Raw genomic sequence first — 68,684 nt, forward strand, 5'->3', positions numbered from 1 at the left:
ATGGCGTAAATGTACGTCATGGATTTAAACTGTCACCGCGTCTATAGACGCGGTGACAGTTTCAACATGTCTGCTGTCCCTGACAGCAGACATGTCCGTGCATGCCCAGGGGGGGCTGCGATGCCGCCCCCCCGTCGGCGATCGCTGTGATTGGCTGTTCAGTGTGAACAGCCATTCACAGCGTTTTCCTGTGTCACCGGCGAATAACGTTCGCCGGTGACACGGGATCGGAGGTGATTGGTGCTGTAAAGTACAGCACCAATCACCGCGGGGTGTAAGGGTGACACTGGTGTCACCCCACCTCACCCCGCCCGCCCCCAAAGGCCGTGATTGGTCCGTCGGACCGACGGACCAATCACAGCCATGGAGGGGGGTTTAAACTAACGGTGACTGCACTGCAGACGCCATTCCGGTCTGGAATTGCGTGCAGTGCGGTCACCGTGCCCACCTGCCGCCATATACTGACCAGAACCTTGCTCCATACTTACCTGATCACTGCTTCATCACTGCTTGATCACTGCTTGATCTGTGCTTGTAGTGTGCTGGATGCTTCCTGGATCCTGTTGCTACTTGTGCCTTCCTGTGCTGTGAAATTGTGCTGCTGCAGTGTAATAGCTAGATAGAGAGATAGATAGAGAGAGATAGAGAGAGATACTGTGCTGTGAAATTGTGCTGCTGCAGTGTAATAGCTAGATAGAGAGATAGATAGAGATAGATAGAGAGAGATAGAGAGAGATACTGTGCTGTGAAATTGTGCTGCTGCAGTGTAATAGCTAGATAGAGAGATAGATAGAGAGAGATAGAGAGAGATAGAGAGAGAGATAGTGTCAGAGAGTGCTATATTTTGTGCTGCTGCAGTGTGATATAGTTATAGATAGAGAGAGAGAGAGAGAGAGAGAGATAGATAGAGAGGCCTAGTGACAGAGTGCTATATTTTGTGCTGCTGCAGTGTGATAGTTATAGAGAGATAGAGAGAGATAAAGAGAGAGATAGAGAGAGATAGTGACAGATTGTGCTATATATTTTTTATATAACTGACTGCTGCCCCCTCCTTTTGTGCTGATCAGTATAAATTAACTGATCAGCAACTTTTTGGGGGCGCAGGTTTTTTTTTATATATAGATATACCTGTCAGTGCTGCTGCTGCAGTGTCATAGAGTGATAGATAGTGAGAGATAGAGAGATAGAGAGAGATAGTGACAGAGAGTGATAGAGAGTGCTAAATTTTGTGTCTGCTGCCCCCGCCTTTTGTGCTGATCACTATATCTGAGGTGATCAGCAACTTTTTTGGGGGTACAGAGGTTTTTTTTTTTTTATATATATACCTGTCAGTTGCACCAAAGGTTGTGCACCTGCTGCCCCTCACTGGTAATCAGTGTCGCATCACTGATCACCGTTTTTTTTTTTTTGTGGGTGCTGTGTGGTCTTTTTTTAATTTTTTTTTTACACACACTGTGATTTTGTGGGTGTCCTGTGGCCACTGTGCGCTGATCAGTGACGTACATCACTGATCAGCTTTTTCGGCACAGGGTTGATCTATTTTTTTTTTTTTTGATCAAATTCCTGTTGCCTTTGAGCGCTGTTCAGTGACAGACGTTACTGACCAACATCTGTGCTCAATTTTTGGCGCAGGACCTTTTTTTTTTTTAACCCCTTCAATTTTTTTTTTTTAACCCCTTCAATTTTTTTTTTTTTTAACCCCTTCAATTTTCTTTTTTGGTATAAAGTATTTTTTTTTTCTGCACTACATACACATTACACACTACATTCCCCCCAGGTTGAAATAAAGTTTGTACCCCCCCTACACTATACACGTGTTGAAACATTTCACTACCAGTAACACAAAAATAAAAATGGCATCCCAAATGTCCTCCCAAATGTCCTCCCAAATGTCCTCCCAAATGTCCTCCCAGTCATCCAGGAGAATGTATTCAGTGGAGGAGGCATATGCCATGCTTGCTTCTGACTCTGACACAGCCAGTGATGCAAGCGGGGAATTTGAAGGATTCGTCTTAAGCTCCTCTTCCTCCTCTGGTGATGAGGGACCCCCTCAAAGACGCCCCCGTTGATCTCATATGGACCCCACCACCAGACAATTTTGAGCCCCAGGTTCCTGAGTTTTTGGCCATGCCAGGAATCCAATTTGATTCCACAGGTCTCAGAGAAATTGACTTTTTCAAATTATTTTTCTCTGATGATTTTATAAATTTAATGGTGGACCAAACTAATTTATATGCCCAGCAGTTTATTGCTCAAAACCCCACGTCATCATTTGCTAGGTGGACCCCTGTAGATGCAGTAGAGATGATGACGTTTTGGGGTCTGGTGTTTCATATGGGCATAGTAAAAAAGCCAGAAATTAGGCAATATTGGAGTACAGATGTTCTGTACAGTACTCCATTTTACCGTATGGCCATGACCCGGACTCGATTTGAGACAATTCTTAAATTTATACATTACACCGATAATGCACAGTGCCCGCCCAGAGATGATCCCACCTTTGACCGGCTATTCAAAGTCAGGCCGGTCATTGATCATTTCAGTGCCAAATTTGAAGAGGTGTACATCCCTGAAAAATTTATTTGTATCGACGAGTCCCTTATGTCATGATTGGATGCCATCTTGTCATGAGCGACCGCCATTTTTACGCCAGAAGGAGCGTAATTGTACCACGCCATTCTGCCCTAATGGTAAATGTAATGGAGAAAGTGACCTGCCTTTGCCCTGGATGGTTGGGAGGACTGGGGGGTGAAGCAGGAAGGCAGATGGGATCTCTTGCCTTTGAAGTCCATGCTCTGTTTACAACACTGTTTCTGATATGGTGTGCAATCTACTCATCCTGTATTTTTATGTGGGTAAAAAGGTTATTGCAACAACCCTTGCTCATCTGTTTGAAACCTCAGAGGTTATCTCCTTCCCCCCTGCATCTATAAATCTTGTATTGAAGTCCAGTGTCTCTGGCAAATGTCTTCCCAGACCAGAAGAGATGTCAGAAAAGCAATTCCCTTAGACCTCTAGAATGACACCTTATTTGAGATAAGAATTAGGAGGCTCCAGGGGGTGATTGAATGGCTAAATTGCTAAGCCTCAAAAGAGAAGTCAATTAGCCAGCCCCTGGGTATATCCTCAGGAAACCCCATGGACAAGGAAGATTCCTGAGGTGGGGGCTGTGATTGTGTGTGTTTTTGCCAATCTTAAAAGTGTGTGTCTCACAAGACATTTTTGTTCATTTTCTTGGGAATGGGACGGGTCCGATACCTGTCTCTGAGATGATCCAGTATCCGGAGAGGTTTCCACTCCAAATCCCGCTTCATGCTGTGTGTCCTTGAAGTGGTTTGTTTCTTTATTCCCATTTTGTTTTATTTTGAAATTGTTTTTACGTTTGACTTACCTATTAATCATATATCTTGTAACTTATGTTTTCTGTAATATACTGTAAGCCTTGTAGTGTTTTCACTTAATTAAAAAGTCATAATTAGTTCTGGTATCTGCTGTTTTCCAGCCCAAGCCTCTGACGAATTGCCAGAGCGCTACCCTGTAACTCATAATTTGGTGTGTCGGCAGAATCAAAGCTGTCGCGGACTAAGTCCAAAAGTTTACTTTGATTGGTGGCAAGCGGAATCGTGGTGAAATACGCACACGCTTGGGGTACCCAGTGAAAGTGTCACGTGGCCGGGATACTCAGATTGTCGTATCTGGGGAATCGCCGACTAGGGTCGTGACAAACTGGTGGCAGCGGTGGGATATTTCAAAAAGCAATTTTTGTTTTTTTATTTGGATTACTTAAGTGAATACATTTCACCAGATACCAAAACTCAAGGCTTATGTAGTAGTGTAAGTCACTGTAAAAGCATTTTCTGTTCCCCATCCCTGTTTTATTATTTTGGAGAAGTAACTGCAGCAGAATGGCAGCTACTTATAAGGAGGCACAGATTAAGTGGAGATTGACCTGTGACTCTATGGAGGAAGATACAGAGCATCACGATGGCGGACTTGTGCGTGAGAGTTCACCAGCCAGGGCTACTGAGGTAGCAGGAGGTGGACTTCGTACTGAACTTTTACTTTCTGCGGAAATTAATAGTGTGAAGTTGGATCGTGATGTGGTCTCTGGTATCAACCGAGTGGAGCCTGCCAAGGGGCAGACCAGGGAACAGATGATCCAAGTCCTCAGAGATGCGGACCAGCAGGTAGCTGGGGGGAATCAAGCGGATTCCAGGTCTGAGGTTGGGAATCATTCTGGTTCCAGAACAGAGGAAGAGGAGAAGCGGACAATGAAGATTGCAGGCCCCACAAACCGTGGATTGGATGCCTCCAATTACTGCTCTGCCTTGGATCTGTATATGCAAGAGGCTCTGAAGTATGTGAAAGAGCCAGATAATGCCGTGGTGCTGAAACTGATAATGCAGTTTAATAAAAGGGAGTCCACTGCTGCAAAGGAAGCAGCAGATCGCAAGCTTCAGCTGGAACTAGCTAAGCTCAGCTGGCAGCCTGTGACAGTGGATGCAAATTTCAATGGACTGCGTCACAACGATTTCCCTGTCTTTGAAACGCCCAGGGAGAGCAAAGTAAATGCCGGCTTGGTTGTGGATAACCAGCTGGACCTGGACTTTACTCAGGGGACTGGCATTTCTGCTAGTACCAGGGAGACTGGAGGGTGCATGGCAGTCACAGAGGCTGCGGAGTACCAATCCCCTATGGTACCGGAGGAGTCCAGTGGGTATATTGACCCAGAGGAGGATGATGATGTGTTTACCCTAATGAGCACAGAGGAACTAACGGAAGAATGCCAGCTGCAAGGTATCTCCTGCCACCACCATACTCGTGGGGAGATGATCACGCAGCTCACCCAGGCAAGGGACGATGAGTGCAATGCCTTCAGCCAGTATCGTGCAGCATTTCGTGTCTGGGGTCCCTCTGCATCTCCTGAGGTGCTGCTGAGAGAGCTGGGAGAATGTTACCAATTCGCGCAGCAGGAGGTCGCTGCTTGGAGAAAGCTGGATACCCCATTTTGGAGAGATCAGTGCCGCCGGGTAGATGCGGAGTGGCATCGCCTAGAACAGCTGCTGTTACCAGCTCTGGAAGCAAAGTCCCAGTTTAAACTGCTGGGAGAAGCAGAAGCTGAGGATGTCAGCAGCTTGCTCTCACCAGGAATGCCCTACCAGGACAAGGTAACTCTGCCTACTACAGTCGTCATGGAACCTGCTCCGGAGACCTCACATCACAAGGCCCAGTTTAAACTGCTGGAAGATGTGAGCAGCATGTTCCCATCCGTTGCTCCAGATTTGTTGCCGGAAAAAGAGGCTGCCTGCATAGTGAAAGTATGCAGGGAAGGGACAATGTCGGAAAGAGGAATGGGACTTTCTGACTGCATGCACACAAATGTGTGTGGGACTACTGATGTGGGACTTTTATTCACTCCACACATATGTGTCAATGTTTTACCCACTGTCGCTGACCCTTCTGAACCATATGATGCATCTCAGGTAGTATGTAACCATGCTGAACATTGCAATGTTGTGATTTCTTGTGAAACTCCTGGGATGATCTGTGATAGTGCCGTACCTTCTGTAGAGGTAAGGGAGGGTGAGTTAGAGACAGGTATAGTGGGTAATCCTTGCCAGCTTGTGGGGTTAAACGAATGCCCTAATCTACTTGGGAATGAGACACCCTCACTCACCAATGGTAGGAGTGCTGCTGGTGATGTCATTCAGGTTGCGGTGCTAGAAGCTAACCCTATTCTTCCCCAGGGACCTGAGGATATAGAGGTTTTACCACTGGCCAATTGTAAGCCAGCAGGATTGGTCCCATGTGTTGTGGAAGATGCACAGGCTAATTTGCAGGTAGTGCAGGATGCCTTCCCAGGTTATGATATTGATGCTAATGTTGACAATGTGATGCCTTGCACTACTGTGGGAAATGTGGTACCAAGTATAATAAGTGACCCGGTGGGTCCTGTGTGCACTGCAGACCTGTCAGATAGGGGAGGGTCGGTGTGGGCAGCTGTAGTCCCTACTCACTCCCAAAATAGGGAGAGAGTGTCCCTTGCTGCAGCTTCCCCCACAGACCCCCCTTCTTCTTCTTGTCAGGACACAGTCACACAGCAGGAGGTCCCTGCACACCCTGAGGGCTCAATAGAAAGTGGATCTTTCAAAACTGAATTGATAACGAGTCTCAGGGCTGCAGCAGCAGCTGAGGAGTCAGATGGCTCCCAGGGTACTCCCAGGCTGTACTGGGAGAATGGTTGTTTGCATAGAGAGTATGGAGTCCACAACACTCCACCAGGGCAAGTTACGGAACGTCACCTGGTCACAACACAAAGGTATAGGGAGGGTCTGCTTAAGGTAGCTCATGAAATTCCCCTCTCTGGACACCTTACGGTTAAAAAGACAGGGGCTCGCCTGCATAAGTTCCACTGGCCAGGTATGATGAAAGAGGTGGACCGGTACTGTCAGACCTGCCATACCTGTCAGATAGTGTGGAAGCCTGGGGATGTGGGCAAGGCCCCCCTCATTTCTTTCCCCGTGGTATCAGAACACTTTGAGCGGGTGGCTGTAGATATGGTAGGGCCCCTTGCAATGCCCAGTAGCTCCAGAACAGAGTACATTTCAATAGGCGTAGATTACGCCACCCATTACCCAGAAGCTGTAGCCCTTTTATCCATTAGGGCCGACAAAGTGGTCGATGTCCTTGTCCCCATATTCTCCCGGGTATGGTTCCCCAGGGAGATATTGACGAACACAGGAACCCAGAAGGGGTCCCCTCCAATCACGGAGAGATTCCGTGACCAAACCACAGCCATGGAGGCTGCAAGCCTGCAAATGCCAGGTGAGCCGCCTCCCACTGCGGCTGCCCCGTACCTGGGAAGTGTGAAAGATACACATGGGTATAGTGAGAGGGTTGCTTCAGTAATAGAGCCAGTGGCAAGTGCTGTGTGTAACCAGAAGGGTCTGAGGGCCCACGGAGCACAGATAAACTCAGCTCCATTAACCTCTGAAAGGCTGGAATTGGATGTTTCCAACACAGGGGACAATGACCTGTTGGTTTTCCCCCCTGCAGAAACCTGCCCCCCTTCACAATTCACACACACAAAGGCTTTGAGGGAGTGTACCTCCCCCCCAGTGAAAGGGAGGGGGGGTCAATCAGCCCAGGCAAGAGAGCAGGACAAGAGATTCTTGGAAGGTGACAGGATTACCTGTCCCATTGTATGTAGTGCTGAGGTAAACACAGGAAAGGCCCTAGCCCATATGATTTGTATCATATTTATTGTTGTCAACCTCATGTCGTGTAAAGGTACTTTACAACACCTGATAGCATTGTCCCACAGTCCTCTTAAGGCTGCCCAAGCCAAGCAGAGGCTCTGGAATGCCTATACCTCAGGGGAATGCCCGTGTGGGGTGTGGCAGAAGAGGTTGGTTCTGACCCCAGGATGGCAAACGGAACTGCCGGCGGCAGGTGAGAATCTATGCCCAGGAGTCCAACGCACAGCTGGGGTGGGCTGTGTCCTTGCCAGCAAGGATGGCACAAGGGGACACAGCTTCCACTGTATCAGTGTGCCCACAGATGGCTTGGGCAGGTACACCTGTTTGCCCGCAGCTTGCTGTCTCCTGGAAGAGGAGCAAGAATCCGGTAGTTCGGAGACCCCGCCCATAGCGCTGGTCCTAACCTGGAAACTGCAGCAGTCTGTTGGGCAGGGCACTGACAAGGGTCAGGGCTCAGCATGGGATACTGTGGCTGGTTTGGCCACTGCTCCCATGCTGATCTTTAAAGGGGGAGGTGTCATGATTGGATGCCATCTTGTCATGAGCGACCGCCATTTTTACGCCAGAAGGAGCGTAATTGTACCACGCCATTCTGCCCTAATGGTAAATGTAATGGAGAAAGTGACCTGCCTTTGCCCTGGATGGTTGGGAGGACTGGGGGGTGAAGCAGGAAGGCAGATGGGATCTCTTGCCTTTGAAGTCCATGCTCTGTTTACAACACTGTTTCTGATATGGTGTGCAATCTACTCATCCTGTATTTTTATGTGGGTAAAAAGGTTATTGCAACAACCCTTGCTCATCTGTTTGAAACCTCAGAGGTTATCTCCTTCCCCCCTGCATCTATAAATCTTGTATTGAAGTCCAGTGTCTCTGGCAAATGTCTTCCCAGACCAGAAGAGATGTCAGAAAAGCAATTCCCTTAGACCTCTAGAATGACACCTTATTTGAGATAAGAATTAGGAGGCTCCAGGGGGTGATTGAATGGCTAAATTGCTAAGCCTCAAAAGAGAAGTCAATTAGCCAGCCCCTGGGTATATCCTCAGGAAACCCCATGGACAAGGAAGATTCCTGAGGTGGGGGCTGTGATTGTGTGTGTTTTTGCCAATCTTAAAAGTGTGTGTCTCACAAGACATTTTTGTTCATTTTCTTGGGAATGGGACGGGTCCGATACCTGTCTCTGAGATGATCCAGTATCCGGAGAGGTTTCCACTCCAAATCCCGCTTCATGCTGTGTGTCCTTGAAGTGGTTTGTTTCTTTATTCCCATTTTGTTTTATTTTGAAATTGTTTTTACGTTTGACTTACCTATTAATCATATATCTTGTAACTTATGTTTTCTGTAATATACTGTAAGCCTTGTAGTGTTTTCACTTAATTAAAAAGTCATAATTAGTTCTGGTATCTGCTGTTTTCCAGCCCAAGCCTCTGACGAATTGCCAGAGCGCTACCCTGTAACTCATAATTTGGTGTGTCGGCAGAATCAAAGCTGTCGCGGACTAAGTCCAAAAGTTTACTTTGATTGGTGGCAAGCGGAATCGTGGTGAAATACGCACACGCTTGGGGTACCCAGTGAAAGTGTCACGTGGCCGGGATACTCAGATTGTCGTATCTGGGGAATCGCCGACTAGGGTCGTGACACCTTATACATTTTAAAGGAAGGGTTAAATTCCGCCAGTACCTTCCCAGTAAGAGGGCAAGGTATGGCATAAAAATGTATAAACTGTGTGAAAGCACCTCAGGGTACACCCACAGGTTTAGGGTTTATGAAGGGAAGGATTCAAGAATTGAACCGCCAGAATGCCCCCCCTCCCTCGTAGGTGTTAGTGGGAAAATTGTCTGGGATTTAGTGCACCCCTTCCTGGATAAAGGTTATCACCTCTATGTGGATAACTTTTACACTAGCATCCCCCTGTTTAAGGCCCTTGGTTCAAGAGGTACAGCAGCTTGCGGTACTGTGCGCAAGAACCAAAGAGGCCTCCCAAAAACGCACATTGCCCAAGTAATGAGAAGGGGTGAAAGCAGGGGAATATGCAACGAAAATATGTTGTTGGTCAAATATAAGGACAAGAGGGATGTCCTTATACTGACAACAATTCACGGAGACAGTACCACCTCCGTCCCTGTACGAGGTACCAGTACCCACACCTCAAAACCTAATTGTATCCTGGATTACAATAGGTACATGGGCGGAGTGGATCTTTCAGATCAGGTACTGAAGCCGTACAGTGCCCTGCGGAAAACAAAAATCTGGTACAAGAAGGTGGCCGTGTATATCATCCAGATGGCACTGTATAACGCTTACGTGCTATTCCGTTCTACCGGCCAGAGGGGGACATTTATGCACTTTCAAGAGGAAGTCATAAAGGGCCTAATATTTGGGAACCAGCAGGCAGAGGGCCCCAGTACTTCTAGTACTGGCCCCCGTATTGTACCAGGGCAGCATTTTCCTGATGAAATCCCCTCCACTGGAAAAAAGGGCAGGACACAAAAAAGGTGCAAAGTTTGCTATAAAAAGGGAATAAGAAAGCAAACTATTTTCCAGTGTGACACTTGCCCCGACAAACCCGGCCTATGTATAAAGGAGTGTTTTAAAATATACCACACATCTATGGAATATTAGGTTCATAATTTCACCGTGCTTCGGGGGTCTTGCTAATGCCACATAGCACCCACCATTCATTCCACCAGAATCTGAGCCGCAAAATCCAAAAATCACTCCTTCCCTTCTGAGTCCTGCCATGCACCCATGGTATTTTTTGGTCACATGTGAGGCATTGCCGTACTCGGGAGAAATTGGGGCACAGATTTTGGGGTGCTTTTTCTCCTTCATACCTTCTGAAAATGAAAAATTTTGAGCCAGAACTGCATTTTTGTGTAAAAAAATGTAATTTTTCATTTTCACTGCCCACTTGTATCAAAATTGGTGAAACCCCTGGGGGTTTGAAATGTACACTATACCCCTAGATGAATTCCCTGAGGGGTGTAGTTTGCAAAATGGGGTCACTTGTGGGGGGGTTCCACTGTATTGGTGCTTTGGGGGTCTTGCTAATGCGACATAGCACCCACCATCATTCCACCAGAATTTGTGCTGCAAACTCCAAATATCACTCCTTCCCTTCTGAGTCCTGCCACTTTTTGGTCACACATGAGGCATTGCCGTACTCGGGAGAAATTGGGGCACAGATTTTGGGGTGCTTTGTCTCCTTCATTCCTTCTGAAAATGAAAAATTTTGAGCCAGAACTGCATTTTTGTGTAAAAAAATGTAATTTTTCATTTTCACTGCCCACTTGTATCAAAATTGGTGAAACCCCTGGGGGTTTGAAATGTACACTATACCCCTAGATGAATTCCCTGAGGGGTGTACTTCGCAAAATGGGGTGACTTGTGGGGGGGTTCCACTGTATTGGTGCAACATAGCACCCACCATTCATTCCACCAAAATCTGTGCTGCAAAATCCAAAAATCACTCCTTCCCTTCTGAGTCCTGCCATGCACCCAACTGGTATTTTTTGTTCACATGTGAGGCATTGCCGTACTCTGGAGAAATTGGGGCACAGATTTTGGGGTGCTTTTTCTCCTTCATACCTTCTGAAAATGAAAAATTTTGAGCCAGAACTGCATTTTTTTGTAAAAAAATGTAATTTTTCATGTTCACTGCCCACTTGTATCAAAATTGGTGAAACCCCTGGGGGTTTGAAATGTACACTATACCCCTAGATGAATTCCCTGAGGGGTGTAGTTTGCAAAATGGGGTCACTTGTGGGGGGGTTCCACTGTCTTGGTGCTTGGGGGGTCTTGCTAATGCGACATAGCACCCACCAAAATTCCACCAGAATCTGAGCTGCAAAATCCAAAAATCACTCCTTCCCTTCTGAGTCCTGCCATGCACCCAACTGGTATTTTTTGGTCACATGTGAGGCATTGCCGTACTCGGGAGAAATTGGGGCACAGATTTTGGGGTGCTTTTTCTCCTTCATACCTTCTGAAAATGAAAAATTTTGAGCCAGAACTGCATTTTTGTGTAAAAAAATGTAATTTTTCATGTTCACTGCCCACTTGTATCAAAATTGGTGAAACCCCTGGGGGTTTGAAATGTACACTATACCCCTAGATGAATTCCCTGAGGGGTGTAGTTTGCAAAATGGGGTCACTTGTGGGGGGGTTCCACTGTCTTGGTGCTTGGGGGGTCTTGCTAATGCGACATAGCACCCACCAAAATTCCACCAGAATCTGAGCTGCAAAATCCAAAAATCACTCCTTCCCTTCTGAGTCCTGCCATGCACCCAACTGGTATTTTTTGGTCACATGTGAGGCATTGCCGTACTCGGGAGAAATTGGGGCACAGATTTTGGGGTGCTTTTTCTCCTTCATACCTTCTGAAAATGAAAAATTTTGAGCCAGAACTGCATTTTTGTGTAAAAAAATGTAATTTTTCATGTTCACTGCCCACTTGTATCAAAATTGGTGAAACCCCTGGGGGTTTGAAATGTACACTATACCCCTAGATGAATTCCCTGAGGGGTGTAGTTTGCAAAATGGGGTCACTTGTGGGGGGGTTCCACTGTATTGGTGCTTTGGGGGTCTTGCTAATGCGACATAGCACCCACCAAAATTCCACCAGAATCTGAGCTGCAAAATCCAAAAATCACTCCTTCCCTTCTGAGTCCTGCCATGCACCCAACTGGTATTTTTTGGTCACATGTGAGGCATTGCCGTACTCGGGAGAAATTGGGGCACAGATTTTGGGGTGCTTTTTCTCCTTCATACCTTCTGAAAATGAAAAATTTTGAGCCAGAACTGCATTTTTGTGTAAAAAAATGTAATTTTTCATTTTCACTGCCCACTTGTATCAAAATTGGTGAAACCCCTGGGGGTTTGAAATGTACACTATACCCCTAGATGAATTCCCTGAGGGGTGTACTTTGCAAAATGGGGTGACTTGTGGGGGGGTTCCACTGTATTGGTGCAACATAGCACCCACCATTCATTCCACCAAAATCTGTGCTGCAAAATCCAAAAATCACTCCTTCCCTTCTGAGTCCTGCCATGCACCCAACTGGTATTTTTTGTTCACATGTGAGGCATTGCCGTACTCGGGAGAAATTGGGGCACAGATTTTGGGGTGCTTTTTCTCCTTCATACCTTCTGAAAATGAAAAATTTTGAGCCAGAACTGCATTTTTGTGTAAAAAAATGTAATTTTTCATTTTCACTGCCCACTTGTATCAAAATTGGTGAAACCCCTGGGGGTTTGAAATGTACACTATACCCCTAGATGAATTCCCTGAGGGGTGTAGTTTGCAAAATGGGGTCACTTGTGGGGGGGTTCCACTGTATTGGTGCTTTGGGGGTCTTGCTAATGCGACATAGCACCCACCAAAATTCCACCAGAATCTGAGCTGCAAAATCCAAAAATCACTCCTTCCCTTCTGAGTCCTGCCATGCACCCAACTGGTATTTTTTGGTCACATGTGAGGCGTTGCCGTACTCGGGAGAAATTGGGGCACAGATTTTGGGGTGCTTTTTCTCCTTCATACCTTCTGAAAATGAAAAATTTTGAGCCAGAACTGCATTTTTGTGTAAAAAAATGTAATTTTTCATTTTCACTGCCCACTTGTATCAAAATTGGTGAAACCCCTGGGGGTTTGAAATGTACACTATACCCCTAGATGAATTCCCTGAGGGGTGTACTTTGCAAAATGGGGTGACTTGTGGGGGGGTTCCACTGTATTGGTGCAACATAGCACCCACCATTCATTCCACCAAAATCTGTGCTGCAAAATCCAAAAATCACTCCTTCCCTTCTGAGTCCTGCCATGCACCCAACTGGTATTTTTTGTTCACATGTGAGGCATTGCCGTACTCGGGAGAAATTGGGGCACAGATTTTGGGGTGCTTTTTCTCCTTCATACCTTCTGAAAATGAAAAATTTTGAGCCAGAACTGCATTTTTGTGTAAAAAAATGTAATTTTTCATTTTCACTGCCCACTTGTATCAAAATTGGTGAAACCCCTGGGGGTTTGAAATGTACACTATACCCCTAGATGAATTCCCTGAGGGGTGTAGTTTGCAAAATGGGGTCACTTGTGGGGGGGTTCCACTGTATTGGTGCTTGGGGGGTCTTGCTAATGCGACATAGCACCCACCAAAATTCCACCAGAATCTGAGCTGCAAAATCCAAAAATCACTCCTTCCCTTCTGAGTCCTGCCATGCACCCAACTGGTATTTTTTGGTCACATGTGAGGCATTGCGGTACTCGGGAGAAATTGGGGCACAGATTTTGGGGTGCTTTGTCTCCTTCATTCCTTGTGAAAATGAAAAATTTTGAGCCAGAACTGCATTTTTGTGTAAAAAATGTAATTTTTCATTTTCACTGCCCAGTTGTACCACAATTGGTGAAACCCCTGGGGGTTTAAAATGTACACTATACCCCTAGATGAATTCCCTGAGGGGTGTAGTTTGCAAAATGGGGTAACTTGTGGGGGGGTTTCTAAATTTTAGCATCTTATGGTGCCTAGAAACCTACATGGTGCCTAAAAAATAATCTCATAAAAAGGAGGCTCCAAAATCAAGTAGGTGCTCCTTCTATTATGAAGCCTGTGGTTTGGTCAACGTGCACACTAGGGCCACATATAGGATATTTTTGAAAACAAAAGAATTGGGGGAATCAATTTTTAGTCACATTTCTCTAGTAAACTGTGTTCCTTAGAAAAATGTATTAAAATTGCAAATCTGCAAAAAAAATGAAATTTTGAAATTTCACCTACACTTTGTTTTAATTCCTGTGAAACACCTAAAGGGTTAACAAACTTCCAAAATGCTGTTTTGAATACTGTGAGGGGTGCAGTTTTTGAAATGGCATCATTTATGGGGGTGTCTCACATACAAGTCCCTCAAAGTCATATCAGAACTGAACTGGTCCCTAAAAAAATCAGTGTTTGAAATTTTCTTGAAAATTTGAGAATTTGCTATTCATATTGTAAGCCTCCTAGTGTCCAAAAAAATTAAAAGGAAGTTGAAATAATGATGGAAACATAAAGTAGACATATGGTCTATGTTAGTTATTAACTATTTTGAGTGGTATGATTATTTGTCTCACAAGCAGAAAATTTAACATTTTGCAAATCGCTAAATTTTCCATTTTTTCACGACATTTTGGTATTTTTCACAAAAAAACACAGACTGTATCGACCCAAATTTACCACTAATTTGAAGTACAATGTGTCACGAAAAAACAATCTCAAAATCACTGGGATAAGTAAAAGCAAAAAAAAGTTATCCCCACTTAAGTGAGACATGTCAGATTTGAAAAAAATGTCTCTGTCAGGAACGCAAAAACTAGCTCTGTCAGGAAGGGGTTAAACACCTTTCTTATCAATTACCCTGTTTAAAACAGGTGATGACAATCATAAATTAAGATGGAAGTCCACAAACAGAGCATTCTGTCCCTCCTGGAGAGGGTCATGTTGGGAGGTATGGAGGTGGGGGGCGCTCACCTGGTGTGTCTGGTGTGTAGCTGTGTCTTTGCTGTGTAACGTGGAGAGGCAGAGGGTGTCTGGCACTGTCTGTGGGCTCACTGGGCTGGTTCTCTGTCATGTGAGTCAGTCATGTGAGTCAGAGGCTCCACCCAGGGTTATAGCTCCAGACACACTTTGAGTGACAGATGTAGCCAAATATATAAGAGATATAGCTATCTACGCACCTCTTGGAGGTGAAGTACTGGCAGTGACCACTAGAGGCCACTTGACAACCAATTACTCCTTAACAGAAAGTGAAAGCAAAATGATCTGTTTCAAAGTTGCTGGATATGGAGAGAGGGAGCTGTGAGGACAGAGATTGGAGGTAGGGGCAGATGGGGACTAAGACAGAATTTTGATGGACTTTCATCTAGTAAGATAGAACAATGCACAGCACCAACCCGCCTCAGATGATTTCTGTTTTGACAAACGTATTTCGCTTGGTGGTATTTAACACCAATTAGAACGGTTGTAGTGTAAAAACACCAGTAAAATGTATCTGATAGGCCATTTCCCTATTCTGCTGGACTGTGTTGCCCAAACCCAGTCCTCAAGGCACCTTAACAGTGCGTGTTGTCAGGATATCCATGCTTAACACTGCTGACTTCATTAGTACCTCAATCAATTTAACTATTTGTGCTCAAACATGGATATCCTTAAAACCAGAAATGTTAAGGTGCCCATACACTGGACTGAGGCACAAGTCAAACCTGATTTACCTATAGCTCCACCCGGCAGGGCTCCTTCCGACTCGCACTTGATGTCCCATTTTTGACCTGAAATAAATCACCAATCGCACATAAAAGAACTCCCAGGGAGCTGCGGGGCGGTTCAAGGGCAATTGGATACGGTACATCGCAAGTGCTAAAAAGCACCCACAATGTGCCACTTATGTTCCGATTTATTTTATGTGCAGCACATAAGATCTCCAGGCTCCGATCCGATGGGCATGGAAACACGCATCGGATCTGATGTCCCCTATTTGCCCAGTTTTCATCCGATATATGGGCCCGATTCATTGGAATCAGATGGAAACAGGCCAAATCGGACCTGTGTAAACGCACCTTTAGGGTGATTCCAGGGCCACGTTTGGTAACCACTGGCAGAAGAGAACATGATTGGATTTGATCAATTTATGTGTAAAAGGTCCCCAAATGCCGGAGCACCTATGTTTTACCTCACAAACACAGCCATGTATTTGGTAAGAGAAAGTTCTCCACCATCATTCCCAGGAAATCATGTAAATTAAGTAATGCATTGTCCAGTCACCTCACCATAGTGCAGCCATCTTGTGCCCTCTCCACCCAGAAAAATGACAGGAAGCAAGACCAGGTATTTTTTTTTTTTATCTTTTGTTTTATTAAATTTTTAATGGTTGAATAAATGCCCCTGACTTGGGAGGCATCTCGTTGGCAGCTCGCCCCTTAGGGAGCTCATAGAACAATCTCCGCACTCAAGGGGAGCGGTCTCGTCACGGTGCAGTCACTCAGCATCTCTCACACACTCCGATGCAAGAGCCGTCTTCATTTGGGACAATGAGGGGGGGGGGGGGGGGGGGTTTACGGACAGGAAGGGGGACTAGGGAGAATAATTATGATACAGAAGGCACTTTAATTGGCTGCCTGCAGATCATTGCTCTAGTAACCATGGGTGGCCACGCAGAGCATCACTCCCTTACAGCAAATGCTGCGCCTTTAACGTATGGAATTGGCGGTGTACACTCGGACTGCGATGTATCGGACACCCCGCTACACGTTCTCTAGTTATTACGAATAAGGAAGATATATCAATTATAACATAAAGATAAATGGTAGGAGATACACCGTATATACATATCTGTGAGGATTTTATGCAATGGAATCGGAACTTCTCATATAAGTTTAGCACACAAAATGGCTGCCGCCAACTGAGCTCCAGTATACTGAAGAGACCGGGGATTAAAGCAAAGCATTAAATATCATCCAAACAAACTACATGTCGTTAAGCCGCCGTCAGTCTGCTCCCAGTCAGGTCATGTCTGGTGTATGTGCAAAGTGACACAAGACCGCAGAGGCGACATGTCCACCATATTGTCTAATAAGAAATGAATAAAGCTGGTTTGGATGACCTGAAACCGTGCAGGAACATAGCTGACGCTGGCTGTATCGCAAAGGGCCACTCTACAATAGGGACTGCTATTTAATATCCAGGGCCCATAAATGTTATTCCAATTTGTAATGGCTGCAAATAATGCCTTAAAGGAAAACTGTAGTAAAAATCTTGTTTCCAATGTACTGCTAACTTCCTGTTCTACAGGAGACCAGACACAAGCTACTGCATAGCGACCGCTCCAGCTGACCAGCCCATATACCAGAGCGGCCATATTGAATTCTGCACAGTGATCGATCCAGCTGACCAGCCCATATACCGGAGCGGCCATATTGAATTCTGCACAGTGCTCATCCAGCTGAGCAGCTCATGAACCAAGCAGCCATATTTATCAAGCGCATTGTACAAGAACGTGGCCAAATTGCTAAGGATTCTGGTGTTCATGGCTGATAACAGCATGTGTGGCCATCTATAGCTTGGTTTGTACCAATTGTGGATACATCAGCCATTTTGAACACCACATAAAAACGTTTAATTCTAGTGTCATACTGTATAATACCATATCCAAGAAAGTAGTTTTTCTTCTGGGTTTGTAAAAGATTTCTTATTCCAATTGTGACACACTGGATTTTAACGAGCCAAACTCATGATACATATTGGTATTGATGTGCCTAATTCTTAGCCTTTGTGCCATCTTGAAAATGTCGGCGTGTCGGAAGCATTCGATAAAACAATCGCTTTTTTAAAATTTTACTTTTAAAAGTTATGTTTTAACGTGTGGAATTAGGCGTAAAAACTGGGGGAGGGGGCGTTTCATTACATAAACAGTGAATTACTGTATAATAAATATATTTTATTCTTCGCTCTGTAGGAGACACAGGGCTGACGCTGGGTAGTAGGATTGGAGGAAGGACCTGGCACCAAACGGGTTAAACTTGCGCGTAGCTGGGGCATCGGATAGCATGCCCTGCCACTGCTTTGCCATTATGGCATGCTGGGACGTGTAGTTTCACAGTAGCTGAAGGGCCACATACCCCATCCACCATCCAATGTGCTAACACCTACCGCTAGAACACTTTCATCGTGTATGCTGTATCTACAGTTTTCCTTTAAATTCAAAAGAAATTGCAGCCATTGTTATCAACTAGGCCAGGACAGGCCAACCTGTGGCTCTCCAGATGTTGTGAAAGTACAAATCCCAGCATGCCTTGCCACAGTTTTACCACTCCCTTATAGCAAAACTGTGGCAAGGCGTGCTGGGATTTGTAGTTTCATAACATCTGGAGAGCCACAGGTTGGCCAGGCCTGAATTAGGCCGTCACTAGGGCTAGGTCTGGAGAGGACTCTTCTGCCCACGAGAGACCGGAAACTGGAGAGAGATGGGCACCCGTCAGTCGCCACGACAGCAAATGAACACCGGCAGAGCATCACACACGCACACCACTCTCACAGTCATAACATAGCATGGATTGCGCCTTTGCTGCAGAGATCCACCTCCATCTCACACATTGTTATACATGAGGAATATATAGGGAATTCATTGGTTTCAAAAGCAAAATTTGTGCACACTCTCCGGAGAAGCGGCGAGAAGCAGCATTCACTGCGCCTGAATGCGTTGTCATGAGAAACCCACAGCGGGAGGCGGGGTCTTCTTGCTTTAAGAGAAAATAGGCCATGGAAAATGGTTGGCAGAGAGGATTGTGGGAAAGTGCAGAGAGCGGATTTTAGTGCATAGGTACATGTGAGAAATAATTTGTGGAATGTAGGCTTTAAGACCGAGGGGGAGATTTACCAAAGTTTGGATTAAAGTGGAGAGAGATAAAATAGCAAGCAATTTGCTCCAAAGACAGGGGGAGACGTATAAAGCCTTGGAGAGTGATAGAGTTGAATAGAGATAAGCTACCAACCAATCAGCTCCTGTCATTTTTTATACACGGTTTGTAACATGGCAGTTAGGAGCTAGTCGACTAGTACTTTATCGTTCTACAAGGCTCACCCACAACCTGTAACATGAAAGTTAGGAGCTGATTGGCTGACATTTTATCTCTCTCCCCCATAGAGAGCGGAGATCGCGCACAACAGACGATACAATCAGAGAGGGGAGCCACTCTGGAATCAGAGTGACACGGGAATTGGCTGTGGGAATAGGAGAGTGCCACGTTATTGTAACAGATCTGATCTACAGGAAATCTGATGAGTACGGCAGAGAATTGGAGTGTGGATAATTGGTTGAGTGTCTCTCAGACTATATCCACACTCCGCTCCCTCTTGTCATTGCAGAGTCCGCTCGCTCGGAGCTTGTCCCGTATTATTGCTTTTCTCGGAAGGCGCATGGCCATCTCTCGTGAATTCTGAGAAACGAAAGTCTGCAGATCACAGAACGTAACTTTCCCTAGCCTCAGGGAACCTCCGGACATCACAAAGTGCTTCATTCTCCTCAGTCCACATCACCTCTCTCTCCCATCTTACAGAATAGTCCTTAATAGTCTCATTGCTGTATAATCACTCTAGTATTTGGCAGTCATCCCGCCGTTTTGGTCCCACGTACAAGAAGGAAAAGCGGTTTCTGCAGATAAGCAAAGTAATATATATCCGCTCGCCTTCTTCTCACAAGGCCCAAGGAACACATTCTCTGCATTGTCGCTTGTGCAAAAGTTCAGCGGGAGTCACAGGCCGGGAATATAACTGGGTTATACCTCTTCCGCGGAGGACAAGGAGCCTGTGTCAGGGCATGTATGTAGGAAGCGGGCACAGGTGGAAAGTTACAGGGGCGTGGCCTTCTCAGTTGACCACCGCCGGTTTCAGTAACACAGAGCCTGGAGGGATGACCACCCATCCCGGCAGCAAGGAATCCGAGCCCACGCCGGGAGAGAGATCTAGCACCCCTGCGGGAAGCAGAGACAGCCCATCCATTGAACCAAGCCTCATCTTTGACCCCTCAGTCCTCTCACCGCTCTCTGACCTTTGACCCTTGGTTCGCTTCTCACTTTCCGATTTTCCTGCTGTAACCAAGGAGACTAAAGGTAGGCCGAGACCTGCCGCAGAGTAAGCCTGGGACAGCAGGGAACCTTTTGCCAGGTTCAGAGGGGACCCTGCCAATGCCAGCATGGGATTGGGTAAACCTGCCAGGGCTGATGCTACTCCAGTGCAAGCCAATGAGCTCAGGTCTAAAGGTCCTGGTGCCAATGGTATTGGCAGCGTCTGACTTCCGAAGATGGCCGCCGGGTTGGGAATGATGAGTTGGGCACCGCTTGCATAGCTGCTGTCCCCCGCCGTTGCCATTTTTGGCGGTTGGTGTATTTTCAGTAACTGGCGCTGTTGATGTGAGATGAAGTGCCCGTGGGCCTTGATGTGCTTCCGCAGGGAGCTGGGGTCTGTGTAGCGTTTCTGGCATCCCGGCATCTTGCAGTAGTAGGGCTTGTCCACGTAGTGTGTGCGCGTATGCTTGAAGCGGTCGCTGGAGTTGGAGTAGCGCTTGTTGCAACCCTCGTATGGACACATGTACGGCTTTTCACCTGGGGAGACAATAAGAGTGATTAGATCCCACACCCAATTCAATTATGTGCTTGTTTGCAAACTGGAGTCATGAAAAATGGGGAAATCATCATGGACCCCAAAAAGTAGCAAGTAGTAGGACCATAAAGACTGCTGTTAGTGGCCAACACACCTCCACATACCCGACCCACGTTATACACACCTCCACATACCCGACCCACGTTATACACGCCTCCTCATACCCGACCCACGTCATTCACGCATCTACATTCCTGTCCCACGTCATTCACACCTCCACCTCCCCTTACCTGTCCCACATCATACACACCTCCCTGTACCTGTCCCACATCATACACACCTCCACATCCCTGTCCCACATCATTTACACCTCCCCGTACCTGTCCCACATCATTTACACCTCCACATACCTTACCCACATCATACACACCTCGTACATACCTGTCTCACGTCTTATACACCGCCACCTCCCCGTACATACTGGGGCAGTACGTATGGTGTAATGGTTAGCATTACTGCCTCACAGCACTGAGGTCATGGGTTCAATTTCCACCATGGCCCTAACTGTGCGGAGTTTGTATATTCTCCCCGTACTTGCGTGTGTTTCCTCCGGGTACTCCGGTTTCCTCCCACAATCCAAAAATATACTGGTAGGGTATTTGGCTCCCAACATATTAACCCTAGAATGTCTATGTGCGTGTACATGTGGTAGGGAATATAGATTGTAAGCTCTACTGGGGCAGGGACTGATGTGAATGTTCAAATATTCTCTGTACAGGGCTACGGAATATGTGTGCGCTATATAAATAACTGGTAATCTGTACAATGCTGCGGAATATGTGCGCGCTGTATAAGAAACTGTTAATAAATAAATATATGGGGATAAATGCCGCCACCTTGTGGAATAAGCCTGTAATAACCGGTAAACAATGTTATTGAAGCTGATGCCAGTGCGTGCGAACACAGACTGCAAATGGGTGGCAGCCAGGCCAACATCCATAAGGGGGGGTTTGGTGGACTCACAAGGCTGTGAGTTCCCAACCTTGCGACCCCCAAAGTATAAAGCACATTGGGCTGAATAGTAGAGCAATGGTCATAGTATAGATACACTGGGGCAGATGTGTTCAGCCTGATGACATGAGAAAGTGGAAGGTGATTACGTAATAGCCAATCGGCTCCTAACCGTCAAGACCTGGTGTGAAAAGTGACAATTAGGAGGCTGACTGGCTACTGTGTTATCACCTTCCACTTTATCACTTCACCAATCTAAACTGTGGTGTAATAACACAGCCAGTATTTACCCTGCACAGAAACAAAATAACTCCCCCTCTCTCTCTACACATGTTACATCTGCCCCACCTGCAGTGCAGCATGATTGTGTCCATTCTGAGAACAAATATGTCATGCGACCAGATATGAATTAGGCCCATACTCTATGTACAAATGAATGGTGCTGTATAAATAAGTAATCATAATACAGTGGCAGGAGATTGTGCTACATTGTCGCTGCTTCGGTACACAGTACACAGGACACAGAAGCTGCGTGACACAGGCCTTCAACATAGACGTCTTTTTCTTTTTTTTTTTAAGTTGCATTCTATAGAGAGGTTCCAGTCACACACAACTATTTATTCCAATGTATATTCCTTATTAAAATGTCTTAAAGCGAATATTATCAACATTAATGAGAAACAATATATACTGATGTTGCCTGGCATAGGAAAATACAGAGCCAGCTTATAGCAGGGGGTCACGTGAGACACGGCATGAATGAGCCACATGTGATCACTGTGACCAATCACAAACTCTTCCTGTCTAAGCTGAGTAAAGTGCACAGTGTCATTGCTGTCACCGGTCACTACTGTGTGAGTATGCTCCGATTCATTATACCACGCAGTCACGCACAGCACACGTGGTTCTGTGGCTGCTGGCAGGTTATTACTGTGCGAGTATGCTCTGATTCATTATACCACACAGTCACGCACAGCACACGTGGTTCTGTGGCTGCTGGCAGGTTATTACTGTGCGAGTATGCTCCGATTCATTATACCACGCAGTCACGCACAGCACACGTGGTTCTGTGGCTGCTGGCAGGTTATTACTACGCGACATGACTCTGGGCCTTGTCTCTAGTTTTCTCTCAAACCTCCTGTGATGGAAACTCAGCCTTTACAGTTATTTTCTGGAAAATGTTGTATTTAAATGAAAATAATAATTAAAAAGAATTATTGATGTACGCACCTGAGCGCACTGCCCCAGAGAGTTCCACCACTGGTTCTTGTTGTTTTTGCTTATAGTGTAAATGAACCCACCAGCAGTTCTAGCCACGTGTCAGTACAGACACCCTGTGCTTCATTACAGATGGCTACATATATACCAACTATACAATCACCATTGTACTGTAATAGTTATGTGTTATGTGTGTCACACACTAATTTATAACACTGACAAATCTCCGTGCCAACTACATATCTCTCCCGTTTTTTTTTTTACTATTTATATTATCAATCGAAATGATAACATTTTGGAACATATTTCTGTTTAAATATTGAATATGTGATTTACTATCTTACTTAGGCGCGCTGTTGTTTATTTAACTCTATATTGTGTTCTGAAAGCAGCTTCAGTATAGTTCTCTTTATTATGTCGACAATCATAATTTAGACTACAGCATGTCGACATGTTCATATTGTTGACTTGGACAGTGTCAATGCTTGCATAAAGTTGACATGTTAAAACATCGACACCTAACCTTACGATTTGTATTATTGACGTCATAACTATATAGACGTCGTATGTCAACATTTTAGCTATGTCGGCATAGTGCAGAAGGTCGACATGTTAGATTAGGTCATTGTGGTGTGTCAACATGACTGTCTTCCATTGCTGACATAATGAAAGGATACCCTGACTATATATACTTGTCCTTTACCCCGTTGTTTACGCAGGTGAAATGCATTATGGGACTAGCCTTGGTTCTTCTACCGCTATCATTGCTGCTAGTACCCGCTCCCCATGTATATTGGTCATACAATGTCTGCCACTCTGTCACGGGGTATTAAGAAGTGTATTAGGGACATTGTCATGAATATTGAGGTTCAGCCTCCGTAATGTCTGCCGCCAGTTGTCAGGTGGTTATCAGAGCCTGGAAGCGGAGGAGACTTTGCGCTGGGTACAGCAGGGGGGGCGGTGACGGGCATACCTGTGTGTGACCGGTTATGTATCTTTAGATTTTCCAGCCGTGAGAAGCTCTTGTGACAAGTCGGGCAGCAGTGCGGCCTCTCGTTAGTGTGGGTGCGAATATGAATCAGCATCTTGTACCTGCAGGTGGAGCAGAAACGCGTCATAAATACAGTAAGAGTCTGATGCAACACAGGCAGCTGTACCTGAAGAAAACAAAAGTACATGGTAACGCCACATAACCCGCATTGTCTTGTCCCTTAGAATGTTGCTGGTCTCAGACGCAAACAGCGAGTGTTTGCCTACAGTGCACTCGCAGAAGCATCTGTGCATATTTCCAACCTGTTGTGGGTCAGACGCAAACTGGGCAGATCTGTCTATCTGTGAAAACACAGACTTGTTGGTCCCCGGTGTTTGGATCAGATGGCCTTCAGCTTCCGAAGGCTCACCAGTGCTTGAAAATATCGCACTCAGAACTTGCAGTGAACATTCGATAACATTGGTTTGTTTCATATATATAGTGACACCCACAGGACACAGTAATATTCTGGGTTCCACAAGATGGCGCCATTGCTGCAACTTTGTGTCACCATAACCATAAACATGGATTTTATCTACATAACTATAACTGAATGATGTGTTTGTGTTTGTGTGTGTGTGTGTGTCTCATCTTAAGGCACAATCTGAGTTTGAAGATGGGTTTAATCGGACGACCCCTTAAGGGTGCGGTCATAAGAGTCCATGCTATTTCTGTTGTTTTCATGCATTGTGATATGTCGTTGGAGCACTTAGGACTTTCTGAATACAACCAGGGCCACTGAAAGCGCCGCCAGGCCCTGGTTAAAAGGGGCATGGTCACAGGAATGGGTGTGGTCGCCGGGAGGGGTTTGGCCATACCCCAGTAAAAAATAGCAGTGGTTCACTGCTGGAGGAGCCACTGGCTCAGCCTTTTTTACAGTGTAATGCACGGAAATTTCTAAGGAGAGCCGGCTCCTGCAGCTCAGCCAGCGGACCATTATTTCCCTATAGCGCTCTCACCTGCCGTTCACACCTTATTCAGTGCACAGCAGGCAGCAGAAGCACTGGGACCTCCCCATAGTAACGCTTCATTTCCATTTGGGGCATATTTTTAAATCAGTGGGAGATTACGCAATCATTGTAATTAATGATCACCAATAAGAACTTAAGGATCAACAGGATAGAACATTATTGACATGCAGGGACGGAGGAACCCTAATGCGATCACTTTACTGCCGGGTTGGAAACAGGGGCGTGCTGGGCCGGGGGGCAGGGTGCCATGTGCCCCCCGTGCCGCTGAATTGTTTTGCGTGCGGGCCGCCATTGTTCTGAGGCTGCTGCTGCTGCAGCCAGGCTGATCAGTTTCCGAGTGGTCTCCATAAACATGGCCGCCGGCCTCCTGCACTGAGGACATGTCTAGTGCAGGAGGGGAATGGGATCATTCGTCAGACTGCATTTAGGTCTACAGTCATTAGGTCGACCCCACTAGGTCGACTGGCAGGAAGGTCGACCTGACTTAAGGTCGACATGGGCCAAGGTCGACATGACTTAAGGTCGAATTTGCATAAAGGTCGACATGAGGAAGGTCGACTGGTCATAAGGTCGACATGGGTTTTTCACTGTTTTTTTATCCGAATGTCGACACAGTCGACATGGACACAGTTGGCAATGAGAATCGGACCCTCGCATCGCTCGCTTCGCTCGCAATGCTTCGGGCACGGTGCCTCGCTGCGCTCGGCACACTATTTTATTCTCCCACCACGCCCTAGTGGATGGTAGGGCATGAAATACCGCCTGTCGGCACATGTCGGCTCAAAAAACAGTGAAAAACCCATGTCGACCTTATGACCAGACGACCTTCCTCATGTCGACCTTTATGTAAATTCGACCTTAAGTCATGTCGACCTTGGCCCATGTCGACCTTAAGTCAGGTCGACCTTCCTGCCAGTCGACCTAGTGGGGTCGACCTAATGACTGTAGACCTAAGTTCATTCTAATAGATGACCGCATCCGCAGGAGGCCACTACAGAGACTCTGTATGTTCCACCTACTTCCTGCCTGTGCGTTACACTTTCTTCCCTATGCTGCAGCCTGCCTCACTGTCTGGCATCAAGGTAAGAGGGAGTGGGACTGTACAGGCTGAGCAGCCTTTAAGGATCAGTTATTATACAGGGGGAGCAGCCTGTGGGGGTCCAGTTATTATTATAAGTGGGAGCAGCCTGTGGGGGTCCAGTTATTATTATAAGTGGGAGCATCCTGTGGGGGTCCCATTATTATTAAACAGGGGGAGCAGCCTGTGGGGGGTCCCATTATTATTAAACAGGGGGAGCAGCCTGTGGGGGTCCCATTATTATTAAACAGGGGGAGCAGCCTGTGGGGGGTCCCATTATTATTAAACAGGGGGAGCAGCCTGTGGGGGGTCCCATTATTATTAAACAGGGGGAGCAGCCTGTGGGGGTCCCATTATTATTAAACAGGGGGAGCAGCCTGTGGGGGGTCCCATTATTATTATACAAGGGGAGCAGCCTGTGGGGGTCCTGTTATTATTATTAATATTATACAGGGGGAGCAGCCTGTGGGGTCATGTTATACAGGGGGAGCAGCCTGTTGTGTCCTGTTATTATAAAGGGGGAGCAGCCTGTGATGTCTTTTTATTATACAGGGGAGCAGCCTGTGGGGGTCCTGTTATTATTACACAGGGGGAGCAGCCTGTGGGGGCCCTGTTATTATTATACAGGGGGAGCAGCCTGTGGGGGTCCCGTTATATACAGGGGGAGCAGCCTGTGGGGGTCCTGTTATTATTATACAGGGGGAGCAGCCTGTGGGGGTCCCGTTATAGACAGGGGGAGCAGCCTGTGGGGGTCCCGTTATTATTATTATTATAATAATAATACAGGGGGAGCAGCCTGTGGGGTCATGTTATACAGGGGGAGCAGCCTGTTGTGTCCTGTTATTATAAAGGGGAAGCAGCCTGTGATGTAATTTTATTATACAGGGGGAGCAGCCTGTGGGGGTCCCTCTATTATTATACAGGGGGAGCAGCCTGTGGGGGTCCCGTTATTATTATACAGGGGGAGCAGCCTGTGGGGGTCCCTCTATTATTATACAGGGGGAGCAGCCTGTGGGGGTCCCGTTATATACAGGGGGAGCAGCCTGTGGGGGTCCCTCTATTATTATACAGGGGGAGCAGCCTGTGGGGGTCCCGTTATTATTATACAGGGGGAGCAGCCTGTGGGGGTCCCTCTATTATTATACAGGGGGAGCAGCCTGTGGGGGTCCCGTTATTATTATACAGGGGGAGCAGCCTGTGGGGGTCCCGTTATTATTATACAGGGGGAGCAGCCTGTGGGGGTCCCGTTATTATTATACAGGGGGAGCAGCCTGTGGGGGCCCTGTTATTATTATACAGGGGGAGCAGCCTGTAGGGTCCTGTTATTATTATAAGACAGGGGGAGCAGCCTGTTGTGTCCTATTATACAGGGGGAGCAGCCTGTGGTGTACTTTTATTATACAGGAGGAGCAGCCTGTGGGGGTACTATTATTATACAGGGGAGCAGCCTGTGTTGTCCAGTTATTATTATAAGACGGGGAGTAGCCTGTGGTGTCCTGATATTATACAGGGGGAGCAGCCTCTGTTGTCCTGTTATTATTATAAGACGGGGAGTAGCCTGTGGTGTCCTGATATTATACAGGGGGAGCAGCCTCTGTTGTCCTGTTATTATTATAAGACGGGGAGTAGCCTGTGGTGTCCTGATATTATACAGGGGAGCAGCCTGTGGTGTCCTATTATTGTTTTTTTTTAATACATATTTTTAAACCGCAAAACCTAAATGTAACGATGCGCTGTTACTTATGGGCCAATGCTCTGGATTTGCCCCCCAGGATAAAAGTTGCCAGCCAGCCCCTGGTTGGAGACCACCGGCAGGACTGCTCGTTCTCTAGCCTGCACATGAGCAAGCGGAGAGATGCTCCCAGAAACACTTGTGGTGAGCAGCCTATAGGCTGCGGAGTAAGTCAATATGACATATAGATTACAAGTTGGCAAGCAGGGCCCTGTAACCTCTGCCAATACCCAGAGAATACAGAATGTGAGCTCCCCCTGGGCAGGGACTGATATGAATGCATAAAACCTTGTATAGAACTGTAGTAAATATATAAACAACCTCAGGTGCTTCAGTTACTGGTTAAACAAATCTTCACCTTTGATCTCTCTCCTCTAGATCTGCCAGAGACCAGGCACACAGCTTATCTCTGGTGAACCTATATGTGACCATACACCAGGTGATATGGATCTCACTGTCATGGCATAGGGAGAGAGGTCAGAGGTGAGGGGAAGAGGGGAGGGGCGGAGTCCTAACATAGGGAGAGGTCAGAGGTGAGGGGAAGGGGGGGCAGCTGTCTTGACATAGGGAGAGGTCAGAGGTGAGGGCAGGGGGGGGGGGGGGTTGACTGTGATTTATGGGTAGTGACTCAGGAGTATTGATCCTGTAACCATGAGGGCAGAGCTCCTAGCGCTGGGTGTAGCATTATAGCATATCCCAGCACATCTCACGGAATTATTTGCCGCCATTTATAAATATATTCCGTGACATACAACTGCTGTGATACACGTACTGTACCGTGCCCATTTTGCAGCATGCTCTGGTCTTACCTGGCATTGAATCCCCTGCCACGGCGGGCACATCCCTCCCAGTGGCAACAGTACCCGGCATCCTTTTCTGGCTTCACGTGGAAATCGTTAACGTGATCCACCAACTCTTGCAGTAACTCGAAAAGACGATTGCACTGGAAAAAAAAAAAGTCAAAGGTCAAAGGTGATGCTAAGCCAGAGGTGAAGAATGCAAAAGGGGAGAGGGGGGGGGGGTGAAGATACAGAGTTGGGGGAAGAGACCAAATTGACCATCATAGTACAATGTGGAGGTGCAGATAAGATGAGAACAGTAGACATGTGGAGAAGGTCATGTGACGAGAACACAGGTTCTGTATCCAAGCGTACCTTTGCCCACTGGCACACCAGCTGTTTCTGCTCTGTGTATTCCAGGGAGAGACGTCTCTCTTTGGGGGGAGTCAGGAACATGGAAGGCGGCAGCTGGAGGCCGGAACTGAGGGGCAGAAAGAACTGGAAGGGACTGGGGGCCGCATCCCCCCTGCAGCGCATTGACGGGTTGTCCTGAGGGCAGAGAGGACAGACGTCAGGTGGTTACACACAACACAACATAACAGTCAGTATCAGCACCTATACAGGGGAATGCAGCCTGCAAGGCCTCCAGGTGTACACGTGCACAGATCAGAGCGTGTAACATGGGACAGCTCTGGGCTACACGTGACTCAGTGAGCGGAACTCTCTTGTGTATAACATATTAGGAACCAGAGGCGCTTATTCTGATGCCTCTGAGTGACTGATCGGCACCACAGAACGCTGCCCCCTACAGGTTTGGGCATCTTAAGAGTTCCATAGTCCCAGAGACCTGTAGTAAATATCACTGGTGGCAGAAACTCACCAAAGCGGTGTCCACTCCAGCCACCCTTTCAGGGACAATGACGCACGGCCGGGTGAGTCCATACCGGAAGAGGGGGAGAGGCTGAGGTCCACGACTGGGGGAGAAGAAAAGGGGGGGCTGTCCCCTTCCCGATAACGAGGCAGGAACCCTGTACAGAAAGAAAGCAGGAAGGTGATGGTTAATCTGAGAGCGACACAGAGCAGCACTGGCAGAGGTCAGATGGTCTGTGATAGGGCAATGGGGGTATACGCGGGTACCATAGGCAGGATTACCTGGTGGGGGTGAGGAGCACACGGGGGTGATAACAGTCGTCCCATCATCTCTAATCATCAGCTCATGGTGCACAGTGCGTTTCCTACCACTGCCCCCACCGCGTTCCCGCTTCTCTCGCGCTGCCCGCAGCTTAGAGATGCTGAGCTTCAGGTCCAGGGGTTCGTCCAGGGAGTGCATGGTCAGTGGCTATACCCGCAGCGCCCCCAGCTGTCCTGAGTGGAAGAGAGGAGATGAAAATTAGAGACAGCCTCACACAGATTTACTCAGATTTATCGCAGGGATTGTCAGAGACCTGCAGCACATTGCACCCTTAACCCATTGCGTGCTACAGACCTGCAGAACATCACTTCCTTTCAGTACCATGTGGCCTGCTGCAGGCTTAAGGGTTAAGTAAGTTTGTGTGGCGTGTCAGTGAAAGGGTAATACCGACTGCCACGTGTGGTTTCCTCAAGAATGAGGGGGGCATAGTATCCCCCCCACAGATGCCCCCCTCTCCTGAGGGAATCTGGGAGAGGAGGGTCACCCATCTAGTGCCATGTGGGGATAAAGGCGTGTCCCCCCCCCCCACCCCACACTGGGCACATGGCCAGCCACGGCCAGACACTGAGGAATGTTAGCAGGCCTGGGAGCACTGTGGAGAGGAGAGAGGAGCTGGGAGGGTGGGGAGGCCTGGGGGGTGTATGGGGGGAAGGACACTGAGACAGAGGACAGGAAAGAGAGTGGAAGGGGGAAAGTAATGTACAGGAGGAAGAGGGAGGGAAGTCATTAGGTGACAGGTAGCCGGGGGCTGTGAGGAGGAGAGGCTGCAGTGCTGCATACACACATACATACATACATACATACATACATACATACATACATACATACATACCTGTGCATACACTGTACAGGAGTGAAGGGCAGGAACATATATACATGTGCACAAGCCATACAGGTGAGAAGGGTAGGAACATACATACATGCATGTGCACATACATCCACATACATACAGACCGTACAGGAGAGAAGGGCAGGAGCATACATACATACATACATACATACATACATACATACATACATACATACATTCATACATACACACACACACATACATACATGTGCACAAGCCATACAGGTGAGAAGCTCAGGAACATACATACATACATACATGCATGCATGCATACATACATGCATAAACATACATACATACATACATACATACATACATACATGTGCACACACTGTACAGGAGAGACTGGCAGGCACATACATACATACATACATACATACATATGTATGTATGTATGTACATGTGCACACAACGTACAGGAGAGAATGGCAGAAACATACATGCATGCATACATACATACATACATACATACATGTATGCATGTGCATACACCGTACAGGAGACAATGGCATACACATGCATGCATACATACATACATACATACATACATACAAACAAACATGTGCACACACCAAACAGGAGAGAATGGCAGACACATACATATATACATGTGCACACACAGTACAGGAGAGAATGGCAGAAACATGCATACATACATACAAACATGTGCACACACCAAACAGGAGAGAACGGCAGACACATACATACATACATACATACATACATACATACATACATACATGTGCACACACCGTACAGGAAAGAATGGCAGAAACATACATACATACATGAGTCCACACATACATACATACATACATAGAGATATATATATACATACACACACACACACCATATAGGAGAGAAGGGCAGGAACATACATACATGCATATATGTGCACACACCATATAGGAGAGAAGGGCAGGGACATACATAAATGTGCACACATACATGTGCACACACACCGTATATTAGAGAATGGCAGGCACATACATACATACATACATACATACATACATACATACATTCATAAATATGTGCACACACCGTACAGGAGAGAAGGGCAGGAACATACATACATACATATATGTGCACACACCATATAGGAGAGAAGGGCAGGGACATACATACATACATACATACATGCACACACAACATACAGGAGAGAATGGCAGGCACATACATACATACATACATACATACATACATACATGTGCACACATCATAGAGGAGAGAATGACAGACACCTATATAGATAGATAGATAGATACATACATGTGCACACACAGTACATTACAGAGTAGTAGACACATACATGTACGTACGTACGTCCGTAAGTACATATATGTGCACGCACAGTACAGGAGAGAAGGGCAAAAACATGCATGCATGCATGTGCACACACCCTACATGCATGCATGAGAAGTGCAGAAACATTCATACATACATACATGTGCACACACCGTACAGGAGAGAAGGGCAGAAACATACATACATACATACATGTGCACACATACACAGATCTTTGGAGTTGTTGCCAGCACTACATGTGCACATATAATACCCACATGTGCACATATAATACCCACATGTGCACATATAATACATGTGCACATATAATACCCACATGTACACATATAATACCCACATGTGCACATATAATACCCACATGTGCACATATAATACCCACATGTACACATATAATACCCACATGTACACATACAGGGTGAAATTTTATAGGATGGAGTTTCAGAAAGTGAGAGATTTGGTGAGAAATCTCCAGTTTTTTAAAGCGGCAATCATTTACACTGCAAAATCAAACTGGTTTAGCAAATCTCACCCATAATACCTACATGTAGACATATAATACCCACATGTACACATATAATACCCACATGTACACATATAATACCCACATGTACACATATAATACCTACATGTACACATATAATACCCACACGTACACATATAATACCCACATGTACACATATAATACCCACATGTACACATATAATACCCACATGTACACATATAATACCCACATTTAGAAGTGGGGGTATGCAAAAGTTAATGATGTAATTATGCGTGCGCGCTCGGGAAAAGGGGGTGTGGTCACATTTAAAAGAGGCGTGGTCATATATAAGGGGTGTGGTCCCCCCAAGTGCCAGATACACATTGCCCCCCAGTGCCAGATACACATTGCCCCCCAGTGCCAGATACACATTGCCCCCCAGTGCCAGATACACATTGCCCCTCAGTGCCAGATACACATTGCCCCCCAGTGCCAGATACACATTGCCCCCCAGTGCCAGATACACATTGCCCCCCAGTGCCAGATACACATTGCCCCCCATTGCCAGATACACATTGCCCCCCAGTGCCAGATACACATTGCCCCCCAGTGCCAGATACACATTGCCCCTCAGTGCCAGATACACATTGCCCCTCAGTGCCAGATACACATTGCCCCTCAGTGCCAGATACACATTGCCCCTCAGTGCCAGATACACATTGCCCCTCAGTGCCAGATACACATTGCCCCTCAGTGCCAGATACACATTGCCCCCCCAGTGCCAGATACACATTGCCCCCCAGTGCCAGATACACATTGCCCCCCAGTGCCAGATACACATTGCCCCCCAGTGCCAGATACACATTGCCCCCCAGTGCCAGATACACATTGCCCCCCATTGCCAGATACACATTGCCCCCCAGTGCCAGATACACATTGCCCCTCAGTGCCAGATACACATTGCCCCTCAGTGCCAGTGAAGCTTCCCCCTCCCCTCCACTCCCCTTCCCTCACCTCTTAATTATACTTAGAATCTCAGCAGCGGCTCAATCTCAGCGGTGTCAGTCCCGCTGGCCAGAGATGGATGGTGCAGATAGATTGCTGCCGGGCTGCGGCGGGCACCAGGTGGAAGTACTGTATGGACGGCTGTACAGTACTTCTGCCCGATGCCCGTCGGCGATCTATCTGCCGCATCTGGCCAGTGGGGCTGAAAGTCAGCCACCGCTGAGTCTCTATGCCTTCCCCCGGCCGGCGCAGCGTCCCACGATGCTGCATAAGGTAACGCTAGTCTGCACACTCCTATTAAAAAAATAATTACTCACAGTGGAGAAGTGGCGGTATTAAATGGGGCTGCATTGTAACAGAGCTCAGCAATACACATACACAGAGCGTTGGCGCAATGTTTTCCTTGGCAACACCTGTCTATAGGTGACAATTGTCCAGATGTTCTAAGCCTAAGCGAGAGATAACGTACCGGCCAGCCAGCTCCCAACTGTCATTTTTCAAACACAGCCTGTAACATTGCAGTTAGAAGCTTATCCAGTGGTACTAAATCTTCTCTCTCTGTGCAGGGTTTAGTACATCTGCCCCTTATTACTAAGAAGACAACAAGGAGAAACACGCTGGCGATTAAATGGTTACTATAATCCCCGCCGTAAACCATAGATCCGACCAGTTTAGAGACCAAATCCCAGCACGTTTAAACTTGTCCCCTGACTTTCCCACTCCATCCATTCAAGAATGTCCTCCCCCTTCCCCAGTGTACAATGGCAGCCTGCGGGGGGGGGGACACCTTGCTCAGAGCACACAGACCATACATACAATACCTCCAGGCAGGTGTAGGAGGGCACTCTGACCGCTGGAGAACAATAACCTTACACATTGCCCCTCACAGGCAGACAATGGAGCCTCTACTAGCCCGGCACATCTGGATACTGCTGCAGCCAATCACAGCACAGTCAGCGTGCACGGTGGCCACTGCTGAAGTCACTCCAGAAAGTCTGGAGGGCAAAAACATGCCCAAAGCTACCAATCAGACAAACCTCCACACTTTGGGCCTTATTCTGGTTCACGCTCAGAGGCAAATTCCTTCTCAAATGGACAAAACCATGTGCACTGCGGGTGGGGCAGATGTAACATGTGAAGAGAGAATTAGATTTGGTTGGGGTTTACTTCAAAGTGAGATCTATATTGCAGTGTAAAAATAAAGCAGCCAGTATTTACCCTGCACAGAAACAAATAACTCACCCAAATCTAACTCTCTCTGCACATGTTACAATAAGGCCCTTTAAGTTTTGGCACATCTACCTATCAGTGAGACTGAGGTCCAATACATTGTAGGGTATGGGTAAAAACCAGACCCGGACAGGACCCTGGAACGCCGGACAAACTCTGCATTACAAAGCTTGTAGTGTCCGGTCCAGGGGTGTCCTGTCCGTGGGGGGGGGGGGGGGGGGGGCTGCCTGTGACAGCTGTCACCAGGGAGAGGAGGGGGGGAATAAAGCCTGTCTGTATGGTCCGGATGTAGCAAAAACCAGAACGGTCTGGACCACACGGCTGTAATCTCCCCTTTCCCATGTCCCTGGTGAAAGCTCTCACATGCATCCCCTGGGACATGACATCCCCCAGCGTTCCGGGGTCTTGTCCAGTCCGGTTTTTACTTAGTCCCCCTGTTGCATGCTGCATAACGTTCTTGTCCTGCAGCAAGTTTTCTATATAGTGGTAATTATATGGTGGGGCTAACCCAGCAAACATAATAATATTTGTTAAGCTCCCAAGTCCCTAAAGAGCATAACATCCTGCTCCTGCCATCTGGTTTCTCCATAGGCAGAAGAACGTTCCTGAGACATTGCTTGGAGGTGGGCTTGCATCAGTCCTACCACCTGGCAAGGAAACCAAAAAGTTGTTTTGGTCTTATCAAACCACAGAACCTTTCACTACTTGGTATTAGGGATGGCCATCGAAGGCAAAAGTGCAACTGGCCATCGATAGTGTAGTACTATTCAATGGATAATCATCGATGTTTTTACATATCAATGGTCATCCATTTTCTTTGATTGATTGGTCTGTGGACCTTTAAAAATATGGGGGTGGGAGATATGCTCCGTGTCCCGGCACCTTGGGGAAAAAGCAAAAACAAATCTATTTGTTTAAGCCTGACATCGATGGTGGGAAACCATCTGGTTCTCCCCCATCGATGGCAGAACTATTCAACATCAACCATAAACCATCGATGGTTTTAAATCATCGATGGTTTTAAATCATCGATGGTCGATCAACATCCCTACTTGGCCTATGCATCACCGACGTTATAGCAAACTGAAATTGAAATATTTTGTTCCGTTTGCTTTGAATGTTCCGTGGTCTTCACGATGAAGCTTGTAGAAAGTCATTGCCTAGCCGTCAGATTTCTCACAAAAAAAAAAGACACAGAGAGGTGCATGGTGCTATGTTGATGTTGTGTCGCACTGCGCATACATCCCCATGGTTACCGCTCAAAGACGCTGAATGAGACTGCACGGGGGGGGGGGGGGGGGATAGCCAGTCACTGCTGTATTACGGTCAGTGACTGAGCTCAAAGACACAGAGACACCAAACACTGCTCCAATGGGTTAAGGCCCCCATACACTATGCGATTTGGGCACGATTTCACCCGATTCGGATGAATCGGGCTGTTAAATCGGCCCAAATCGCACTTGCCGGGCAGCAGCGGGAGCCGGGAGGAACGCACTAACTTGAAAAAAAAAAAAAGCCCATACAGATGACTAGCAAGCCATTGATTGGCTGAGACCTCTCTCAGCCAATCAGCGATTGGCTGAGAGAGGTCTCAGCCAATCAATGGCTTGCTAGTCATTCTGTATGGGCTTTTTTTTTTTTTGTTCAAGTTATCTGTGTTCCTCCCGGCTCCCGCCACTGCCCGGCAGCCAGCGTCATCCTCCCTGCCCGGCGCGCTGTTCCCGCTGTCACCCTCCTCCTGCCCGGCTCCCTATGCAGCCTCCCCCTGCTCGGCTCTCTATTAGCCGGCATCCCCCGCCCGCTGTCATCCCCTGCACGGCTCCCTCCTCCTGCAGCTCCCCGGGGATCGCATATGATAAATCCATGCGATTTATCATATGCAAACCTTGGCACATCAGGTGCCTAATCGTGTGTCCCCCTCCCGGGGAGCTGCAGGGTGAAATGTGGACCTATTGCTTGTGTTATGTCGACCTAAGGTGGACCTTTTTCATGTGTCAACCAATAGTTGATCTTATTAGTGTAGACCTGCTGACAGCATCCCAACTGGCATTTTAAATCCTGTGTTTGAAAAATGACAGTTAGGAGTTAATTGGTTGGTGATTACTCTCTCTCTCTCTCTACCACTCTCCAAGGTTTAATACATCTATCCAACAATCAAAGTGGTGCCATAATCTCTCCGTGCCCTCACAATGGACTCCGCAGTGCTCGGCAGCGATTAGAAGTCTACAAAACTACTTGGTGCGTTTCACACGTCTTTTTGAGGTTTTGCTTTGATCTTCATGATGAAGCTGTTAATAGAAAGTCACTGCCCAACCGTCAGCTTTCTCAGTCTATTTTATTTTTAACCATTAAAATGCTGTAGAGAAACTCTGATTAATATTCTGAGCTGTTTCAGTCAAAGCGTCAAAGCCATCTGAGACTTTACAGTGTATTTCCTGTAGATCATCGGTAATTATTCGAATCGGGCCCATAGTGCAAAAACAGAGCTGTGCTGACCAGCACGGAAGCAGCGTACACTATGGGCCAAATGTAATAGGGTGAGAGAATCAGTGAGAGACTTTGGGAGAGTTATTCCATTATTTTTAAAGCGGCAATAAGTTACATGGTAAAATCAACCAGTTTTTTCCGTGTAAATGACCTTAAAAATAAAATGTGAAAACTCTACCAAAATCTCTCATTTCCGCTCTGTGTATGGCCCCGGGTGATGGCGATGTGCAGTCACTATTGCACGCAGAGATAGACAAGTGCTGATTGGCAGGCTTAGTACATCTCCCTCCCAGAGAGAGGTGAAGTAGAGCGGGGGAGGTGGATGTAACATTAGGATCCCTGCGCTAGGGCGATGCCTCCCCTCAATTCTAGTGCGTATCAGCTAGACTGACAATAGCAGCGTTATATACAGAGAGCACAGCAAGTGTAATAGGCAGGTATAAATGTGACTATAAAAACACACACTTGCTTGTCAACCAATCCCTAACTCCCAGCAGAGGTGATGATTACAATAAAACAGGTATAATGATTAAAAAGACGTTACAGTATTTCCTTCCCGCCATGGCGCCCTCTGAGAAGAGAGGCACAAAAAAAAAAAGAAGGGGGAAAAAAAATATACAAAACTCAAAAATTACACTGGGACAGAAAAGCCAATTTATGTTTTTCCTGGTGGGTGCTCAAGTCTGCTCCGCCCCCTTCTGAAGCCCTGCCCCCCCCCCCCCCCCACAGGCACGTTGCTGTGAAGTGACGCTGCAGGTCTCCCAGCCACAGTCAATGTAACATACATTGCCCCTGCATCTCCAAAGCCAAGACCACCACTGGACGGTCCTGGAGGCACCCACGGAATCGGCGCCTATGGACTGAGGAACAGCCAATGTGCTGCCAGGGAATTAAGAGTCCATTTCAATTAATTTTGTGGTTCTGATTATGAATAGGTTGTGCTTTTTTTTTTTTAATTGGCTCTAGTTTTTGAGATATTTATATGTCAGCGTTAGTAAGGAGATATGAATGTGTGATGTGTCTCAGACGTGACTACCAGCTACGTTATCACAAATAAAACAGATTCTTGTTATTGTTGAAAGAAGGTAGTTGTTAAAAAAAAAAAAAAGTTGATTCTGTTGATTAAAGCGGCCTAGACTTAGGCCCTTATTCTGGTCGGTGCGGTAATATCCGCGTGCGTTCGTGCCGCCGATGTTTTGTGTCTGCGCATGTGCAGAGGCGTCTCTGCGCATGTGCGAGCGGGGCGTACGGCCAAATCCCGCATGAAATGTGAACACTCCGAACAGGGGGTGGAGAGGGGCATGAAGGGCTATTTGGGCTCATTACCATATGCATACGCCCCGCGTTTCATGGGCGTTCCCATGCAAACGCTGGGCGTACGTATGGTAATGCGGCCGTGACGCACGTGTAGGGGGCGGACATATGACATCGCCGGATGTCAGCTGCCCGCCCAGATCCCTGCTTTTGCACGGAAAAATGTCCGTGTGGACTGAGGTTGCGGGAGCTGGTGGAGCACTCGGTCCTGCATTCGATGGTCTGTGACCATCGAATGATGGGGGAGGTTCCCTGAGATGGAGGAGGCGTATTCCATGAAAAATACACGTGCGGTCCGTTCGGCCAGCTTCTTACCGCGTACGGACGGAGTTGGCGATCCGTATGGAAGGCGGGGTTTCGCACGCACGGTCCTGGCCGCATAATCGGATCCGGACGCACCGATCAGAATAAGGGCCTTAGTGAGGTAATTCAAATGACAAAAATAATTGAATTTCAGTTTTCATTACTTTAATTGAAAAATGAAAAAAATATATAATTTTTTTTCTTGTTGAGGATTGAAGATCAACTTGCATGTACTTGCAGTTCCTTTTTTCGCAATAGATCTTCGCTATAGCTGAATTGAGTTTTCAAATGAATGAAAAATTATAAAATTATTTTCACTATTTGAAATACCTTACTAGTAAAGCGGCCTTCTTTACTTAACAGAATCAACTTTGTTTTGCTTTTTTTAACAACTTTCTTCTTTCAATAATAACAGGAATGTGTTTTATTTGTGATAACGTAGCTGGTAGTCACGTCTGAGACACATAACACATTCATATCTCCTCACTCATATCCTTGATCAGAAGCACAAATGTAATAAAAATGTACTTACTATTAAAAGAAAACAAAAAAAAAAAAACAATATGAACAAAACCAAAACATTCCGGGGTATTGACTAATTTAGCATGAATCCCTAATCTGAGAATTTGCAAACCGAACGATCGAACAGAGCTTGTTGGTTAATAGTCTGGCAGCTGCATTTTGTACCATCTGCAAGCGGTGCAATTATTTTGCTGAGGGACCCAGGTTGAGGGCATTGCAGTCCTTTAGGTGTGATGATACAAATGTAAATATAACTGTAGGCAGATCTTATGATTATGAGGAATAAAATGCTTCACTCTGGCTATGAGGATTTGATAGTGGCCCGATATCTGATGTTTAAGTGCCAAGACACCATCCAGGGCAATGCCAAGATTCCATACATGATCAGTGTTTTGTAATTGTGAACCCCTAGTGTAAGTCCAGTTGGTTGGCTATGATGCAGTCTTATCAGTCTTGGGGCGGGATGTATTAAAATACATCGCCGCCCATCGCGCCCCCCCCCCCGCCACGATGCCGCCGCATATGTACTAACATATGCGGCTGGCATCGCGGTGACGGAGGCCCCCCGCGATACCTGTACTGTGGTCTGCGGGGGGTCTCCGTCACCTCCCAGCCAGCTTCTGCTGCTTTCACGCCGGGGACAGCTAAGCCGGCTGTCCCCGGTGCTTCCTCCTCCCCCCTGCAGCCGGAAGGACGTCCGGCTGCGTTGATAGGGGGAGGAAGGGCTTACCTTCCGGGGTCCAGGAGGACCTGCAAGAAGGTAAACCCAAGGGAGGGGGGGTCGGCGGGGTTGCGGCGACGCGGCAGGCGGGAAAAAAAAGAAGCCCATAGGCTTCTATAGGGTATCGCCACCCAAAGGTGGCGATACCCTTCAATGCGGTATCATTTTTGATACATTGGAAAATGCGGTAAAACCGGGGTTTTACCGCATTTTCCATTTGATACATCTCGCCCTTGATGATTTGCAACCAACAGGTAAGGTTGTGTATCATCTGCCGAGCTGTGCAAGACCAGGCCATAGCTTCTGGTCATTTCACCCAGTGGTAACATGTATACAGTAAAAAGCATGGGAGAACCCTGTGGGACACCACTTGGCAGTGGCACTGATGATGGTGAGTATACTCCCAAAGAAACTCTCTGTGACCTGCCGGTAAAAAAAAAGAAATGATTTGAACCAGCTAAGAACTGCGGCGCCCAGTCCACAGAAATTCTACAGGTGCTCAATCAGAAGCCCATGGTCCACGGTGTCAAATGCTGAAGAGAGATCCAGAAGGTCATCTCTGGCCATCAAAAGATCATTCAGCACTAGTTCCAGGCCTGTGTCAGTGCTGTGTCTTCTCCTGAATCCTGACTGGAATGGATCATATATGTCATGGGATGTCAGGTAGGTTTCCAGGTGAGTTGCAACCACTTTCTCAATCACCATTCCTAGAGAAGGAAAGTTACTTGCGGGAAAGCTGAACTGCCTTATTGTTGGTGGTCATTCTGATTTAGTACAGGTGATTGTGGACTGATATTCTTCATGTTGTGGGCTGAGACGCTGCTGCAACATCCCACTGGTCTCCATGGACTTGCCCCTGCAGGGTAGCTGGCAGAAGGCAGAGCTTGGTGACGTTTGGGCTTATTCCGGAATAGCTGGAGAAGGCCATAGCGCTTGGTGCTATTCTGGTGGTCACAGGACACAGCATTCATTTGAAAAGCAAGATGTTTATTGTTCAAAAGTCTAAAAAAGACTACTAAATCTTGGAGATGGAGATAAAGTGAATGAAGATAAATTAACAATGGGTTCCTAACTGTCATTTTTTCAAACATAGCAGTTAGGAGCATGAGTGGCTGGTACTTTATCTCTTGTCAAGGCTACATACCATTCACAGCATACAGATGTTACAGCAGAAGTATTTGAGGTCACAGTGGAAACACACACTTGATCCCTTTTTTCCTCATGCTATGACACAGTAACACAAGGTGGTATAACCGCCCTGAGCCCCTAGACCAAACCACCTAAAAAAAAAAAACCTAATACATGTTACATTTCAGAGGTACTAAACTATTGTTTCCTTTCATACATATACCACCTGAACCATTGTGCTTTCCTAAACACAATCTTACATAGAACTTTCTCTTTCATAAAAACCTTCTTCGTTCCACACAACAGGAAATTCTTCCCTAAAAAAGCAAAAGTTTCCCAACCAGAAACCTCGCTTAGTAGTAGTCCAAGATATACTGTTGGAGCCTCATGAATAATTAAATGTACCCCTTATTATTATACCATTATTTTCTATTTATTTTTCTATAGTTTGAAAAACAACAAAAACAAAAATTATTATTATTTTTTTTTTTTAAGATTTTTGTTTTGGTTTAAACCAATTTTTTTTTTGCATTCAAGTTTTAATGAAAAAATGTAATCCTGTATTTTTATAATAATACTATGAGACATGTCTTAAGGTGTGTACACACGGTCGACATGCTGCCGTGCGATGCGAGTCCCGACGCGATCTGATGGCATCGGGACTCGCATCGCACGGCAGCATGTCGACCGTGTGGGAGCATGTAGGAGAGAGCAGAGACATTACCTGCCGGGCCCGGGATGTCAGCGTGTGCACATCAAACAGCTGTCCCCCGCCGTGCCGTGCAGACATCAGGACATCAGGCCACACCCCCCCTCCTCTTTAGGGTGACTTCTTCCGGCCGGGTCATCAGCCGCCCTGCAGCGCAGCCCCAGGACTCGTCCCTCTCCCTCTGGCCGCCGCAGGTATGGTGAGTATAAGGCACAAAGACTATATAGTGCAGATCTGCACTATATAGTCTTGCCTGCCCTCACTATGTCGCTGCCGATTTGCGCTCACTCGGGAGCGCGCATCGGCAGCGCATCGGGCTCGCAAGCCCTGAAAAGTGCACAATCGGTATGCGATATGGCTTCCGATATGCACTATATCGGCAATATCGGAAGCCATATCGCACCCGTGTGTACGCACCATTAGAAAACTTGTTCAATAATGTTTTAATGCTTTCTAACAATAACGATCCAAAGCTATTAGGCTTTGATATGATTTATTTGAAATATTTAAAAAAAAAAAAAAAAAAACATAAAAAAACATAATTAAAACATGCAAAAGTACTCAACAGAGAAATGCACAAACAGGAAGGAGTTAAGCATTAGCACTGGATATATCACAGGTTTTAAATTGAAGTAAACATGAAGATTAAACCATGAGGTGTTTCTCTGTGTATTGCCTGTTTATTGTGTTGCTTACTCTTTTTAAGTTTGTGAGTGTTAACTGTTGATTTTCCCAGTCCGATGGGAATGTGTAGGGAGAAGCTTGATGCTAGGCAGATTTAGCACCTACCTTATCTTGTTCACCTACCTATATATCTTTGTTGTGTGTGTGATTTACTGCAATGGTTTAGTTTACTTAGAAGACCACAAGCAACAAGAATGTAAAATAATATCAGGGATTCTCTTACATTAAGCCAGTGTTGTGCTTGTAGTCACAGCATATTACAAAAAAAGTATCTTTTTAAAATTATACTGATGTGGTTCACTTTGCTTGCTTTAGTGTATTATGCCCTACCTCGCCAGTTTCCATGTAATTCTATCATATAACACCCCATACTTTTTGTCGGGAAGAGGACTGAAGTAATATTTCTGCTCTGTGGTCGTATCACAGACAGGGAATGTAGCTAGCATGGGACAATGGGTAATGTGAGATGTGACCATGGATGTAAGCAATTCTGACGGCGTAACTACCATAGGTGCAAGGGGTGCAGCTGCTATGGGGTCCAGAGCTGAAGGGGGCCCATCTTTACTGTCAAAGTAATATGTTTTACATACATTTATCACCATCAGTCGCTAAATAGGGGGCCCTTACAAACTTTTGCTATGGGGCCTCCGAATATCTAGTTACGCCCCTGCATACACACACAGGACACACGCCCCAGCGTATGCACTCCACAGCCATATGTTACAGAGTACAGATGACGATTAACCCCTTCACGACATTTGACGTATATATACGTCATGGTCGGGAAGTACTTCCCGACACATGACGTATATATACGTCATGACTTCTAACTGTCACTGCGTCTAGAGACGCAGTGACAGTTAGGTGATGTCTGCTGTCCCTGACAGCAGACATCCCCCCTCGCCGCCCAGGGGGGGCAGGGGTGCCCCCCCCGGTCGGCGATCGCTGTGATTGGCTGTTCAAATCTGAACAGCCATTCACAGCGTTTCCTGTGTTACCGGCGGCTAAGCCGCTCGGTAACACAGGGATTCACTAGTGATCGGTGCTGTCAAGTACAGCACCGATCACCACCGATGTGCAGCCCCCCCTCGAACCCGCCGGGCACTCACCCGGCAGCAGCAGCAGCTCCCCCGGCTCCCCCGGAGCGTCTGGAGCGCACGCAGCGCTGCCCTCCTCCCCCCTCCCCCCCTCAGCAGCAGCAGCATCAAGCTGCAGAAAAAGTTAAAAATTAAATGTACAGTATGCACTGAAAAAATATATTTATATATATATATATATATATATATATATATACACACACACACACATATATATATATATATATATATATATATATATGTGTGTGTATATATATTTGTGTATATATATATATATATATATATATATATATACACACATATATATATATATATATATATATATATATATATATGTGTGTGTGTGTGTGTGTGTGTGTGTGTGTGTGTGTATATACCGCACCGATTACCCCACCCACCCACCCGGCTGCCGCAGCACCAGCACCCCTCCCACCCCCCCGCCAGCCGCAGCGCCAGCCCCCCTCCCAAAGCTGGTGACTAAAATGGGGTCACTTGTGGGGGGGTTCCACTGTATTGGTGCTTCGGGGGTCTTGCTAATGCGACATAGCACCCACCATTCATTCCACCACCAAAAATCACTCCTTCCCTTCTGAGTCCTGCCATGCACCCAACTGGTATTTTTTGGTCACACGTGAGGCATTGCCGTACTCGGGAGAAATTGGGGCACAGATTTTGGGGTGCTTTGTCTCCTTCATTCCTTGTGAAAATAAAAAATTTTGAGCCAGAACTGCATTTTTCTGTAAAAAATTACAATTTTTTACACAAAAATGCAGATCTGGCTCAAAATTTTTCATTTTCACAAGGAATGAAGGAGACAAAGCACCCCAAAATCTGTGCCCCAATTTCTCCCGAGTACGGCAATGCCTCATGTGTGACCAAAAAATACCAGTTGGGTGCATGGCAGGACTCAGAAGGGAAGGAGTGATTTTTGGATTTTGCAGCACAGATTCTGGTTGAATGACCCCCGAAACACCCATACAGTGGAACCCCCCCACAAGTGACCCCATTTTGCAAACTACACCCTTCAGGGAATTCATCAAGGGGTATAGTGTACATTTCAAACCCCCCGGGGTTTCACCAATTTTGATACAACTGAGCTGTGAAAATGAAAAATTAATTTTTTTCATTTTCACTGCCCAGTTGTACCACAATTGGTGAAACCCCTGGGGGTTTGAAATGTACACTATACCCCTAGATGAATTCCCTGAAGGGTGTAGTTTGCAAAATGGGGTCACTTGTGGGGGGGTACCTAACTTTTAGCATCTTATGGTGCCTAGAAACCTACATGGTGCCTAAAAAATAATCTCATAAAAAGGAGGCTCCAAAATCAAGTAGGTGCTCCTTCTATTATGAAGCCTGTGGTTTGGTCACCGTGCACACTAGGGCCACATATAGGATATTTATGAAAACCAAAGAATTGGGGGAATCAATTTTTAGTCACATTTCTCTAGTAAAATCTACTGTGTTCCTTAGAAAAATGTATTAAAATTGCAAATCTGCAAAAAAAATGAAATTTTGAAATTTCACCTACACTTTCTTTTAATTCCTGTGAAACACCTAAAGGGTTAACAAACTTCCAAAATGCTGTTTTGAATACTGTGAGGGGTGCAGTTTTTGAAATGGCATCATTTATGGGGGTGTCTCACATACAAGTCACTCAAAGTCACATCATAACTGACCTGGTCCCTAAAAAAATCAGAGTTTGAAATTTTCTTGAAAATTTGAGAATTTGCTATTCATATTTTAAGCCTCCTAGTGTCCAAAAAAATGAAAATGAGGTTGAAATAATGATGGCAACATAAAGTAGACATATGGTCTATGTTAGTTATTCACTATTTTGAGTGGTAAGATTATTTGTCTCACAAGCAGAAAATTTAACATTTTGCAAATCGCAAAATTTTCCATTTTTTTACGACATTTTGGTATTTTTCACAAAAAAACACAGACTGTATCGACGAAAATTTACCACTAACTTGAAGTACAATGTGTCACGAGAAAACAATCTCAAAATCACTGGGATAAGTAAAAGCAAAAAAAAGTTATCCCCACTTAAGTGATACATGCCAGATTTGAAAAAAAGGGCTCTGTCAGGAAGGCAAAAACTGGCTCTGTCATGAAGGGGTTAAAAAACATATATTATATATATATAAAATACCACATAAAAAGTCTCTATCTGTCCCTCTGTACCTTACTCCATTACTCTGTAGGAGCCCTGACAGGCTCAGCGCTGCCTCTGATTAAAAACCCTCCCATGACAAGGCAGCTGCTGCTGCTATCCTTCATGGACCTGAGAAGCATATGATGAGCTCCACCAAGCAGAGCTCAGCACAAGCCTCTCAGCCTCTGACCTCTTGGGCAAAGTGTTATGGGACTTAGTCAACTCCCAGTAATGCATTGCACACTTGTGCAGACAGTGCGCCTTGACTCCTGATGCTCAGCACCATTAATCATTGTCACATTGACAGATAGGTGAAGCTGCAGCACTACCCCACTCCCATAAAAAAAATTTGGAAAAATACATGCCAATCAGGGGGCCCCTAGATAGAGGGGGGCACAGGGGTACTGACCCCCTGTGCCCCCATTATAATCGGGCCCTGGCTACACCCTCAACATGTCCTGACCACTGGCCATAATACATCTATTACACCCTATACAGACATAGGATGCTACACCCCCAACATGACCTGACCACTGGCCATAATACATTTATTACACCCTATATACAGACATAGGACACTACACCCCAACATGACCTGACCTCTGACCATAATACATCTATTACACCCTATACAGACATAGGACACTACACCCCAATATGTCCTGACCTCTGACCATAATACATCTATTACACCCTATACAGACATAGGACACTGCATCCCAACATGTCCTGACCACCGGGCATAATACATCTATTACACCCTATACAGACATAGGACACTACACCCCAACATGTCCTGACCGCTGCCCATAATACATCTATTACACCCTATACAGACATAGGACACTACACCCCAACATGTCCTGACCGCTGCCCATAATACATCTATTACACCCTATACAGACATAGGACACTACACCCCAACATGTCCTGACCGCTGACCATAATACATCTATTACACCCTATACAGACATAGGACACTACACCCCAACATGTCCTGACCGCTGACCATAATACATCTATTACACCCTACACAGACATAGGACACTACACCCCAACATGTCCTGACCACCGGTCATAAAACATCTATTGGGGCAGTACGGATGGTGTAATGGTTAGCATTACTGACTCACAGCACTGAGGTCATGGCTTTGATTCCCACCATGGCCCCAACTTTGTGGAGTTTAAATATTCTCCCCGTTCTTGCGTGGGTTTCCACCGGGTACTCCGGTTTCCTCCCGCAACACAAAAATATACTGGTAGGCTAAAATTAACCCTAGAATGTCTGTGTGTGCGTGTACATGTGGTAGGGAATATAGGATTGTAAGCTCCACTGGGGCAGGGACTGATGTGAATGTTCGAATATTCTCCCTATAGATTGTAAGCTTGCAGCAGGGCCCTCCTTCTTTCAAGTCTGTCTGTTGTTACCCAGTTTGTTTTATCACTGTCTACTATTGTAAAGCTCAACGGAATCTGCTGCGCTATATAAGACACTGTAAATAAAGAAATAAATATTCTCTGTACAGCGCTGCGGAATATGTGTGCGCCATATAAGAAACTGTTAATAAATAAATATTACACCCTATACAGACATAGGAAATAGGACACTACACCCCCAACATAACCTATATATACCTCCAGACAGATTTAATGACACTGGACACTGTCAATGTCGACACCTCGACACCAGGAGGGTAGCTGCCTACCCTCCTGCATTCTGCAGGAGACTCCCTGAAATAGCAGAAATCTCCCTCTCTCCCTCATAAGTCCAGCAATCTCCCTCATGTCACCTAGCCCACATTACACTTACATCATAGTTACCTCCCCTCCTGCATTCTGCAGGAGACTCCCTGAAATAGCAGCAATCTCCCTCCCTCATTATTCTAGCAATCTCCCTCATGTCACCTAGCCCACATTACACTATTGCATATTTTGGGGAAAAGGGAATGAGAGACAGATACATTTACATTTAATCATCAGCACCATTTCCCAGCACTTTACCAAGTATAGTAGCTCTTACTAACTGCTTTGGGGATCATCTACATTTGTATATAAGTCATTTTACAAGATTCCCCTCAGATATAGCAGGACACACCCACGCTTCTAGGTGCCACGTTCACAATCTTTTTTCACAATATCTCCATATATGGAACTAGACACGCCCTTTGGGTGGATCATGACACACCCCCTCAATGGGGTGCTGTGCAAAATTCTATTACCAACTATAATCTCCCTGAAACTAGTGTTCAAAAGTAGGCAAGTATGCCCCCAATTAGTGTAGCACTTAGCTCACCATGCTGCAGGCCAGGTGCCTCCCTCCCCTACCTACAGTTCTCAATCAAAGTTTACATTGATGTAATGTAAGAAAAGTCCCCCCCCTCCCAAAAAAACCCTCACAGTGACCTTTTTCTATATAGTATCCAAGTCCTACAGCCAATAACTGCAGAGATTCATCATTGCAGCAGGGCAGCAGCATTTCTAGATCTTCCAAAATATAATACTATGTCATTGCAATAATACGAGTGCCAGATGCCACATTGTGGTCCTGGCTGAGTAAGGCCCCCCATACATTACATGCAATTTATCACATGTAACTGCAGGTGGGGTAGCGGCAGGAGAGCTGGGTCCAGGGTAGCGGCAGGTGGGGAGCGGGAAATGGAGAACAGGGGTAGCGGCTAACGGTGGGAGAATAGAAAAAATCCTATTCAAAAGACTGGGTTGCCGCTGATTGGCTGACCTCTCAGCAGCCAGCCAATCTTTTTAATAGGATTTTTTCTATTCTCCCGCCGCTACCCCGGATCCTGCTCTCCTTTCCCTGCCTGACGCTTCCCTGGATCCTGCTCTCCTTTCCCTGCCTGACCCTACCCCGGACCCTGCTCTCCGGTTCCCGTCTGACCCAGTGGCGTAACTTTCAATTTTGCTCCGCCCTGCCAAAAAGTTTGTGGTGCCCCCCCTCCAGGCTCCTCTCCAGCATGTTTCCCCAGCGTGTGACGTGATGATGTCACATGCATAACGGAGAAGCTGAAGCAGGAGAGAGGAAGAGAGACCAGCAGACACTACTGCTTCCCCTAGCACGCCCATCCGCCCGCCCATCCTGTACACAGTAGCCAATAGTCGGCTCAGTGTACAGTCAATTGAATCAATGGAGGAATTTGTCATCTCTGCCATGGCCGCACCCACGCTGTGGCTGACTCGCCTCCAGTGCTCAGTCAGTGGGCAGCGGCAGGCAGCAGAATGTCAGTGTGTCGAGCGGGTGCCGGCACCCACCAAGACTTTGCTGCTGCTTGCTCCCCCAAGCGGCTGCTGGGGCTGCCTTACAGTAGTTACGCCACTGGTCTGACCCTACCCCAGACCCTACTCTCTGATCCCCGCCTGCCGCTACCCCGGACCCTGCTCCCAGGTCCCCGCTCACCGCACCAGGGCCCCACTCCCCCGGACTTCGCTCCCTGCCGCACTGACAGCTACACATAAGATTTATCTTATGTGCAGACCGTTCTACCTCCAGATCTGATCAAATGCACACGGGACCGGGCATCGGATCAGATTGGATGTCATACACTACGCAATTTGGGCCTATTTCACCAGATTTCTCAGCCCGATCCTCCAGAATCGTGTGAAATCAGGCACAAATCGCATAGTGTATAGGGGCCTGTATAGTCTACCCATCAGTGGCGCCCACGGGAGGTGGGACCAATGTTGGGCACGAGGTTAATCTGCCCATATACCTACCGGATGTAAATCTCTGCCCATTATACATCTCCCGCACCTGCACATGGTGCTGCATAAGTGCTTCAGCCGTATAATGTGAGGGTGCAGGACCACAGTTGTTGTGGCTTATAATGGGCCGGCTCCGGAATACACAGATCCTCACATACCCAGCTCCAGAAGAACATGGTCTGACGAGTCCGTCTCCAAAACGAGCTGGGCTTCACACACTAATCTCCAGGATACAAAGGGCCTCACACACACAGCTCCGGAAAACAATGGTCCTCACACATCATATCAGGCTGGTCCAGGGCCCACTCAGGCAGCATACAGGGGGCCTCCCTCTAACAATGAGGATACACACAGGGTCCTGTACGGTCAGGCCCAACAACCACGCTCTCACACACTGCGCTCGGCTCTCCGGTACACATCATGTTACAGTACATACTCAGTCCTGACATAGGGCCTGATTCAGACTCGATCGCTGGGCTGGGGATTCCCAATCCGAGTGATTATCGAAGGACTGCGCAGGCTCACGGTACAGAGTGTGAATGCTCGAGGTCCCCCTGTGAACGAAACTACCATCGCTGGCCGTTTCCAAGGTGATTGACAGCCGGCGACTGTCTGTGGGAGCTTTCTATGATCCAGGTTCCGGAAACAAGCTCTGAGTGGTTCCCTCCTATCATAATGTCCTTCTCTCCTGAAATCTAGATCTATAAAGCAACACATTTTACCATTGGCCAGCCATAGGCAGCAGTCACGCTGTATCCTGAGTGGTGTATAGTAATCTGTAATGAATGACTAGGATGTGAGCGATGCTTGGGCAGAGATTACCCACCTTTGGCGTTTGGGCTGTATATATAGTGCACACATCATTGAAGTAACAATATAACTCATTATACACATAGAATTATAACACAAACGATTCAATACATTCATATACTGTATATTGACCACTACGCACACAAACATGTTCCAAATCCACAGCTGCCAGTCACAGGAACTAGTACCGCCAGGACACAGATTGTAGATGTGTACAGAAAACATAGGAGCCTAGTGATCAGGCATACGCCGCCAAGCCTCAAATCCTACCCCATGCAAGCCTGCGAATTTCTTAGCAGGGCTTGCAAAAATATTGCAGGTCTACAACTAGCTATAAATCGATTCCCAAACAGATTACATCTAATGATTTTCCCATAGTGCGCAGTCTGTGCGTAGCCCAGGACTCGTGGCTGCGATAGAAACAGGCTGATCGGGGGCGGAGCTGATGTCACATGACTTCCCCTAGAACACCTGGGCAGGCCTCAGTTTTCCCTGACACTCCCAGAAAATGGCCGATTACCACACAGAAACGCCAGATTCCTGTCAATCACCCTGCATACGGCCAGTGATAAAAAAAAAAGGACAAGGATTTTATTGCAGGACAGCCATGCGCATGGTAAAGTATGGTGGAGGGTATGCAATCACCATGTCAACACCAGAATGTTGAACAATAGTATGTCGGCATGGAGCTAATGTTGACCTTTAACAAGTCGACATAGTTTAATTGGCGACAATAGACATGTTATGATTGGGGTAACAAGCTTTAAAACAGCTTGTCAAAATGGTCACCATGCCCCCATTTCGGCATTGCCGACATATTGGCTGTGTTAACATGCTGCTGTCAACATTACAAATGTGAATATGGTGATTGATGACATAATGTCAGGAAGAGGTAGTGTCAATAGGTATCGGCATGTTTTACTAAGGACATGAATTCAATTGCCAGCATGTTCTTAATGGTGTAGCAGGGGTGGCCAACCGGTCCGAGGTAAAGAGCCGAAAAATATCGGCAATCAAGCCAAAGAGCCGACATCATGCGCGCAGCAAAAAAGGGGTGTGGTCAGGGGAGTAGTCATATGACACAAGGGTGAGTGGCTACATGACAAAACTTTATGCCCCCAGTGCCAGATATGCCCCCCACAGTGCTAGGTATGCCCCCAGTGCTACACATATATGCCCCACGGTGCCAGATATGCCCCCAGTGCCACACATATATGCCCCACGGTGCCACACATATGCCCCCACAGTGCTAGTTATGCGCCCAGTGCCATATATACCCCCACAGTGCGACACAGTGCTAGTTATGTGCCCAGTGCCAGGTATGTCCCCACAATGCGCGCTCTCCTCCCCTCAAGGAGATGGATTCGGGCCGGGGCCTCCTGGTGTACCTGTTCCCTCCTCCTAATACACAGACATCAGGACACACTGACCTCTCCCCTCCTCCTAATACACAGACATCAGAACACACTGACCTCTCCCCTCCTCCTAATACACAGACATCAGAACACACTAATACCCCTTTTAGACCAAAACGCCGGGTCGCACCTGGCTTTTTGGACCCTGGTTGAAGCCGGGTGCGACCCGGCGTTTAGGGGCATTTACACCGGACGGGCTTAAACGCCCGCACCCCCCTCCCGCCCCTTCCCGGCGCTTGAAGATGACAGGGCGATGTCATCTTCAAGCGCCGATCGACGCCGCCGTACCCGGAACGCGGCTGGGGGCAGCCCAGCACTAAGGTAAGCTGCTAGGCTGCCCCAAGTCCCCGCGCTCACCCCCCCACCATTGGACAGGAGGTGAATGGATGCTGCACACAGGCATCCGTTCACCTCCCTCCCCCGCCGCCGCTGCTGTCTGCAGAGTATAGCAGACAGCAGCGCCGGCTGTCAGTGTCAGACTGACAATCCGTCCAACCTGCGGACGCTGCGGTCCGCAGGTTGGACATTCCCCATTCATGTAAATGGGAGCCGGGTCATTCGACCCGGCGTTCCCATTTACACCGCCCTCTACCCAGGTCCTAGCCGTGTTCTACCCAGGCCAGGACCTGGGTAGAAGTCCCGTGTAAAGGGACATGGCGTTAGGGATTTACACCGCCGAAGATCCGGGTCTGACCCGCCGCTGACCCGGATTTTTCGGCGGTGTAAAAGGGGTATTAGCTCTCCCATCCTCCTAATACACAGACATCAGGACACACTGACCTCTCCCTTCCTCCTAATACACAGACATCAGGAAACACTGACCTCTCCCCTCCTCCTAATACACAAACATCAGGACACACTGACCTCTCCCCTCCTCCTAATACACAGGTATCAGGACACACTGACCTCTCCCCTCCTCCTAATACACAAACATCAGGACACACTGACCTCTCCCCTCCTCCTAATACACAAACATCAGGACACACTGACCTCTCCCCTCCTCCTAATACACAGGTATCAGGGGACACTGATATCTCCCCTCCTCCTAATACACAGACTCCAGGACACACTGACCTCTCCCCTCCTCCTAATACACAGACTCCAGGACACACTGACCTCTCCCCTCCTCCTAATACACAGACTCCAGGACACACTGACCTCTCCCCTCCTCCTAATACACAGACTCCAGGGCACACTGACCTCTCCCCTCCTCCTAATACACAGACACCAGGATACACTGACCTCTCCCCACCTCTTAATACACAAACATCAGGAGACACTGACCTCTCCCCTCCTCCTAATACACAGACATCAGGGCACACTGACCTCTCCCCTCCTCCTAATACACAGACATCAGAACACACTGACCTCTCCCCTCCTCCTAATACACAGACATCAGAACACACTGACCTCTCCCCTCCTCCTAATACACAGAAATCAGAACACACTGACCTCTCCCCTCCTCCTAATACACAGACATCAGAACACACTGACCTCTCCCCTCCTCCTAATACACAGACATCAGAACACACTGACCTCTCCCCTCCTCCTAATACACAGACATCAGGAGACACTGACCTCTCCCCTCCTCCTAATACACAAACATCAGGAGACACTGACCTCTCCCCTGCTCCTCATACAGTGATTTTCAACCTTTTTACCTTGCGGCACACTAAATAAGATTTAAAAATTGCCAAGGCACACCATGAGATCCCCACAGTACAAAACACATTGGCCCACACTAGAAAAAAAAAAAAAAACTATTGGCCCCCATATAAAAACAATCACGCTGGTCCCCACAGGTAACAAAAATAGAATACCATGGCCCTTTACATGAAAAGAAGAGACTGGTAAATAACAGTTAAACTGGTGGTGCCTATAGACTGGTGTTGGCATCTCTAGATCTGGGGGCACACGTGAGAACAGCTCAAGGCACACTAGTGTGACACGGCACAGTGGTTGAAAAACACTGTCCTAATACATAGACAACAGGGGATACCGACCTCTCCCTCCTCCTAATACAGAGCCATCAGGACATACTGACCGCTCCCCTCCTTGTAATACACAGACATCAGGATCCTCCTAATATACAGAGATCAGGACACACAGACCTCTTCCTCCTTGTAATACGCAGACACTGCCTTCCATGTCCTAATGCACAGACATCAAGACACAGGCCTTCCCTGTCCTAATACACAGACATCAAGACACAGGCCTTCCCTGTCCTAATAGACATATATTAGGACCAACACCAGGACAATTTTTTTACTGACAGATTACAGCTAACCAGAATTGTTCATGTATTGTAAAAATGCGCTGCACCGCGACATCACCTAATATAAAGGTACAAGCAGCCAACTTCATCTCAGACTTCACTTGTGTCGCTTTGTAGTAGTGGAATATAATGTTATTTTACTGACTGCTGTATTGTTCCACCGGCAGATATTATTTTTAATTACCATTAGTAAATTTACTGACGGCCACCATGCTCTTATACACAGACACACAGGGACCTCTCAATTACACACCCAGGAGACACACATGTACTGTAATTAACATCCACAAACCAGAAATAGTACACAACTGCAAATACTGTATCCGTGTCTGTCCTTACATTGTATCACACAGTCCCTGTGCTAGATTGTATCGCACAGTCCCTGTCCTTACGTTGTATCGCACAGTCCCTGTCCTTACATTGTATCGCACAGTCCCTGTCCTTATGTTGTATCGCACAGTCCCTGTCCTTACATTGTATCACACATTCCCTGTCCTTACATTGTATCGCACAGTCCCTGTCCTTACGTTGTATCGCACAGTCCCTGTCCCTACATTGTATCGCACAGTCCCTGTCCTTACACTGTATCGCACAGTCCCTGTTCTTACATTGTATCGCACAGACCCTGTCCCTACATTGTATCGCACAGTCCCTGTCCCTACATTGTATCGCACAGACCCTGTCCCTACATTGTATCGCACAGTCCCTGTCCTTACATTGTATCGCACAGTCCCTGTCCCTAGACTGTATCACACAGTCCCTGTCCCTAGACTGTATCGCACAGTCCCTGTCCTTACATTGTATCGCACAGTCCCTGTCCCTACATTGTATCGCACAGTCCCTGTCCCTAGACTGTATCACACAGTCCCTGTCCCTAGACTGTATCGCACAGTCCCTATCCTTACATTGTATCGCACAGTCCCTGTCCCTAGACTGTATCGCACAGTCCCTGTCCCTAGACTGTATCGCACAGTCCCTGCCCTTACATTGTATCGCACAGTCCCTGTCCCTAGACTGTATCGCACAGTCCCTGCCCTTACATTGTATCGCACAGTCCCTGTCCTTACATTGTTTCGCAAAGTTCCTGTCCTTACATTGTATCGCACAGTCCCTGTCCCTACGTTGTATCGCACAGTCCCTGTCCCTACGTTGTATCGCACAGTCCCTTTCCTTACGTTGTTTCGCACAGTCCCTGTCCTTACACTGTATCGCACAGTCCATGTCCCTACACTGTATCGCACAGTCCCTGTTTCTACACTGTATCGCACAGTCCCTGTCCTTACACTGTATCGCACAGTCAATGTCCCTACACTGTATCGCACAGTCCCTGTTTCTACACTGTATCGCACAGTCCCTGTCCCTACACTGTATCGCACAGTCCATGTCCCTACACTGTATCGCACAGTCCATGTCCCTACACTGTATCGCACAGTCCCTGTTTCTACACTGTATCGCACAGTCCCTGTCCTTACACTGTATCGCACAGTCCCTGTTTCTACACTGTATCGCACAGTCCATGTCCCTACACTGTATCGCACAGTCCATGTCCCTACACTGTATCGCACAGTCCCTGTTTCTACACTGTATCGCACAGTCCCTGTCCTTACACTGTATCGCACAGTCCCTGTCCTTACATTGTATCGCACAGTCCCTGTCCTTACATTGTATCGCACAGTCCCTGTCCTTACATTGTATCGCACAGTCCCTGTCCTTACATTGTATCGCACAGTCCCTGTCCTTACATTGTATCGCACAGTCCCTGTCCTTACATTGTATCGCACAGTCCCTGTCCCTAGACTGTATCACACAGTCCCTGTCCCTAGACTGTATCGCACAGTCCCTGTCCTTACATTGTATCGCACAGTCCCTGTCCCTACATTGTATCGCACAGTCCCTGTCCCTAGACTGTATCGCACAGTCCCTGTCCTTACATTGTATCGCACAGTCCCTGTCCCTACATTGTATCGCACAGTCCCTGTCCCTAGACTGTATCACACAGTCCCTGTCCCTAGACTGTATCGCACAGTCCCTATCCTTACATTGTATCGCACAGTCCCTGTCCCTAGACTGTATCGCACAGTCCCTGTCCCTAGACTGTATCGCACAGTCCCTGCCCTTACATTGTATCGCACAGTCCCTGTCCCTAGACTGTATCGCACAGTCCCTGCCCTTACATTGTATCGCACAGTCCCTGTCCTTACATTGTTTCGCAAAGTTCCTGTCCTTACATTGTATCGCACAGTCCCTGTCCCTACGTTGTATCGCACAGTCCCTGTCCCTACGTTGTATCGCACAGTCCCTTTCCTTACGTTGTTTCGCACAGTCCCTGTCCTTACACTGTATCGCACAGTCCATGTCCCTACACTGTATCGCACAGTCCCTGTTTCTACACTGTATCGCACAGTCCCTGTCCTTACACTGTATCGCACAGTCAATGTCCCTACACTGTATCGCACAGTCCCTGTTTCTACACTGTATCGCACAGTCCCTGTCCCTACACTGTATCGCACAGTCCATGTCCCTACACTGTATCGCACAGTCCATGTCCCTACACTGTATCGCACAGTCCCTGTTTCTACACTGTATCGCACAGTCCCTGTCCTTACACTGTATCGCACAGTCCCTGTTTCTACACTGTATCGCACAGTCCATGTCCCTACACTGTATCGCACAGTCCATGTCCCTACACTGTATCGCACAGTCCCTGTTTCTACACTGTATCGCACAGTCCCTGTCCTTACACTGTATCGCACAGTCCCTGTCCTTACATTGTATCGCACAGTCCCTGTCCTTACATTGTATCGCACAGTCCCTGTCCTTACATTGTATCGCACAGTCCCTGTCCTTACATTGTATCGCACAGTCCCTGTCCTTACATTGTATCGCACAGTCCCTGTCCTTACATTGTATCGCACAGTCCCTGTCCTTACATTGTATCGCACAGTCCCTGTCCTTACATTGTATCGCACAGTCCCTGTCCTTACATTGTATCACACATTCCCTGTCCTTACATTGTATTGCACAGTCCCTACATTGTATCGCACAGTCCCTGTCCTTACACTGTATCGCACAGTCCCTGTCATGTCCTTACATTGTATCGCACAGTCCCTGTCCTTACACTGTATCGCACAGTCCCTGTCCTTACACTGTATCGCACAGTCCCTGTCCTTACATTGTATCGCACAGTCCCTGTCCTTACATTGTATCGCACAGTCCCTGTCCTTACATTGTATCGCACAGTCCCTGTCCTTACATTGTATCGCACAGTCCCTGTCCTTACACTGTATCGCACAGTCCCTGTCCTTACACTGTATCGCACAGTCCCTGTCCTTACACTGTATCGCACAGTCCCTGTCCTTACACTGTATCGCACAGTCCCTGTCCTTACATTGTATCGCACAGTCCCTGTCCTTACATTGTATCGCACAGTCCCTGTCCTTACATTGTATCGCACAGTCCCTGTCCTTACATTGTATCGCACAGTCCCTGTCCTTACACTGTATCGCACAGTCCCTGTCCTTACATTGTATCACACAGTCCCTGTCCTTACATTGTATTGCACAGTCCCTACATTGTATCGCACAGTCCCTGTCCTTACACTGTATCGCACAGTCCCTGTCATGTCCTTACATTGTATCGAACAGTCCCTGTCCTTACACTGTATCGCACAGTCCCTGTCCTTACACTGTATCGCACAGTCCCTGTCCTTACATTGTATCGCACAGTCCCTGTCCTTACATTGTATCGCACAGTCCCTGTCCTTACATTGTATCGCACAGTCCCTGTCCTTACATTGTATCGCACAGTCCCTGTCCTTACATTGTATCGCACAGTCCCTGTCCTTACATTGTATCGCACAGTCCCTGTCCTTACATTGTATCGCACAGTCCCTGTCCTTACATTGTATCGCACAGTCCCTGTCCTTACATTGTATCGCACAGTCCCTGTCCTTACATTGTATCGCACAGTCCCTGTCCTTGCACTGTATCGCACAGTCCCTGTCCTTGCACTGTATCGCACAGTCCCTGTCCTTACATTGTATCGCACAGTCCCTGTCCTGTCCTTACACTGTATCACACAGTCCCTGTCCTTACATTGTATCGCACAGTCCCTGTCCTGTCCTTACACTGTATCACACAGTCCCTGTCCTTACATTGTATCGCACAGTCCCTGTCCTGTCCTTACACTGTATCACACAGTCCCTTTCCCTACAACAAAAGCTAAAGCATCACCTCATCCGACCTATAGCGGGCAGGAAACCCAATCTCCCATACAGTGGGGACCGCTGGCGTTCCCAAGCAATGTGGGGACACACAAGTCATAGATCCCCAAACAGCTACAGTAATATGACTATTATACAGGTACTTTAGTAACATCAATCAGGAATAATTTGGGCCACTATAAGGACATAGACATCTGCACAGTGACATATAGCCAGTGTGGAATCTCACAGTGACCCTGCACCAGGGTCCATAGTGTAGGGAAGGCCCCCCTCCCCCCAGTATAATGATGTGACAGATCCCCCCCCCCCCCCCTCCCCTCCTCCTCCTCCCCCCCAGTATACTGCTGTGACAGGTCTCCCCTCTATACTGAGTTTCAGGCACATTATAAGCCTCACAGAGACACCATAAATATTGACACTTATTATATGGGGAGCACAGTGTTACATTACCAATATGAGGCACCTGAGGGGTTAGCCTACCTTCTGTATTTTATCACCTCTCGGTGACCCTGAAGGGATAATCCTCTATGTTTCACACAGTTCCTCCAATTACACTGGAGTGTACAATAAATCTAATAACTGGGCTAATAAACAGGTCTTGGGAAAACATTTCCCCTCCCCCCGATCTGCTCCCCCCCACCACCCAGACCCCTTGTGCCCAATCTCACCTCTTGCAGGTTGCACGGTCTGTAGGCTAATAAAAGAGGGATCCTCTGTCTTCTTTGGTGCTTTAAAAATGTATAATAATAAAATAAAAAATACATATAAAAAAGAAAAATAAATCAAAAGAAACGAAACAAAATTTCCACCCTGTAAATAATCCTTTTCCTGATTCTCGTTTTTTTCCTCCAGGATTTGGGGAATCTGCTATCGGTCCCTGCACAGTCTGGAATTCTGGAGCTCTGTCTGGAGTCTTCCTGCTATAGATCCAATTGAGGTGTAATGATGACCCCCCCTTTTTTGTCAGATGCAGGAGTGGTGATTGCTGTGCAGGGGGTATCAGTGGGGTGGTGAGCTACAGATAGAGGGGTTTTCTGGCATCTGGCACAGAGCCTTCCTGGTCTGCAGAGATAAAGGGTGCTTCAGGATGCCAGGGGAGGCTAGGTTAGGGGGCAGCATTGCATACCCCCAATTTTATAGGGTGAGAATAGGGGACAAGGGGGGAGGGGGGCTCTGGGTTAGGAAAGCAGGGAGAAGAGGCTGCAAAGTGAGAGGTGGCAAGCTGATGGGAGGAAGGAAGGAAGGAAGGAGAGAGAGAGAGAGTGAGAGAGAGAGTGAGAGAGAGAGTGAGAGAGAGAGGGAGGAAGGGAGGGAGACAGACAGAGGGAGGGAGGGCTGGGAATGTGCAGGGTGATTTATTGCAGCCCTGCAGAACTGTCTGAGAATGACCCTCCAACATCACTTCTACTCCAGGGCTGCGGCTCAGGCGCATGCGCGGGGCCTGCCAGACAGGGGCTGCAGGGGAGAAGGGAGGGGGGCACCTCCACTACACAGCCTCCTCCTGCTCTTCCCCTCCCAGTCTCTGCCCATAGGAGGGGGACAGGCGCCTGCTGCAGAGCCCTCTCTCCCCTGCTCTCCCAGCAGCACACAGGGGAAAGGAGTGGCTGCTGCTTCCCATAATGTCAGGGAGCTCACACAGCCAGGCATTCACCCCTACACACATACCACACAGCTACACCCCATACATACACACACACACACAGCCAGGCATTCACCCCTACACACATACCACACAGCTACACCCCATACACACACACAGCCAGGCATTCACCCCTACACACATACCACACAGCTACACCCCATAACACACACACACAGCCAGGCATTCACCCCTACACATATACCACACAGCTACACACACACACACATACCACACAGCTACACCCCATACATACACACACACACACACACACACACAGCCAGGCATTCACCCCTACACACATAACACACACACACAGCCAGGCATTCACCCCTACACACATACCACACAGCTACACCACATACACACACACACACAGCCAGGCATTCACCCCTACACACATAACACACACACACAGCCAGGCATTCACCCCTACACATATACCACACAGCTACACCACATACACACACACACACAGCCAGGCATTCACCCCTACACATATACCACACAGCTACATACACACACATACCACACAGCTACACCCCATACACACATACCACACAGCTACATACACACACACATACATACCACACAGCTACATACACACACACATACCACACAGCTACACCCCATACACACATTCCACACAGCCACACCCCATACACACACACACAGCCAGGCATTCACCCCTACACACATACCACACAGACACACACACAGCTATACACACAGCTACATCCCTACACACATACCACACAGCTACATACACACACATACCACACAGCTACATACACACACACATACCACACAGCTACACCCCATACACACATACCACACAGCTACATACCTCCCAACTGTCACGATTCCGTCGGGACAGTCCCGATTTTCGGGTCCTGTCCCGACGTCCCACCCGCTGCAGGCATTGTCCCGCTGCGGGGGGTGGCAGTTGGGAGACCCCCCAATCTAGTAGAATAGACGCTGTGCGCATGCGCACAGCGTCTATTCTCGTATGAAAATGAGGTTGCGGCTAATTAGCATAAGCCGCACCCTCATTTGCATACGCCCCACCCCCTTTTCGGGCGCTCGCACTGCAAAGCCGCGCGAGTGTCCCTATTTCCTCCGGACGGAAGTTGGGAGGTATGCAGCTACACCCCATACACACACACACAGCCAGGCATTCACCCCTACACACATACCACACAGACACACACACACACAGCTATACACACAGCTACATCCCTACACACATACCACACAGCTATACACACAGCTACACCCCTACACACACACACACACACACACACAGCTACACCACATACACACACATACACACATACCACACAGCTATACACACACAACTACACACAGAACATACACACAGCTACACCCCTACACACATTACACACACAGCTACACCCCTACACACATTACACACATGCCACACAGCTATACACACACAGCTACACCCCTACACACAGCTACACACCCGTACACACATACCACACAGTTACACACACACAGCTACACACATACCACTCAGCTATACACACACAGCTACACACAGAGCTACACCCCTACACACATAACACACACTAAGCTACACCCTTACACAAATAACACCCAGCTACACACATACCACACATAACACATGCATAAACAAAGCTAGACACAGCTACACACACACACAGCTACTCCCCCACACACATACCACACAGCTACACACAACTACACCCTTACATATATACCACACAGCTACATATACACACTGCACACATATCATGCATCTACACACATACCACACACACAGCCTACACACAGCTACACACATACCACAAAGCTACATACACACAACTACACCCCTACACACATGCTACACACATACCACACAGCTACATACACACATATACCACACAGCTACACACACACACTCCACATACCACACAGCTACACACATACATGCAACTACACCCCTACACACATACCACACAGCTACATACACACACTACACCACTACAAACATACTACACACCTGCACACAGATACACCCACTGCACCCCTACACACATACTACACACACACACACTGCTTCATACACATACCACACAGCTACACACTTACACACATAACACACACACAGCTACACACATACCACACAGCTACACCTCTGCACTCATACCACACAGCTATACACACACAACTACACACAGAACATACACACAGCTACACCCCTACACACATTACACACATGCCACACAGCTATACACACACAACTACACACAGCTACACACCCGTACACACATACCACACAGTTACACACACACACACCTACACACATACCACTCAGCTATACACACAGAACACACACACACAGAGCTACACCCCTACACACATAAAACACACTAAGCTACACCCCTACACAAATAACACCCAGCTACACACATACCACACATAACACATGCATAAACAAAGCTAGACACAGCCACACACACACACACACACAGCTACTCCCCCACACACATACCACACAGCTACACACATACCACACAACTACACCCTTACATATATACCACACAGCTACATATACACACTGCACACATATCATGCATCTACACACATACCACACACACACACACACACACAGCCTACACACAGCTACACACATACCACAAAGCTACATAAACACAACTACACCCCTACACACATGCTACACACATACCACACAGCTACATACACACATATACCACACAGCTACACACACACACACACACTCCACATACCACACAGCTACACACATACATGCAACTACACCCCTACACACATACCACACAGCTACATACACACACTACACCACTACAAACATACCACACAGCTACACACCTGCACACAGATACACACACTGCACCCCTACACACATACTACACACACACACACACACACACTGCTTCATACACTCACATACACATACCACACAGCTACACACATAACACACACACAGCTACACACATACCACACAGCTACACCTCTGCACTTATACCACACAGCTATACACACACAACTACAAACAGAACATACACACAGCTACACCCCTACACAAATTACACACATGCCACACAGCTATACACACACAACTACACCCCTACACACCAGTACACACATACCACACAGTTACACACACACAGCTACACACATACCACTCAGCTATACACACAGAACACACACACACACAGAGCTACACCCCTACACACATAAAACACACACACACACACACTAAGCTACACCCCTACACAAATAACACCCAGCTACACACATACCACACATAACACATGCATAAACAAAGCTAGACACAGCTACACACACACACAGCTACTCCCCCACACACATACCACATAATTACACACGTACCACACAACTACACCCTTACATATATACCACACAGCTACATATACACACTGCATACATATCATGCATCTACACACATACCACACACACACACACACACACACACCCTACACACAGCTACACACATACCACAAAGCTACATACACACAACTACACCCCTACACACATGCTACACACATACCACACAGCTACATACACACATATACCAAACAGCTACACACACACACACACACACACTCTCCACATACCACACAGCTACACACATACATGCAACTACACACATACCACACAGCTACATACACACACTACACCACTACAAACATACCACACAGCTACACACCTGCACACAGATACACACACTGCACCCCTACACACAGCCACATATATATACAACTACACACATACCACACAGCTACACCCCTACACACACACCACACAGATACATACACACACACACACACACAAACAACTGCACCCCTGCACACATACTACACACACACACACACTGCTTCATACACTGCTTCATACACTCACATACACATACCACACAGCTACACACACAGACATACAACTGCACCCCTACACACATACTACACACACAGCACAGCTACTCCCCCACACACATACCACATAATTACACACGTACCACACAACTACACCCTTACATATATACCACACAGCTACATATACACACTGCATACATATCATGCATCTACACACATACCACACACACACACACACACACACACACCCTACACACAGCTACACACATACCACAAAGCTACATACACACAACTACACCCCTACACACATGCTACACACATACCACACAGCTACATACACACATATACCACACAGCTACACACACACACACACACACACTCTCCACATACCACACAGCTACACACATACATGCAACTACACACATACCACACAGCTACATACACACACTACACCACTACAAACATGCCACACAGCTACACACCTGCACACAGATACACACACTGCACCCCTACACACAGCCACATATATATACAACTACACACATACCACACAGCTACACCCCTACACACACACCACACAGATACATACACACACACACACACACACAAACAACTGCACCCCTGCACACACACACACACACACACACTGCTTCATACACTCACATACACATACCACACAGCTACACACACAGACATACAACTGCACCCCTACACACATACTACACACACAGCTACGTCCCTACCACACATGACACACACACAGGTACACCCTTACACAAACACAACTACACACAATTACAAGCACAGATATATACATACATACATACATACATACACACACACATCTACACCCCCTACACAGTTAGTCTTACACAAACACAGCTACACACAGTTACACCCTTACACATATACAGCTACACCCCTACATAATCTAAGCCAAACACACACACTGCACATATACACAACTTCACACATACCACACATCTACACACATACACAGCTACACCCCTACATGCATACAACACACACACTGCAAATATACACAGCTCCAACTGCTACACACCGCTACACACATATACATGCAGTTACACATACAACTCCACCCCTACACACATCCGCACACACAGATACACCCCGTGGCACATACACATATACACACACCTACTTTTTTAACAATCACCCTTACAAACATACAGCTACACACACTCACACACTTCAAACACACACACACACACAACTGTAAGCTTAAACACACACCTCTCCACACACAGCTCTACCTCTTACACACAAATAGCTCCACACAAACACACTTCCACGTACATACAAACCCTACACAAACACAGCTACACAAATACACATTTCTACTCATACACTGCTACACTCCTACATGCACACACACTGCACATATACAAAGCTGCTCTTCTATATAAACACACACAGCTCTACCCCTACTCAGCTACAGTACATTCCTACACATGTACACAATGCATATGCACTCACACCGCTGCACACACTCTCTACACATAAACACCGCTACACCCCTACAATAGCACCCACACACATACTTAAAGCCCCACCCCCACACAAATGCACATACATACACAGTTCTACCAATGACCATACACACAGCGTTACCCTTACACACTTATCACACACGCACAGATCCACACCTACACACATACATATACACAGCTACATGCCTACAAATACAGCGCCTCCCAGCCAGCCTGTAGATCCCTTGAGCTGGTGCAGGCTGCCGGTCAGGCGATCCCGTCAGCACGGTGGCGGGGAGTGGATCCCCTGCCTTCTCCGCTTCAGGGAGACAGGCAGGGTGAGTGGGGGAGCTGGCGGAGGGCGGTGGCGGGCTGCGTCAGAACGGGGAGCGCGAGCGTGCCCCATTCTGGTGGATAGAGCACAGCGGCAATTGCTGTTTTTATCGCCAGGAGCAGCTCAATTGAGAGCTGCTCCATCTGTATATCACAGATACAGTTCCACAAATCCACCTTCATAGTTACACCCTAACATACCACACACAGGCCCAGATGCACTAAGCTTCAAAAGTGATAAAGTGGAGAGTGATAAACAGCCAGCTAATCAGCTCCTACCTGCCATGTCACAGACTGTGTTTGAAAAATATCAGACAGGAGCTGATTGGCTGGCTGTTTATCACTCTCCATTTTATCACATGTGCATCTGGCCCAATAACAGCTCCACACCCCCCCCCCCCCCCCCACACACACACATACACAGTTACACACACATCTCTACCGCTAGACACATAGCACACACTACATACTACATATACATAGCTCCACCCCTATAGACATACGCAGTGGTGTAACTTCAGAGGGCGTAGCTCCCCAAGTGGCCACTGCCACAGCCCCCTCACCAAGGCAGCCACAGAGGATGTAGCGGCAATCCACCCCCAGGCCAGCTCCATTTAATGTCACCATTCTCAAGTAATTAGGGGGCGTGGCCTGATGCCACAAAGTGCCTACCCCAGAAGTTCCCAATCTTTTTTGATTCACGGCACCCTAGAGAATCAGAATTTTTTTCACGGCACCCCTAGGTCCAAAAAATTTAATTAGATTGGGTTTATATGCGATTCTTAGCATCAGTTATGTGGTAAAGGGCAGGATTTGCTTCTGTTTGTACACATTCTATGATTGGCAGCCACCAGCACTGGTTTTGCTCCTAAATAATTAACGATTAATAATTTGAGTTGGTCCTGGACCACCAAGCTGCGGCACCCCTGCATGTGTCCCGAGGCACCCCAGGGAGCCACGGCACACAGTTTGGGAACCACTGGCCTACCCCCATCAGGGACCTCTCAGAGGTGCTGAGAGTGCTGTTACTGCTTAATACCTCGCCCCACCATCTCTCCCTCCCTTCCCCTCTGTCTCTGTCCCCCTCTCTAGCTCCCCCGGTACTTGTGTATTATCACGGCGCCCCGATTTTATCTAAATCGCCTACGATATCGCATACAATTTTGCGGCCGATTCTATCCGTGATGCGATTTTTTTAACCAAAGTTTTCTTCTCTTTGTAAAGCCATTATTTATTATGCCATTTGACAGTCCGATGTACTACGACCTATAATAACATTTCCTTTTCGACATGATGGTAATACAATATTGAATTGACTCAACATCGGGTGCATTTGAATACTCTTACACGGTCCGGCCACGCATGCGCCTATGATCGTCCCCTCCAGTCCGCTGCCGGTTTGACTTTCACCTATTGACTTCCGTCTCTATTGGACGTCTGTTCTTTTTCTATAACTTGTGTCACTAAAATCCTCACTGCTCGGCTCCCTTTTGCCATAGATTAATGTTTCATACACCTAAACCTTCCTGGGCAAATGCTCTACAGAACAATGCAAACCGCATTAAAACTTAGACAGTCGTTCTCACGATTTGCTCAAAAAGAAAGATAGTTGTCTACCAGGGACTTTATTATACTACATTCAGGTGTTTTTCATTTTTTTATGTGCAAACCACAAATCTCGAGTGTGAGCGTTGAACACAAGGGTTTCTGCAGATTGATTTAAAAAATTTTATTTTAACTTGGGTTTAAAAAAAAACAACAAAAAAAAACAACTGATTTGCCTAGGTCTACAACATCGCCCCTGACGGGTGTGGATCATAGGATAGACAGTGACTAGGTGTATAGTCAATAGGTCGACACCAAGAGTCTTGGCATACTATTACAGTATATTATCCCTCTATGCCGACATCGATGGGGAAGCAAGAACAATCAAATTCCTAAAAAACTTATGTCGACCTTTTCACATGTCTACCGTTTTCACGTTGATGTTTTGACCCTGTTGAAGTATTGCCTGTCAACTTTTTATTTTCAACCTTTTGACCATGTCAACCTATTGCGCAATGCCTATTGACTGTTTGTAGCTCTATCAATCGGAGCGGACTTCGAGTCCTCACTCCACTACTGCCAAACTCAGCACCGTTCCCGATTATTGTGGACGAACAAGTCTAAAAATTATTTTTGAAATCAAGAAAAAATTGTGTCGACTTTTTCTTATTGACTGTGGACCCTAGGCACTGTTGACTTATCACCCGGGTCCTGCCCAGTACTGCGGCACAGTGATTACACCTTTGCCTGAAAGAATTCAGAACATTTCCTCCTTTCATCACAAGTATGCAGATTCAGTTGCTTGTGCCGCCGGTCCCCATAGAAGATGGCTGGGCCTGTAATTACGCCCATGTGGAAGCTCCTACGTTGTGTGTGTGTGAGATGAAACGAGAGGCCGACACAGTGCTGTGTGGTGATGTGTCAGGAGCAGGGTGTGGCTGGGAATTGGGAGTGGGTTATGGTCGGAGTTTAGAGAGGTGCGTGGGAGGATATCGTAGAGAACATAAAGGAAATAAGATTATTTTCCCGTCTCGCAGCTCTTACACTTCACTGTATGTCCACATATTGGCCCTTATTCTGGTTCACTTGCAAAGGCAAATTCCTTCTCAAATGGACAAAACCATGTGCACTGCAGGTGGGGCAGATGTAACATGTGCAGAGAGAATTAGATTTGGGTGGGATTTTACTTCAAAGGGAGATCTACAGTATATTGCAGTGTAAAAATTAAGCAGTCAGTATTTTCCCTGCACAGAAACAAAATAACTCAACCAAATGTAACTCTCTCTGCACATGTTACATCTGCCCCCCCCCCCCTGCAGTACACATGGTTTTGTCCATTTGAGAAGGAACTTGTTTTTGCGAGTGAACCAGAATAACCCTGACTATATTGTGCGAGAGGCTTATTATTTAATACCTTATGTCAAAGAGCCCAATTACTTTACTGCTAGAAGGACAAATATTAATATTGTTTAATTAATGATGTCATATAATATCCGGGGATACTGACAGCTGTTGGACAGCCGCGGTCTAATACTTAGGGTGACGTTAGTTATTGTGCAACAAAAAATGCTGTAAACAGAATTTGCTTTCATTTTTTAATCTGTAAAAAGAAAAGTTCAAGCAGCAATCATACATTTCACTTGCACATTTGTTTTTTTTTTTTTATATACACAGTATATTCACAGTATAGTGAAATAACTTTTAGGCATGGACTTGATGCTATGCAACTACAAATGATAATCTCCTTTTCAAAATCTCTCTAAAGGTAGTACAAAATATCTGCCAGTCACAGATACAATGAGGCTGCAACACAGAACAGGCTTACTCACAGGGGGTTATTCTGATTCACTCGGAAAGGCACAATGGGGTAGATGTATTACGCTTTAAAAAGAGATAAATGCAAGGGTGATAAGGAGAGATAAACGTCCAGCCAATCAGCTCCTTACTG

At 47.0% G+C, this 68,684-nt stretch overlaps 1 protein-coding gene across 1 annotated transcript; it reads right to left on the reverse strand.

The window, feature by feature from the left end:
- Positions 1-16,334: 16,334 nt before the first annotated feature.
- GLIS2 (GLIS family zinc finger 2) lies at positions 16,335-59,259 on the reverse strand. Its single transcript, XM_083152694.1, is given in 7 exon segments — positions 16,335-20,379; positions 23,580-23,698; positions 28,227-28,360; positions 28,572-28,722; positions 29,044-29,224; positions 29,349-29,561; positions 58,493-59,259. Coding segments are annotated over 6 exon segments (1,497 nt in total). The 5' UTR covers positions 29,527-29,561; positions 58,493-59,259; the 3' UTR covers positions 16,335-19,645.
- Positions 59,260-68,684: the final 9,425 nt, after the last annotated feature.

This window comes from Crinia signifera, chromosome 7, assembly GCF_055691185.1.
Source record: "Crinia signifera chromosome 7, ASM5569118v1, whole genome shotgun sequence".
Taxonomy (NCBI): Eukaryota; Metazoa; Chordata; class Amphibia; order Anura; family Myobatrachidae; genus Crinia; species Crinia signifera.